At 39.1% G+C, this 72,089-nt stretch overlaps 5 protein-coding genes across 6 annotated transcripts in view; 3 read left to right on the top strand and 2 right to left on the bottom strand.

The window, feature by feature from the left end:
• LOC131996226 (craniofacial development protein 2-like) overlaps window positions 1–4,122 on the top strand; it is an 11,054-nt gene extending 6,932 nt beyond the window's left edge. The window contains exon 3 of the mRNA XM_059365712.1: window positions 3,705–4,122. Coding sequence (XP_059221695.1) covers window positions 3,705–4,122 — 418 coding nt within the window. The remainder of the gene's footprint in view (window positions 1–3,704) is intronic.
• Window positions 4,123–18,507: 14,385 nt separating this feature from the next.
• LOC106083187 (uncharacterized) lies at window positions 18,508–20,727 on the bottom strand. The gene is made up of 3 exons (XM_013246066.2): window positions 20,564–20,727; window positions 19,976–20,494; window positions 18,508–19,914 (listed from the first exon to the last, which is right to left on the bottom strand). Exons 1-3 carry the CDS (start codon window positions 20,645–20,647, stop codon window positions 18,508–18,510), a joined length of 2,010 nt encoding a protein of 669 aa, XP_013101520.2. The 5' UTR covers window positions 20,648–20,727.
• A 2,827-nt stretch (window positions 20,728–23,554) lies between these two features.
• Window positions 23,555–36,354, top strand: LOC106083201 (uncharacterized). The gene is made up of 6 exons (XM_013246088.2): window positions 23,555–24,364; window positions 29,372–31,192; window positions 32,238–32,324; window positions 32,399–32,656; window positions 35,724–35,853; window positions 35,918–36,354. The coding sequence occupies exons 1-6, from the start codon at window positions 23,843–23,845 to the stop codon at window positions 36,040–36,042; spliced, it is 2,943 nt and encodes a 980-aa protein (XP_013101542.2). The 5' UTR covers window positions 23,555–23,842; the 3' UTR covers window positions 36,043–36,354.
• A 7,844-nt stretch (window positions 36,355–44,198) lies between these two features.
• Window positions 44,199–46,429, bottom strand: LOC106083186 (cyclin-K). The gene is made up of 2 exons (XM_013246065.2): window positions 45,652–46,429; window positions 44,199–45,583 (listed from the first exon to the last, which is right to left on the bottom strand). The coding sequence occupies exons 1-2, from the start codon at window positions 46,003–46,005 to the stop codon at window positions 44,477–44,479; spliced, it is 1,461 nt and encodes a 486-aa protein (XP_013101519.1). The 5' UTR covers window positions 46,006–46,429; the 3' UTR covers window positions 44,199–44,476.
• A 5,227-nt stretch (window positions 46,430–51,656) lies between these two features.
• The window catches only part of LOC106083196 (protein real-time), a 77,412-nt gene continuing 56,979 nt past the window's right edge, over window positions 51,657–72,089 (top strand). Inside the window, exons 1-2 of one of the 2 annotated variants that reach the window (XM_013246081.2) lie at window positions 51,657–51,746; window positions 52,540–52,848. In XM_013246081.2, the coding sequence (XP_013101535.1) occupies window positions 52,786–52,848 (63 nt within the window). In that variant the 5' untranslated portion in view covers window positions 51,657–51,746; window positions 52,540–52,785. Of the gene's footprint in view, window positions 51,991–52,539; window positions 52,849–72,089 lie in introns of both variants that reach the window. The other variant, XM_013246082.2, reaches the window with a different exon arrangement.

Below are 72,089 nucleotides of genomic sequence, written 5' to 3'. Positions count from 1 at the left end.
CTTGATTGTCGCAATCTCTACGAGGTTCAAAGGGAAATGGAATATGTGATTATGATCTAGGTACATGAAAGTTAATTCTTACAGATAAAACGCCCAAAGGGCAACAGATGACAAATGATCTTAAATTAGAGGCTGTAAACGCGTCACCATTATATGACCCAACCTTAACTCCGCTTTGCTAACGTTGACTAGAACAAGTCGCAAGCAACGTTTTGTGAAGAAGCTGTGACTACAAAGAAAAGAGAAAACAAATTCACAAGTGCTCTACGACTGCACCGGCAAAAGAAGAATTTTCACTTTAGGTTCTTATTTCTGTTAGGAAGTGTCCGAATTAGCATGTGAGAGCATTCGCTAGTAATTAGGCTTTTTAAAACGATCTGGATGATTCAACGATAAGAACTAAAAGGGTTTTCCTTCTTATGTGTGAGTCTAGCGTTGCCACTAATATCTATCCTAACCTACCATAAAGGAAAAGATAAAGTTGTGAAAAACATCTCGCAACTAATTGCAAGAACTTGTAAAAGAACCTCAGATGATCGAGGCAATTGACAACCTTTTCTGGTTTCGAAGACCATGTCTGTTTGTAACGGTCCAGGATTGTTATGCAAAATGAAAATTTTTCCCATCTATTATTTGCCAAATACTACTACATTATGTATAATAAAATGAAGCCTTTCGAAGTTTCAAGGATACTTCATGTTTAGAAAATTAAATCCTGTTACAAAATATCACCGCATTTTCCAAACAATATATGCCAAAATTTGGGTTTTGCATAGAAATCCGGACTCTGGTGATAACCACAGTCGGACGGAAATTTATGGATTCACTTAAATGTTATGCAAAAAGGGTGACAAAAATAATAAATACTTCCCCTATGGAGGTTGGTGTAAAAATTATAACTTTAAATGCAATACGTCAATCATCGACTTTGGGGGATCAATTAAATTTCTTTTGTCTGACCATACTTTATAATTTATCTTGCTAAAAAGCTAATCCGGTCTCACCCAATGAGTTATATAGTGGGATTTTGTAAGTAGCCCCAACATTATCCCCACCTATCTTAAAGGCGGTCCAAAAATAGGTCTCAGTGCAGCATAAAAATGCAATCCGCCAACATACAAAAAATAAGCCAGACATCATACGCATACGACATGATACGCATACGCAAAGATCAAAGATGCTCTTTGTGCAGCCTAAAAATCCATGCTGTCAACTCAGTATACAAATTTTAACTTTAAATGCAAATACATCCACCATTGATATCATAGGTAAGGGTCTTTAACTGTCTAGTGTGATATGTGCGTGATAACCAAAGACAAAAAGACATGTATAAATGGTCTACAAGGCAATAACCCCCAATTAAATAAGTCCTAATAAGAAGGTCCTTAATAAATATGAAATAAGTCCCAACTTAAAAATTAAATAAATTCCAAAAAAGTGAAATAACTCCGAAGGCAAACATTAGGTATGTCCAAGGATTTTGGACTTAATTTTTATATTGGGGTCAACTATAAAATAAGTCCCCGAATTTATGAGACTTTCTAAAAATTCCAAATTTCCAAAAAAGAAGAAGAGACTATAGTATACCTTCTGTGTATGTGTGTCCCGTACTAGCAGTCAGAAGGAGTTCCACTTTAGGTTCTCATTTCTTTGAGAACCTGTATGATTTAGCGGATGTGAACATTCGCAAGTTGCTCGACTTTAAATCGATTTGGATGGTTCAACGGTAGGAACTAGAAGCCATCTTTCTTCTTCTGTTCCTCTGGTATCACAGTGGTCGAAAACGACTATGTGAGTCTGATAGCAGACTGCCATTTAAACCTAACCTAGCCTTCCAAAAATTTTGGACTTATTTCATTGGGATTTATTTCAAATAGGTTTAATAAAATAGATAAAAATATTTTAACTTTAAATGCAAATACATCCATCATCGACATTGGTGGATAAATTAAATCTCTTTTGTCTGACCATACTTTAATTTTTCTTGCTAAAAAGCTCATCCGGTCTCACCCAATGAGTTATATAGTGGGATTTTGTAAGTAGCCCCAAGATTATCCCCACCTATCTTAAAGGCGGTCCAAAAGTAGGTCTCAGTGCAGCATAAAAATGCCATCTGCCAATATAGAAAAAATGTGCCAGACATGATAAACATACCATCTCCGCTTAAAGTTCACGGCTCATTATATTAATTTTTTTCATTGGATTTTTATTGGTTATCTGAAGCTTTAACCGATCTGCATTGAAACTCTGCCAGCTATACCAAAGTTTTTCACCTAGTTAACATAGAGCCCTATATATTTTTACCTTTACCAAATAAATCAATGTTTTAGGAAAGCAGATTAGCCAAGACCTTATAACTAACGATTTTTTTTGGTCGGCAAACAGAATTCTTGATTTAGTCATCCAGTCTGCTTATTCCTAATGAGACCAAACTAAGCTAAATATGACAATGGTCTATTAAAATTCCTGTGGGGCCAGGCTTTTTCTAATTCATCGTTTAATAAAACCTTTCAACCCGCTTTCCTTAAACCTTGACAATGACTTTAAAGTTGATCATTACAAGCTACCCTCGTATAATCTCATACATATATTCTGCAATGCATAACCAAGTTAAATGTGAATAACTATAGATTGCAGACATGCGATATGAAAACCAAGTATTTACTAGAAATCTACCTTAACGTTTATGTGAAGTTATTTTCTCTGCTTTAAAGGGGTTTCAAATAAGTGGTGTACTTAATTTGAAGTATAAAATAAATGATGAATTTTAAATTCTAAATTATTTTTGGAGGATTCTAAATTATTTTTGTGGATGCAACCTAATGTTGATTTGGTTTTTAACTTAACATCAAGTTTAAAGTAGCACTTATTAGCCAATTCTGGGGTAAATGATGTCGCTTGTACATAACATCCCGTCTTATTGCATTATCCTTTATTTTTGCAAAACTCTCAATCTACTCTTTGGTATTGTCATAAACCTGATTAAGGTTTAACTCCTGATTCGCTTTCTGGATATCTCTTTTTGAGCTTTTTGTGTATTTTCTTGTTCTGTGTAGTTTTTCGTTGTTTCAGAGTCCATTTTTCGCAAGCATTACCATTTTTCCCTCCGAAATGTTTCTCCCTCCATGCTGCTTCTGACATCGAACGTCTCCCCAGGTGGTGGGTTGGGGAAAGCTCATTAGATATGACGGATACCGCAGAAATAAAGTATGCGGGGCGAACCAACAAGTTAGCACAGCAGGGGGTGTTAGCTGAGCCAAAGGAAATGACCAACGATGGCGCTTGCAGATCTTCAAAATATTCACCATCAAGAAGGCCCGGCCTAGTGGGTCGGTAGCAGCTCCAGCACTAGGCACTAGACGATGGCCCAGTCTGCCATCCATCTAAAAAAATCGCGATTATAGAAACATCAACAAGAAATAATGGAACTGACAACCCCCCGATGACGACCTATGGATTCAGAACACGGTTTATGATTGGAACATGGAACGTCAGAACTCTCGCAGAGGCATCGAGACTTTACCAAACTACAACCTAGACATCCTCGGTTCAAGTGAAGTACAATGGCCGAAATCTAAAACTATGGATCTTCAAGGCGCCTACTACTTAATTTTTTCAGGCAATGAAATCCACCGTATAAATGGGGTCGGTCTTCTTCTGTCGCCGTAAGCAAAGCAAGCTCTTCTATCATACAATCAATTCAGATATAACGAACGCATCGTGACGGCAAGATTAAATTCAAAATTTCGTAAAATATCCATTGTACAATACTACGCGCCTACTGAACCCAATGACGACGAAACAAAGGATCAATTCTATTCCCAACTCGACTCAGTGACACGCTCTCTACCCAAAGGAGAAATTAGACTTGTTATAGGAGATTTCAATGCCAAGGTAGGCAATAACAACAATAATCTACAATCAATCATGGGAATGCAAGGACTTGGCCGTACCATGAATGACAATGGCGACAGATTGGTTGATTTCTGCGCAAGAAACCGGCTCTTTATTTTATTGGAGGCACAAAATTCCCCCACATATACAAAATATACTTGGGAATCACCAGATAGAAACACCCTTAATCAAATCGATAACGTACTTATCATCAAACTCTTTCGCTGATGAATGAGAAAACTAGACGAGGATCCGACATCGATAGTGGACACATGCTCCTAGTGGACAATCTACGTCTACACCCAGCCGTCGTGAAAAGGACTCAAACAAAAAGCACAAAGTTCTACCTCTTCAACTTAAAAGACCCCGAAATAGATCGCCAATAGTACTCGAATACAAGGCAATATTAACGGAGAAGCTGCAAAATAACACCCATAAATGAGCCCACATAACAGCAGCATGTACAGAGATGGCCACCTCTATCATAAGCATTGCACCACGATCCCAAAACCCATGGATAAGCAACGAAACTATAGAGGAAATAAAACACCGTAAACGACTACGGAACGCTCTGCTACGGGCAAAATCAAGTATAACTAAAATCCTGGCCACTGAATATTGCGCCTCGCTGGTCAAGCGCCTAGTTCGCAGAGTTAAGCTAATATATTTTCATATGCTGGCAGAGAAAGCCGAAAATGCAGCTAATACTGTAAACAAACGTGGTGTCTACGAGTCAGTAAAAAAAATGAGCGGTAACAATGTAAGGCCTACGACAATAATCGGAATTAACAACACCCGAACAGCAATTCAAGCGATGGCGCGGTTTCTTCAGCTCCGAAGGACCAGCAACCGAGGACGTAAACACCGACCTTCTTAGTTCCCTTGTGCACCGTAACCTACGCAGGGGTTTCTACGGCCCCACCCACCTGCGAAAAAATTGAGGCCGTTCTGGTCTCACTCAAAAACGGCAAATCAGCCTGCCCTGATAATATACCTGCTGAACTGTTGCGGTATGGGGCATACCCCATAGCTCAAGCGATCGCCCTAAAAATCAGGAAGGCCTGGTATACAAACGCTGTCCCCCCGGAATTAAAGAAGAAGGGGATCATGGTCACACTCCCAAAGAAGGGTGACCCCATTCAGTGTACGAACTGTGGGGGATTACGTTGATAAACTCAATAAATAAAATGATGGAAAGTTTTCTTCTGCAGCGTATTTTGCCTGGACTTGGCAGCACTTTGAAGAAGACACAGGCAGGTTTTCGCCCAGGATGTTCTTGTGCCCACCACATTAACTTCCTGCGCATAATCATTCCAGATTTGCAATTAAGAACAAACACTTCCCCTGTCGATGTAGAAATCTGGAAGAGAAATGGACTTGGTTGGGTCATAACTTGGACTAGGTTGGGACCGAGCGAGAAATATATTAGGCCGAAACCCGCAAGGACAGCGAGGGAGGGGATGCCCGAAAAAGACATGGATCTGCTATACGAAAAGAGAGTTGGAATTAACCCATATATCGTGGAATCAAGTCAAGCTTTGGCCAACGATAGAGCTCGATGGAGAGAGCTTGGTGATGCCCTACGTTCACACTGAACAGTTTACTATTGGCCATGGCATTTCTCCCGTCTTATTGCATTACCCTTTATTTTTGCAACACTCCAGTCTACACTACTCTCTTCACTGATTCCAATGCTCCAAGATCCTCATGCTGTTGGAACGTTAATCACTCTTTTTATGCCCCAAGGCTTTTTTACTGGGTGCTGCTTTTGCTGCTGCTTTAATCATCTCTTTTCCATCTGATATCCGGTGTTAGTAGTTCATAATCATTAGTGCCATGGAAAACCTAGCATGATGGTAAACCAACGACGACACTATTTTCCACTTATGTTAATTTCCCCCATGCAGTCAGTCTGCTCAGCTGGTTGCTCTTGATCTCTGTCTCACTAGTAGTTCTGTGCTGTGTGGAAGAATGTCGTGCATTCCAACAATGTTGTGGTGGGTAATTTCCATTTCGGTTAGGGGGACAAAATAACGCCTAGGTGCATCATGGCTCCAAAAGGAGAATGGAAGTGGTAGAAAAAAAAAACAGTTGGAATTCTCACCATAGATTGTCATCACATGATCCTAAATTTGAATATCAAATCTGGGAGACGAATTAATTCTACATTTTATCTGATCCATTAGGTAATTAGTATTAAAAAAAACGGGAAATTTAATTTTCATAAGTGTACTGTGGTACGTTCATCGTAATGGTCATTTTTGAATTGGAAATATCTAGAAAGGATTTAAAAGGCTGCAGGAGCTGGTGGGTTGAGAGCTGAGCTTAAATCATACAGAGCCTTGGTTATGTCACAGTGTATTTCAGGGATTAAGAGTACTGTAGGTATGGCGTAAGTTCGTTTTTAAACTGGAAATATATAGATACGAACCATAAGCGAGATAAAATCATGCTACGCCTTGATTATGTGACAGTGTTTTTTAGGGATAAAGAGTACCGCAGGTGATTGCGTAACACATTGTGGTAGCGTATCTCGATATAACATAATTGGTGAGATATGCAGTCGAATTAAAAGCCCACTCAAAACAAAATCAGGATAAAACAAGTAAAAGCGTGCTAAGTTAGACCAGGAATCTTGGCAACCCATCACCATGGATTCCGATATAAATTTATACAAACTAAATTTAGTTGAAGGGCATAATTTTTTTTTATTCTACATACTTATAGGAACCGAAAAAAGAAGATCGAAAGACCGGTTTAAATGGAAGCTATATCAGGTTATGGACCGATTTGAACCGTACTCGGCGCAGTTGTTGGAAGTCATTACAGAACACCACATGTAAAATTTCAGGCAAATCGGACAAAAATTGCGGCTTCCAGGGGCTCAAGAAATCAAATTGGGAGCCAGGTTTATATGGGAGCTATATCAGGTTATAGACTAATTTGGACCGTACTTATCTCAGTTGTTGGAAGTCATAACAGAACACCACATGCAATTTTAGCCAAATCGGACACAAATTGCGGCTTTCAGGGGCTCAAGAAGTCAAATCGGGAGATCGATTTATATGGGAGGGAGCTATATCTAAATCTGAACCGATATGGCCCATTTCCAATCTCCAATGACCTACATAGATATTAAGTTTCTGTGCGAAATTTCAATTTTCAAATTTCAAATTTCTTTATGCGTTCGACCGCTATCGTGACTTCGACAGACGGACGGACGGATATAGGTAGATCGAATCAGAATGTCGAGACGATCCAGAATATATATACTTTATGGGGTCCCAGATCATTATTTCGAGGTGTTACAAACCACCATCCTATGGTGGTGGTTATGAAAAGGATAAAACAAGTGAAAGCCTGCTAAGTTCGCCCGGCCGAATCTTGGGAACCCACCACCATGGATTCCGATATAAATTTATACAAACTAAATTTTGTTGAAGGGCATAATTTTATTTTATTCTACATACTTATAGGAACCGAAAAAAGAAGATCGAAAGAACGGTTTAAATGGAAGCTATATCAGGTTATGGACCGATTTGAACCGTACTCGGCGCAGTTGTTGGAAGTCATTACAGAACACCACATGTAAAATTTCAGGCAAATCGGACAAAAATTGCGGCTTCCAGGGGCTCAAGAAATCAAATTGGGAGCCAGGTTTATATGGAAGCTATATCAGATTATAGACTAATTTGGACCGTACTTATCTCAGTTGTTGGAAGTCATAACAGAACACCACATGCAAAACTTCAGCCAAATCGGACTAAAATTGCGGCTTTCAGGGGCTCAAGAAGTCAAATCGGGAGATCGGTTTATATGGGAGCTAAATTTAAATCTGAACCAATATGGCCCATTTGCAATCTCCAATGACCTACATATGTAGATATAAAGTTTCTGTGCGAAATTTTAAGCGGTTAGCTTTATGCGTTCGACCGCTTTCGTGACTTCGACAGACGGACGGACATATGTAGATCGAATCAAAATGTCGAGACGTTCCAGATCATTATTTCGAGGTGTTACAAACCACCATCCTATGGTGGTGGTTATGAAAAAGATTTCATCAGAATTCAGAATGTACTACTCCCAAAATATATTCAGCCACAGGTTTAAAGGCTTAGTTTATTTCGGTCCGTAGGGTTGGTCCCATTTGGTTTACTTAAAAACTTCCTGGAATTTTTTGTAAATTAGGATTTTCATAAGCGATTTTATTGAGTATCTTTGGTCCTTACAAATTAATCCAACCTATTAAACATAGTTTAATTTTCTTGGTATGTAAATTATTCAAGCTACAGCCATAGATCGTGTGATCACATCCACCGGAGCATTACGGTGAATTTGTAAATAGCCTAACCACTGTCTTCACCTACCTTCAAGGCGCTACAAAAGATGATCTCTGTACAGCCTCTAAATCCATACTGGCAATTCAGTATAAATTTTTTAACTTTAAATGCAAGTATATCCACCATCAATATCGAGGCTAAGATTCCGTAACTAGTAAGGTAAGTGCTCGATAAAAGCAAATAGGGTGACAAAACTAATAGAATAGGTAAAAATTGTAACTTTAAATGCAAATACATCCACCATCGCACATACTTTCATTTTTCTAGTTATCCAAATTATTCAAGTTAAGCCTGGAGTATTCTGGTCCACAGAATTGTGCTTGTTACCCAAAAGCCGAGAATAATGTCTTCTCAATAAAACTTCAGATTTTTTTACTTCTTAAACTTTCTACCATTGCTTGATTTAATTAAAGCTTCCATATCACTAGAGTTGATCACATTCACAACCCCAAACAGTCATAGCAACTATCATCTCAGCATTGTCATCACTAGCCAGTTTTTAGCATATCATTGGTCTTCGGTCTCAATTTCCCTTGAGAAAGAAACACAGTTACAACATGTGAATAATTTTAACAAAAGAATTAGAAACATACAAGTAACATGCTAAAAACCATAGGCCGCGAAAAAAAGTATCTATGAAGTGCAACAATTGGCTCAGCAAAGTCAAACCTAAGTCCAGCATGAACAGATGATTTCGCCAATGGCTGGCAAAACAAAACCAAAAAAATCCCAAAGCACTACACAAAAAACCGACAAGAAAAAACATAGACCACATGGCTGAACAACCACACCGGCCAGCATTTGTGTTAACCGCGAAAAGTGTGAAAGACTGCAAAAACAATTCGCGTAATTATTATTTCAATTATATAGCCTTGTCTTCTTTCACAACAAACAAAATGCTAAAAAGAATGTACCCGTCGTTGACTCGCGGCTAAACACATTTTTTTCTAAGCATGTACGTATGTTTATGGAGGTAATCGAGCATGGGGGGACCAATGTATGAAGACAAGAGGTTATTAACATCATAAAGATTTTGAACTACATTCACAGTAGAAAGAACAGCAGGCTGTTTCATGATGATGATAATGATGACGATGTGTGGAAATACCTTGTAGTCCAATAAGTCATTCATTCCTTAGCAACTTAACTTCTCCACTATCGGGTGTAAGTGGAATGTTCTATAACACTGAACTAAGAAAGCGGACATTCTCTTCCTACAATCTGCTACAATCTGATTTTCAAATTTATCATATTGCGTCTTAACGCATTTGATAAATTTTCCATAAAAAGAAAACCACTTCTCCCGATAAATGGTCATCCCCCATTAGAACAAATAGCCTCAGATGGTCTGAAGTCCTTTGGGCACTCAAATAACATTTTAATATGATGGGACAATTTGCTGCCAACAGAAAAAGTTCATTAATTTATAATTCCCATTAAGGTGAGAGCAAATTTGAGGTCTGGTGAATGCCACCTACGACGGGTTTTATAATTCCAAGGAAGGTACGACCAGATATAAGGTCACATTAGGATCTCCTTATGGTTCAATACTGAAAATATGGAATATCAAGAAATTAACGGAAGGTGATTATAGGGCCCAGTCTTCGAGAAATTGAAGACAAGAAGCAGATTGTTTACGACTCGGGCAGGACAGTTGAGCAGAGTGGCAGGACAGCTGAGCATTTCTCTCCTCAAAGAAAAATATCTGTATCTCGGAATAGGTACTACCTATTACGTAAAAAAATGTAAAGCTTTTCAGGAGTAGGCTCGAAATGGAATGGAAAGACCCAACAGCTGCGGTGGTGGCTACGCATCAGCATATTATCCGCCCTTCCTAAAGGTGTGGGTGCTTTGGCACCTGTAGTCGAGTAATGCGTCAAGCACATTACCAATCGTCAGAATAAAGATAAAGAAGAGACGGATAAACCAGAGAGAAGCGCAGTTCGTTCCCCAGCCTTTAAACAAAGGTGGTGTTTTCGATTCAGATTCAGACAGCGGTAGTGTCAACGAAACTATCATCGCAGCCGAATCCCGAGATGAGGACGACGGGATGAGCTCACAAGGAGACCGATAAAGCAATCCAGGGCACGACTAAGGAGACTGAGGAGTATGTACCGGCAGCGCAATCGGGCGAATGTGCAGGATGCTAGAGGATAGAACTGACATTCCAAGCACTACGGAAGCTGGAAAGAGAATCAGATCTCCCGAAGAGCGTAAAGGTGAGAACAGAATAAGCGCATTAACTTTGTGAAAAAAGAAAAGCAACGCAAAACAACAAAAACAACAAAAGCAAAATTCAAAAAATGTTCAACTTTGACACCTACTTTACATATGACAAGACAGAATGACGCTCGATTTCAGTCGTCAAGGTTGATAACGCAACGCTCAAAACATAAAGCTCAACGCGCTCCTTCTGTTTTGGCTTTAACATTGCTAAAAAAAAGAGCTCCCTGCTTGGTCAAGGAAGACCAAGCCAGCCCTTTCGCAGCGGAGACTCCAGACAGTGTCCTGCGTAGAAAGACAAAATTGGAACAGGAACGAAGCAATCGCGCACGGCCCCTGAGTCTTGGAGGACTGTTACTTCCAAAAGAACGCCACAGCTGTCATGGAAGTGGAAGACAGTCGCTGGAAAATGTAAGGGCCGCCCTCTTACGCCAGAGTGGCAAGGAAGCGCAATAGAGATGATCAGACTTATGTAGTCATCGATGTCGGCAGTGCATCCGGTAGGATTCCACCTGTTCATCAGTCCCAAATGGAGAATCTGGTTAACGAGCGTATTTTCGAACATGTGTGGAGCTCTGAAGAGGGTTAACTCGTACAGATAATGAGCGGCGCCTTGTGCCAGCAGAATGTATTAGTACCTTAAAAAAGCTCGTCGGAATTATCCACACTACCGGGAGCGCAAAGCTGGACTTGGTGAGAAAGCTGGACAGCATGTTTTGCAACGCATGTTTGGTCGCAGAGAAATGGGAGGTTCTCCACAGGGAGAAGAAGGAGGAAGGACCTCCTTGGGGTGGGCACTGATAAAGTCTCCGTGGCAAGTTCGGCTAAGACTAAAGGCATGGCGTACTACTAGACCAAGGCTGTCTTTTTCAAGATTGGGAAGTCTAGGATAGGCAAAGATCCTCATATTGAGACATCACATTTACCGTGGCTTTAATCTGTCCGGGCTATGGGATAGGACGGTCCTCGTGGCACTGGGTCTATCGGAAGCATTCAATACAGTCAGCCATGCCAAACTATTTGAGGACATCGCCAATACGTCCCTCCAGCCAGGCCTGAAACGCTGGGTCACAAATTATCAGTGTAGTGGAATTTGGAAATAAGAAGAAATAGAAGCAGCGAAATCCCCAAGGCGGCACTGTTTAAACTATCACCCCCTCTAGACGGCATAGAGATCGTATCATATGTGTATGATTACACATTCATGGCCCCCACCCATTGTTGACATCTGCAATAGGTTAAAGGTCAACCTCAACGAATTTACCGCTAATTTCCCTACATTCTTAACTACGAATACGCAAGAGGTGAATAATGAGCTGAATGTGAAAGTAGAGGCAGAAATGATTTCAACCATGAAGTGTCCCAAAAAACTTGGTGTCACATTTGACAGCTCTTACACGTTCTCTCGACATGGCACAGCAAATTTGCGATAAAGTTAAAAGAAGAAACAAGGTCCTCAAGTCACTTGCCGGCAGCACCCCAAGTGCTACTGGGTGAATATGGTCCTTGAAGAACGGTGGATTGATGCCCGGCACGGGAAAGCTGTAAGCACAACATAGGTTGCAACATTGACGTCCTATATGTGTGGTGTTCTTTGCTGTCACGAGAAGCTTAGTGTGAGCTGTCGGGCGTGTCCACAGGTTGCGGATAGTGGAATGCCACATACGGAGTAGCTGCAACAGCAGTCGCGGAAAATCAGCGGCATGGCAAGAGCATTGCGCAAATACTGAGTGCCTATGGTGCTCGATATGACAAGGCGAGTTATTGGCGCCCTTAAATAACCAATGGCCACTTGTTCCCGCAGCGATCGGTTCTTTAGACCGGAACGAGCATGAAGAGGATCAACACCTCCACATGAAAATGTGGCTACAATAACAACAACAAGGATTGATGCCAAAATGCAGCATGTGTGTCCCGATTGTGGCCTGGGACCACACGATCCCGGTACCTAAACCCGACTGCAGTAGACATCGTACTCAGACGATGACTATTTATGGATATATGTGCATTTAAAGTTAAAACAACTGCATACTCTGATGTTTGGAGGCCATTTCTTTAGATCAGCTTAAGTATAAAACAGTACATAGTGGGATAGAATCGAAAACTATTAAAAATATGCCAATCGAGAATGGATAAGGATAACTTTTGAAATTCAAAATGGTTAGAGCTGAGGTGTTATCGTATCAGAGGCAATATTTTCGCTTAAGAATAAAACAGTACACAGTGGGATAGAATCGAAAAACAAAACTAGTTAAAAATCTGAAATTTGAGAACGAATAGAGATGAGTCTTTGAAATCCTACATGGTTAGAGCTCAAGGGTATCGAGATCATGTGCAAAATTTCAAATCCCTAGGTAGTCCGGTCGCAATTTGGCAGGTCCCTCGGCATTTCGAAAAAATTTTCGGGCTGCCAAATCTTTATTTGTGGTCCGATTTTGAAAATTATTTGTTTGGTGTCCGCTTGAGGTATACAATATCTCCGCTGGTTTCGGGGATATTCGACTTCTAATTTTTATTTTTTGAAATTTTGACCGATACTAGCTCCTTGGTGATTTGCGAAGGCATTTTTGGTTCGATTTTTATGCATGATTTGGATTGGTGACAAAATTTACAATGACGTTGCCGCAGTATGTGTCATCATCCGTTAATTTAGTTAAAAGTTACAGTTTGGAAGTCAAAAAAATAAAAACTGGACTTTTTGAATTTTTTGGTTAAAAAAAGTATTTTCATTGAATAGCTTGGACCGAAACGATCTTGCTCACCTACTGCAGTTTTAACTTCCATACGATTCCCAATGGCTTTATTGCAGATGTAGGTAGGTTTTGAGCCCTAAACACAAAATCTCTACAGGTTTTATGTCATAAGTAGAATTTTGGTCAGATGGGGACCAACAAAACCTGGCGTATAAGCGTATTGCTGCCCTTCAACAGGTTTTAGTGTTATTTTGGCAACATCGTTTCATTTGTTAACTTGTCTAGTACATTTTTTGCTCGCTAAACACACATATCAAATGACCAACTTTATATGCCATTAAACAAAATATGCTAACCACGCCGTCCAATTCTTAATGCAACACCATTTATAATACAAAATTGACCTAAATAATGCCAAGACAAAAAAAAAGGTGTTTACAAACTACAAACAAGCAAATCATCATGGGCAATTCTGCCAGGCAAATGGCAAAGAATAAAATTTAATATTCTTATAAACAAGAAAAAACGTGCTTACAGATTCAACAGCAAAATCGAAATGTATGCCACAAAGCCAAAACATGTTCCAAACACACACAGTAATGCATCAAACGTGTAGGAAATATTGAACTATGGTTTGGTGGGAAGGTGGGGCTAAGCCGAATAGACGGATATTGCGCTAAATCGACCCAGATAGTAACTCTAAGCAAATCGGTATACTAAATTACTGGCCTTTCTCATATCCTATGGAAAAGGGATAAACATTGCTAAAACTAATTATACTTCCTACCCGTTCCGAACTTTTAGTCGTTTCCAAGCACACAATTAAAGTCTGCTCCACACGCCAGAAGGTTAGAAAAGAGTCAATTAGACACACCCAAAGTGATGAAGGACTTCAGTGGAAGGTTTAGATTCCAAAATTGTAGGATGTCATTACTAACAGAAAGGTATTTAAATATCATTGGCTTAAAATGAACTGTCGTTTATAATGTGTATGGTAATCAACCTTTCCATAACTACCAGTTAGATAATATCTTTTCTTACCCAACAGTGTCCGGTCATAACAATAACTCATAAACTACGAAAAACTGCTAACACTCCTTCTCTGTGAAATGGCCAATCCAATCACAAAAATGCTATTTTAATACATCAGAGTACTAAATCTATAGCTTCTGCACTTCAACAAGCCTATCACAGCTACAGAGCAGCGAGAATAAGAAAACAATGGAATGCCTTACAGGCAATTTAATTTAGAAAACATAAAAATTCATCCATCCATCCATGGCCATGATGGTCATCCGTACGACAGTGAATTGAATTGAATGAAGTTTCATATCAAGAATAATAAAACGAGGTTCTCATCCGCTCCTATATCTTTTTTTTTTTTTTTTTGCTGGCTTTCGACCAGTTTTATGTTTTGCTTCCTAGACGAAATGATCTTTGAGATAATTTATGTGGCTAACATTGTTGAGATATTCCCCTGGTTTTTGCGCTATTTGCTAGCCAAGTATGCAGGCCACTAATAATTTCATAGCATGTGGACAGGGGCACAAGATCTATACGGGAGACCGAGCTGCTGCTGTTCACAGTAAAATCTATGATAAGAGTTTAAAGATGGTTCTGCCTGAGGTCGTGATAGTTTTTTTTTTATTTTTGAGATACAATTCCGTAGTAGCCGTTGAATGAAGTATAGTTTTTATACCAATGGTGCCATAGGTGTTGCTTGAACAGGACTTCTTGTTATTTTATTTATAATGGTTTGTTTTTTTTTTAATTTTCATGATATGTTGTTCGAATTGTTTATTTGCTTTAATAAAGCACATGATAAAAAGGAGTTCTTAATTGTCCTCGCATTTAGTGTGGAACATAATAAGTATTTGCAGAAAATAGTCTAATCAACAGTCGTGCAATTGGTCATACAGAAAGTTCCCGCGGTTAATATTTAATATTTATTATACTTAACTTGATGTCCTCCTTAATGAACATTGAAGGAAAATTTAAAAATAAATTATGGATATATTTGCATTTAAAGTTAGAAGAATCGAAATTACTCGATTTTAGGACACCTATCACCATGTCTTTGAAGTTAGCTAATATCAATAAATTGGCGAATGAATCGGTGCATAAAATGTTACTGGTTCTGGCGATAAGTATATATGCCCAGAAGGAACTGCAATATGGAACCTCTGTTAACGGTATGTGGTCTGCCCGACAATTTCTTTTCGGAGATCAATAAAAATTCTTTAAACTCAACTCTCTCCGCCTTAGGAAAAAAATATCGTATAACAAGTAAGGAAAGGCAAAAGGGCGGTGCGGACTAAATAATACCCTACACTTACCATATAAGTGGAAATTGGGAGCTATATCTAATTCTGAGCCAAATTATAGAATTCGGTGGAGATTTTCAAATGGGTAATAAAACAATCCGTATCAAATTTCGAGAGCATGTGTTCGAAATTGTAACAACCACAGTTCAATATGTGCAAATAGGGTAATGTATATATGTACATATGTCTATGGAAGCTTAATAAATATGTTTCGATTTTGATTAAATTTATCAAAAATGTCAACAATCATAAAATAATTATATGTGTCACTTTTCGTGACAATCGGTTGACAAATTAGGTTCTAATATATGGGAGTTATAACTTAATCTGTAATGAGGCGAAATCTATGAGAACAGAGGAGACACCCCGGCGCAGTTCGGCGGGTGGCATTCTGACAGGTCTGAATATCATTCCACTGCGTGTCACAAAGCTGACCACACTGGCGCTGCATAACTAACAACAGACCGGCCAATTGCTTTGTACGTGGTCAACAAGGTCTGCAGCCTAAGTGCTGTCAGCAAGTGACTTGAGGACTTGTTTCAGGTATATCCAGATTCTTCACACCAGTGTCGACATTTTGTTGGCGCCATCGCTTTGGATAACTTGGCTACAAGGATGATATCGAAACTTCTCCCACGGTAAACTGTGATGGCTGTCCATCGGCTCAGAGACCACGGATAAGACCAATGGTTCTCCTCCTAGCACTGTAACAATCGGAATTCCAAAAATTAGCGGTTGAACAACCTAGCGCATCTCTTCGATTCAGTCACAGTTAGGTCGCCAAAACTGACTGAGGTCCTGTCAGCTCTTCTACCGGGATTCGAGAGACTTTACAGTAGGCCACAGCTTACCTACACCGGTATCTAAGTTACATGGCGCCAAGTGTTCCAGCCACAAATTTCGCTTATGGTCGTTTACTATCTTGTTTATTTCCAGATTCTGCTCGCTGATTCTGAGGTATGTGAGTTCCATGCAATGAATCCAATCACGATTGTCTGCGAGTATTACTGCCATGCGTCGGGAAATTGCGCCGCATTTGGCGTATTCAACCCATTAATTAGTGTACGGATCGACTCAGAATCACTTTCTAATTTGGTCTAACTATGTCCGTCCGGGGAAACACGATGGCGGTCGAATGCGTAAATTTAGCCGCTTGAAATTTTTGCACAAATACTTTAAATACTTGAATGTTATTGGGGGCCATATAGGTGCTTACTTTATTTTATCGTTTTAGGCTGAAGTTTTACCCGTAGGGTTCTTTTACATTACCAACGATCGTGCCAAATATGGATTAAATCGGTGTATAACTTGAAATTCCGCCTATGACACTGAACTAAAGTTCTGTTCGTTAGTAAGTTAAGAACTTTTTTCCTGGGTCATGCTTTACCGCAAAATAAAAATTTACTCACTAAGATTCCATTACATATCAATCAGTGCTGTCCAATCAAGTATAATCTCAATGACAAGGGAGATCCTTTTTATAACCAAGTACCACTTTAAGAAAAAGTTTTTACATGGCATAGTACCTCACAAATGACGCCAGCATTAGGAGGGAATAACCAACGCTGAAATTTTTTCGGATGGTCACGCCAGGAGTCTAAACTCAGGCGGACATGCTTAACTCTGCGCCGCGGTGGCCTCCGGTCCAAAATGGATTAGAGCCCAAATCTTTTGGTGATTTTTAGCCTGATATGCAAATACCTCAACAAAGTTGCCAACATAGAAATAGAAATACAATTGTATCGGTATAATAAAATGAGATAATTGTGATGCATTTTTACGAAGAGGAGAGAGTTTGGTTCCTGTTTGTTTTAAAGTTTTAGTTTGTATCTCGCTCTCCTCGCAATTCTTTTATGGCATGTTCTTGGGATAATTTGAGATTTGGTTAGAGAACTGCTGTCTGAGAGCCAACGGAGTGCGTTTATTTTAACATGGTCTAGAACTTCTTTACAAAGAGGAGTAGTTCTGGCATTTCTTTGGGAAAAAAATTTGAATTCGACAGCAATCCTTGTTCTATTGGTTGCTCAAAAAGTAATTGCGGATTTTTTGAATGAAAGTAAATGCATTTTTAATAAAACTTAGAATGAACTTTAATCAAATATACTTTTTCTACACTTTTTTTCTAAAGCAATCTAAAAGTAACAGCTGATAACTGACAGAAGAAAGAATGCAATTACAGAGTCACAAGCTGTGAAAAAATTTGTCAACGCCGACTATATGAAAAATCCGCAATTACTTTTTGGGCAACCCAATATAAGTCTCCTCACTTTTCTACTATGGGATGTTTTTGGAAAAATTTAAATTTGGTTGGAATACCCCATACTGGGAAGCTTCAAGCTTCAAGTTCAAGCTGGATAGGATTTGCTGCCCAAACGTCTTGAAGATATATCGGCCTGTTCAATTTTTCTTTTTGTGCAAATTTTCATAAATTAACAACAGGGATCAGCTGATCATGGCCTTTATGTCGCACAAAAACCAAATAAATGTTCAAATCAGAGCTGCGGAATTGAACCTCCTGCCGATTCTTTAAAAACGGTACCCAAATCGACGTATTTACCAGGTGTCGGAGTCTGCAGAAAGCTTTCTTAATTCCGCTCCAAACTATGACTCTGGGATAATCCTTCGAGCTAAACTCCTGCTTCGAATCATCGAACCCGCCCGACTCCCCAGCCCTGGGTCGGATAGCCTTGAACTTTATTAAACGTTTCAAGTCAATTTTATTTTAGTATATAAGGGGGTGAAGCATACTTCAATTGAGTAATTTCAGTTTGAAAATAAAAATATTTCCCAATTATCGACAGGTTAAAGCAAAATTTTTTTACTTACCAACTGTTATCTGCTTCTTATAACTTTAATTGCAAATAAGCCACATTATGTTTTGTTTTTGAAAAGGAGAGCTTTTTAACTTGGCATCTGTCTGGAAGGAAGACAAAATTTTGTAAATATTTGAGTCAAATCAACTTTTTAGAGATTAACTTACCGAAAATGTATTCCTCCTTGTGAATTAGAGTAGTATTTTCAATTTATTCACATTTATTTCTCAGCAGGCGAGTTGATGCATTCATCTTCATTGCCGCCTATGTCTATGGCATTTTGCGTACCTTTTCCCCGAAAATCATTCAATAGGGCTGGATCGATTAAATTCAAATTAGCATAGACATATTGAAAATCAAATTGTGGTATTTCCTTGGCATCCGATTTAATCGAACGCAAACCAATATGAGGTCTCAAAAAACTATCGGCCAAAGGAAACCATTTTAATAAAATTTCCTGTGTCTCTCCTCTTTGAGTTGCCTCGAGTATACGTTTTCGTTGTTGCATGTAGGTAATGCGAAAAATCTTAATTTTCTTGGCCACATAAGAGGGAGTTAGATTATGACCCATGGATGCTGCTATATCTTCAATGGCAGCATTACGCAATGGCCTGGATCTATAGTCGGGATCATTTAAATCCCATAAACATCGGTGGACCCCATAGAGACGTAAGAATTTCACCGAATGCTTTAAAGACCATTTGCCCTCCAAGAGATCATCTTCTAATCCTTTCCATACAATTTTGCTGGAGTTTGAAGCATCGTTGACTAAAGTCTGCTCTGAATTGGAGTTGGAACTTAGGGAGAAGTCATCATGAAATAATGAAGCCATGGCCTCATTCATATTAGACAAAGGTGCCACAGAGGGTATGGGATTTTCAAAACGACTTGCATATTCGCCTTCATCATTCTCCGATTCGGATTTTTCTTCTAAGTAAATGGATTCCGTTTTCAATTGAGGTAGTGATTGCATTATAGTTGCTGCTTCTTGCCACCATTTGTAGCGAGGCACGTAAATTGGATTATTCAAAATTTTCTGCTTTTCTTCATCGACAGTTTTCTTAAAAATCAGCCAACGTTTTTCTATGCTTTTATAGGACCTTGCCATTTCATTTGCTATTGTTTGTAAAGCCAATTTATGAGATTCTTCGATAAGGCCCATATTATCGCCCAGAAGAATGGGATGACTCTTCATTAAATGTAAAAATTGTATGGTAGTTTCCAAAGTCCAGGATTTAGTTTCTAAAGTTGGTTCTTGCTTTAGTAACCTAGCCAGATCATAATGATTATCCAACTCAACCAACTCTTTGGAACATAGTAGCGATTTGTTTAAAGTATTCAACTGTTTCTGTAAATTATTTTCTATAACCTCCGAATTTGGGTTTTCGAAAGTTTCTGAACTAACAACACCAATGGAAAAATTTGTGTCGCCGTCCCTCTCTTCCTCTGTCTTAGGGATTGCGTCACAATCAGCCGACTCAGAGTGAATGTATGATCTAAATTCCTTAATTTCTTCCCGATTTTTGATTTCCTGAATGGCGTCTTTTTTTAATAGGGGACCCAAGGTTTCTGGATTTATTGTGAATATAACTGCATCTTCTAAGTCAGAATCGGAGTTCTGAGGATCCTGAAAGCCAAAAAAATAAATCCATATTAAATAAATCCTCTTCTGTCATTTTATGACTTACCTCCGCTTTTCGCCCCTTCTTTGGCACTTTCCTCAAAAAAGCATCGGCCAAGGCAAACCATTTCAATTTGGTCTTTGCGCCCATACCACGCTTTATTCGTTGCTTTATCCTCTTCCTTTCATAACGATAAGTTGCTCTTACAACATTGATTTTCTGAACAATTTGTTCCTTGGTCATATCATCTCCCATTGCTGCTGTTATATCCACCAAAGCCGCATGACGCATTTTACGATTATGGTTATCGACGCAATCTACATCCCAAAGGCATCGATGTGCAGCATAGAAGCGTAATAAGCGCATTATTTGGGATACTGGCCACCTATCAACTTCCAGGTCGGTTTCTGTTGCATTGGGGTTTATGTCATTAAGGCTAACGGCTGGTAGTATTTCACTGCTTATAGCAGAAGCAGCTGATACAGCTGTCGCTGAGTAGTCAATCCTTGGCAATGCGGAACTAGGGTCGTTCCGGAGTACAGACCCTATCGCTGAGGTAGCGGCTGATGGTTGTGCATGCCATTGCTGAAATTTGTGAAGTGTGGAATTAGTTTTTAACATCTCATAGCAAATAAATTTTCCTGGACAACTTACCGCTGTAAACATTTCTCCAATCTCCACCTTGTCTTCATCGCAGGACCACTGTTGGAGTTTACCTTGAAGTGCATCTGAATCCATTGACCCGTAAATACATTATGACTTGCTGCTGGCATATCTTTATTTATTTTATGATAAAAATTAAGATATCAACTTTCTAACAAGCAAGATGAAGATTTCAAACGTAAACAAATTACATATGCTTGACAGAGTTGTCACATTTTATTTCGTAACTAGTGTTGCCAATAAAAAACCGTTAGTAAAAAGCGCTGTTGCAAGAAAAATCGAAAAAGTCGATTTCTTGCTGAATGTGGCCTTGCCTTCGATGTTCAGTGCAAAGTTATTTTTGACAGTTATCGATATCATTCGAAAAAAGTCATTAACACACTGAATGCAAAGTAAATTATTATATTATATTATCTTTGCATGTCTATGTCAAGGGGAGGTCGATGGAGACTGCCCCTGAGGTTGTGCATAAAATGGAAGAATCCTTCGATACCAAAACGTACTCACTGGCAGTATACATTGACATCGAGGGGGCTTTTAACAATATGCGGACCGACACACTGATCCAATCCTTAGACCAGTACCGGGTGGACCCGGTCCTTAGAGACTGGATAAACCATATGCTAAGGAATAGGTGGATAAATTGTGTGTCCCATGGCATAAATATAAGAAAGTGGAACAGGGCATGCCACAGGGGGGCATTTTATCGCCGTTCCCATGGGTGGCCACCATAAATGACGTATTACGGATGCTGACTGAGGAGGGATTTAAACCCGTCTGCTATGCAGACGATGTCATAATACTTCTAAGGGGTGAGGATCCGAACGAGCTATGCAGAAGGGCCGAAAGGGTCTTGCATATGACTGGGCTAGACCTAGAGGTCTCAATGTTAACCCAGAGAAATACTGAAATATGCCTTTTCACGAGGAAGACGAAGGTTGGCCAATTTAACGCTCTACGTTTCCTCAATTAGACGATTTCGATATCTGACAAGGTCAAATACTTAGGTGTGATCTTGGACAGAAAACTGAATTGGATGTGTCAGGTTCAGGAGCGTACTGAGAAGGCTCACAAATGTTGGGCACTATGTAGACGGGACGTAGGCTCGAAATGGGACCTGAATCCGAGAATAGTCCACTGGCTCTACAGGAGCGTGATTAGAGCAATACAAAATCGAGTGCGAGGTACTGCTGCCATCGGCACAGTCTTGGATTGACGGAACCCTAGTATTGCCATCTGGAAGATCATGTTACACGGATGGATTAAAGGTAGAGGATATAGTAGGCTTTGGGGTTTACATTGAGAACCCAGGAACTGAGATCTGTTTTAGACTTTAAATCGTGCGAAGACGAGGCTATTACTGAAAGGAAGCAAGAAGGAGGTCAGTATAGCTATTGGTATCATAACGGGAGCCATAGGACTACGAGCTCACTTATGTAAAATCGATGCGGCAAGTGACAGCATGTGTAGGGCGTGCGGGGACGATAATGAGAAGTTGGAGCATTTCCAGATAACAAATACCGGCACTTAGGTGGAGACACAATACCAGACTTGAACCAACTTAGGAGAGTGGCATTGAAAACAATTAAGGGTTTTGTAAATAGCACGAAATTCCTAATTAAAAATTTTTGTTTTTAGAGGTTACTTTATAGTTTTTAGAGCGCACAACAAGCCGATTACTGGTTGAGGTGTATGTCATGGGGCGGATTAGTATCTGCACCCTCTTTTCAACCTAACCCAACCTACCTCTGCCTTTTTGTGTCCACTTTGAAGTTAGCTTTTTTATTTCCTGTAACGGCTGTTTTTCATAAAACAGCTGACCTTCACAAAACATCTGTTCAAAGTTGGGTCTTGACTTCTTTAGCCTCTAAAGGGCGCAATTCTCGTCCGATTTGACTGAAATTTTGTACGTGGAGTTTTGGTATAACTTCCAACGACTGTGTTAATATGATTCAAATCGGTTCATAATCTGGTATAGCTGTCATATACACCGATCTTGGATCTTGACTTCTTGAGCCATTAGAGCGCGCAATTCTCATCCGATTTGGCTAAAAATTTTCCATGAGGTGTTTTGTAATGACTTCCAATAACTGTGCTAGGTATGGCGCAAATCAGTACTTAACCTGATATAGCTGCCATGAAAACCGATATGGGATCTTGATTTCTTGAGCCTCTAGAGGGCGCAATTCTCGTCCGATTTGGCAGAAATTTTGTACAACGGCTTCTCTTAGGACCTTCAACGTGCGTGTTCAATATGGTCTGAATCGATCAATATCTTGATACAGCTCCCATATAAACCGATCTCTCGATTTTGCTTCTTGCGCCCCTACAATTCTTATCCGAATGAACTGAAATATTACACAATGACTTCTACAATAGTATAACAGTTCTTATTCAATATTCTTTGTTTGCCTAAAAAGAGATACCGCGCATAGAATTCGACAAATGCGATCCATGGTGGAGGGTATATAAGATTCGGCCTGACGAACTGAGCGCGCTCTTACTTCTTTCTAAACGCCTTTTGACATTTGAGGTCGATTTTTTTTTTGTTATGCTTATGACGCTACTTCTTAATTGTACCATGGTAGGGCCCACAGTTGGTTCAAGGCCAAGTTTTTTTTTATCAATAAGCGCTCCTCCCTGCAACAGAAGTGTTCCGTGGGGATTGCGTTGCTTGGCCGGCCCAGCTTCCGTGACCTTTTCAAGGTAATTTATATAAATAAGAAGAAATTTAGCCCAGTGGAGATATTGGACCACTTGTTTAAAAAAACAAATGCAGAATCGGTGTGAACACTTGGCGTTCAGAAGATATGCATCGGAATCAGAATGGAGGCAGGAATGTTATTGGAAAATTTTCTATACCTACTTTCATCTACCTTGGCAAGTCCGTGTTGTCGTTATCTGTTATCGATAACTACACAATACTGACTAACTAACTACATCTTACTTGGTCCAGCAGTGTCGAAAATAAAACAGGCCTAGTACTAAATACAAAAGTAAAAACATAAATTATAAATAGTTCAAGCATTTTGCAATAAAACTTTTCCTTTTTTTAATAAGGAAAAATATGTTGGTGAAAAGAACAAAGAAAGTCATGTAAATCACAAAGAGTTCAATAACCCAAATACAAAAAGAAAAAGCACCAACTAGGCGTCGCTTAGAAAATACACACACTACACTAACTGAAAGGAGAAAATTTTATAAAACAAAGAAGGAAATCAAGGAGGGCAGGAAAAGCGAAGAAACGCATTATTTTCCACTCCAAATAATATGGAAAACTTGACCAAGTTTTCCACAACTTCCGAGACATCAGCAGCGGCAGCAGCAGCAGCCTGTAAATGTGATTCCTCATCAATGAATATGTCTTTTGCGGGGGGTGGTAGCAGTGGTGGCGGTGTTGGTGTTGGCCTGGCAAGTAGTGGCGGTGGTGCTGTTGGTGGCAACAACAAAGTAACCACCCCTCCGGTATCGGCGCATACATCCACATGGCTGGCGGCATTGCATGTCAACAATAATAATAACACGACGATGGATAAATCCTTTAACGCAAAGGACAGCAGTCATCATCAACATCATAACCACCATCATCAACATCATCATCATCATATGTGTGGTAATAATTTAACAACAACAACATCGAACCTTGTCGGCTGTGATATGTATCAAAAGAATTGTGGAAAAACGACATTTTCAACGTCAACAGCGACGAATACAATGGCCAGAGTGGCTCTTATCGAAGAGGATGAAGGAGGTGGTATTGTTGGCAGTGGTAGCAGCATTGATGGCAACAAGGTTATTTTTTTTTTTTTATTAATTTTCTAAAACAATAGTTTTGTTTAGAATTTTTTAAAACCTTGATGGCAAGGTGGCTGAGTGCTGATGGGTTGAGTTAACAGCTGGTTTTGTTAATGCTTTCGATTAACAGAATTTTTATGTAGGACAAAGGAAGTCCTTATAACTATAGTAACGTTAATACAACCACATTCTTGTTTTCATTGTTCACAATGACCTCTAATTTTGCCATGTTATTGTTTTTGTATGCTTGAACAATCAGAATTTCGATTTTTTTTTAAATGGAACGCGTGAAAGTTTTAAAAGAAATAAAATTATGGGTTCTTTTGAGTGCGGCATAGTTTTTTTGTGGATGACCTATTTTCCATATCATTGTCAAATACATTTTTCGATAGTAGAATGTAGACTTTGTGGTTTGTATGTGTCGGCTGTCTAGGCCTTGAGATCGAATGTAATTATATCTAGGAACTTTTTGCCAAAGGGACCGTTGAGGAAGCCCTCTAAAAGGAGTAGGTCAATGGGCTTGTCAAAACCCAGAGTAGGGACTTTAGAGGCGAAAGCTGAGTGTTTTCAGGGGAACTGTTCTGGATAAAGCTACCTCTCTCTGCGGAGGCCACGTATTTGTTCGTGGTTCTTTACCAGAGACGTAGGGTCAATAGGGGGAATGAGTACGCTCTTTTCTGTCATAACTCCAGTATACACTGGATATTTAAGACGGTAGCTCGGATAATTTTTTGGTCTGTTCTTGTTGTAGCCATATTTTCGTGTGGAGGTGGCGATCCTCATCAAGGTCCTGTAGGTGAGCAAGCTCGTTCCGGCCCAAAGGACGGATCGTCGCGGGTATAGCGAGGCAGCGTGGCGTGTGCTATATACGGCGTCGGTTTTTTGAACAGGGCGTCCTTCCTTTTTGACGTCCTTCCTCTGAGCTGTGGGTGCACCGCCTTTCCCGAGATCTACTAAATACACGGATGGGTTTAGTATAGGCTTCTAGCTTTTTCAAATGAACTTCTTCGCTGTCCTGAAAGCACTGAAGACGATTTCGATAGGTGAAAAACTGTCCCATAGGACCGTCACGATTTAGTAGGACAATCAGGTGGCGCTGGGCCATTTGAAGTCGATAGTGTTTAGAAGATGCAATGAACTTTTTGAACAATCAAAGAGATGCGGGAACAAGACGGCGAATGTATTTGCCTAAAATGGATTGCTTCTAAGGTCAGAAGGTACTGCGAGGCCACCGTAGCGCAGAGGTTTGCATGTCCGCCTATGACGCTGAACGTCTGGGTTCGAATCCTGGCGAGACCATGAGAAAAAAATTTCAACGGTGGTTTTCCCCTCTTAATGCTGGCAACATTAAACTTCTCTCCAAAGAGGTGTATCACTGCGGTACGCCATTCGGACTCGGCTATAAAAAAGAGGCCCCTTGTCATTGAGCTTAAACTTGAATCGGACTACACTCATTAATATGTGAGAAGTTTGCCCCTGTTCCTTGGTGTAATTTTCATGGGCAAAATTTGCATTTTTGCATTGATACTGCGAAATCATCGAACCCTTCCCTATGCAAGCTTCTTGATAGTGTAGACGATTTTTACGATAACCGCACAAATGAGGCGTGGTCTGGTTCTTTACATCGCAGTTTGGCCATGACACTATGGCCAATTAATTTACGAAACAGGACACCGTTTATTCTGGGACTAAGGAAGCATGACTTCGGATTACTGGCATATCATTGCAACGTCAGGTCTTTGTTGTTCCTATAGACATAGGTATAGTTGGGCTTTTGCAGGGTATGTGACCAATACCTTCTGGGCTGTTGTCGCAGGGACTATCCAAATAATCTTTTAGTGGATAGCTTTCCACCGCCCAGAAGCCTCAAGGTAGATCTTCAAGATCTTGAGCGAAAGTTTCAGCGATACAAGGAATCGATCTCCCTTTGACTGGACGATGCTCTCACCGGTAACAGGTTTCCATCTGGTCCGCCAAGTTCCATACTTTTGTTGTGGTTGTTATAGTCACATACTTGCAAGTTGGTGTAAAGTTCCTTGGCAAGCTTCATTTTAAAATCAAGTTCGTTCAAAAAAAAAAAAAAAACGTGCCCTCCTGCTTAATCCTTTTTTAAAATACCTTGCCAAAGCGTATTGACCGAAAAAGTCACCAATGCGAACGAAGGCCTTTAAACCCTACCAAAGGGAAATTTGTAGGCCATGGAATGCACTGCGTCTTCAGATCTTTGATATACAGGCAAAGATATGTTATTGATGTTGTAGCAGTGTGTTGTATACTGAGTCGGCAGCCCTTGCCTATGAAGAACTCCATCGGGTGAAACCGATACTAAAAACCAGTTGTCTTGGGATTGGCAAAGGTATAGGAGACAGGAGATAGAGATTATAGAGTTCATATTATTTCATGTCCAAAGCATTTTTCTCTAAAGCAAAATTGTTAGGAAAATTTTGCTAAAAATAATGAAAATTTCCCTAAGAATAAACAAAGTTTCTCTAACAATAAAGAAATTTTCGTAAAAAATGATGAAAATTCCTTAAAAATTAAGAAAAATCCAAAAAAAAAATCGCAACAACAAGAATTATCGCTAAACACAAGATTTTTAATTTTTTAAAACACAAACACAAAACTTATTCCTTAAGACCAGGTCTGCGGAGTCGATGTTTTGAAGCCATGCTCTATGCCGGAGGTTTTGAAGCCGTACTCGATGATTTAGCCAAAGTCAGAGTCCGGTGCGGAGATGAGGGAGCATGCTCGGCCTCCAAACTGGACTCTGACTCCGATTTCCACTCCGAGTCGAGGTCGAAGTCGAGTATCAGACTCCAATGCTCTGTTTGGTCTAATTACAAAATTTCTAAGAAATATTTCCTAAACACATAAGTTCTAAGGTAATTTCCCTTAAGACAAAATTCCAAGAAATTTTTCTTAGAATTAAAGAATTCTACTCCTAAAATAAAAAAATTTGTGTTAAAAATAAAGAATTTTTCCTAAAAATAAAGAATTGCCTCTTAAAAATTAAGAAATATTCCCTAAACAAAGGAATTTTAAGAAATATTACCTAAAGTTTACATTTCTATGAAAATTGCTCCACAAGACAAATGTTAAGGACATTTCTTAATAAATTTTTTGTAAAATTAAAGAATTCTTCTCTTAAAATAAAAAATGTTGTCTTAAAAATAAAGAATTTTTTCCTAAAAGTAAAGAATTTTGCCTTAAAAATTAAGCAATATTCCCTAAACAAATGAATTTTAAGAAATATTACCTAAAGTTTACATTTCTATGAAAATTGCTCCACAAGACAAGGACATTTCTTAATAAATTTTTTGTAAAATTAAAGAATTCTTCTCCTAAAATAAAAAACTTTGTGTTAAAAATAAAGAATTTTTTCTAAAACTTTTCCTAAATGTAAAGAATTTTGCTTAAAAATTAAGAAATATTCCCTAAACAAATCAATTTTAAGAAATATTACCAAAAGTCAACATTTCTATGAAATTTGGCCCAGAAGACAAATGTTAAGTACATTTCTTAATAAGTTTTTACTATAATAAAAGAATTATTCTCCTAAATTAAAAAATTTTCTTTTAAAAACAAAGAATTTTTTCCTAAAAATAAAGAAATTTGTCTTAAAAATAAAGAAATATTCCCTAAACAAAGAATTTTAAGAAATGGTACCAAAAGTCAACATTTCTATGAAATTTGCACCAGAAGACAAATGTTAGGGACATTACTTAATAAATTTTTCTAAAAATTAAGGAATTCTATTCCTAAAATAAAAATTTTGGTATAAAAAATAAAGAATTTTTTTCAAAACTTTCCTTAAAACAATGAATTTTGTCTTAAAAATAAAGAAATATTCCCTAAACAAAAAGTTTTAAGAAATATTACCAAAAGTCAACATTTTTATGAAAATTGAACCGTAACACAAATGTTACGGACATTTCTTAATACATTTTTCATAGAATTAAAGTATTCTTCTTAAAATAAAAAAAAAATTGTCTTAAAAATAAAGAATTATGTCTTAAAAATAAAGAAATATTCCCTAAACGAAAAATTTAGGAAATATTTCCAAAAGTCAACATTTCTATGAAAATTGCCCCACAAGACAAATTCAAAGGACATTTCATATGGAAGACAAATTTTGAAAACTTTTTAATTTACCACAAAATGTCTACAAAATTTTCTCTAAAACAAAATTTTGAAAAAAATTTCCCTTTAATAAAATTTCAAGTTTGCCAAAGAAATTTCTAGGAATTTTTCTCTACAAATAAAATCTCTAAGAAATTTTCCATAAAGACACTTTTTTGCCTACAAAAGTAGAAATTCATCGTAAAGTAAGGAAATTTCCTCTAAAAATTAAAAATCCACAAAATGAATTTTTTCCTAAAAATTAAGAAATTTTCTTATAAAACAAAATTTTTAAGAGAAATTTTAAAAAATTTACCCTAAAAATATATAAGAAATATCCCTTAAAAAACAAATTTTATAGAAATATTACCTAAAAACAAAATTTTTACGATTTCTCTAAAGTTAAGAAATTTTTCTTAAAAATAAAGAAATTTCCCTAAAGAAAAGAAAATGTTTCTTAAAAATAAAGAAATTTCCCCAAAAGTTAAGAAAATCTTTCTTAAAAATATAGAAAATTCCCTTTAATGAAAATTTCCTCTAGCAATAAAGAAATATTCATAAAATTTATAAGAAATTTGACCTGTAGACAAATTTTTTAAAAAATTTTACCTATAGACACATTTTTTAAGTAATTTTACTTAAAGAAAAACTATCTAAGTAAATTTACCTAAAAACAAAATTTCTAAGATATTTCACCTAGAGACAAAATTTCTAAGAAATTTTACATAAAGACAAAATTTTTAAGAATATTTCCCAAAAAAAAAAGAAAACCTAAAATTTCTAAAATTCGTTCCTGAAGAAAAAAATTTCTAGGAAATTTCCCTTAAATGCTAAGAAATTTTCCCTAACGACAAAATATTCATAAAAGTGTTTTTCTATTTTCAGCAACTGTCTTCATCTCAGAACGGTACAGCTTCCGATTATGTTTCTGCTTCCGCCATGCAAGCTTTAGGCTGCAAAGATGATACTGATGTTGTGATTAATGCGGCTGCATCTTCCTTGCTACAAACCGAGACTGATTACGATTCTTATGATATGTGTGGCGCAGTATCGCTTTCACCTCCTCTCTTGGATGATTCCGAAGCAGCTGCTGCTGCAGCCCTTGGTGGTGTTGGTGATCTTGGCTTAGGCGATGGTGGCCATTCGAATCGTACTTCCCTCAATAATTCCACCGAAAACCTCAGCTATATAAGTGATAACTTCTTTGGCGATGATCTCATTCTATTGGGTGAGGATGGTGATTTGGAAGCTGAAGAGCTCTCTCTCAACTCGGATGATTGTATCTATACGTATCGTGGAGCAGGGGCGGAATTTGATTTGACACAGCCTCCCATGGTGTGTTTGGCAGGCAATTTTGGTGGTGTACATGGCCCCGGGAATATAGCCCAAGAGGAAGAAACCGACTTTCTAGAAATGGATTTTGATCCTGATCCGCCCTCGGAGTTGGAATACAATCAAGCTGCAGATTTAAGAAACTGTGTAAACGATAGCAAGGATCCCTATCTTATGCAAAGAGATTCATGCCACCTGGTGACACCACCCAAACAGAGGCATCAATTATTTTCTTCGCCCATAGATGATTTGCCGCCAGCGCCCAAGGCTTTGCAAGCTCAATCACTGCTGAGTAAAAATTTTGCTCGTATTACGCTGCATTTGGATCAAATTCAAAAAGACTATAGTGGCGAGGATGATGATGAGAAGGGTACTAGGGAAAGGTTAAACTCTGCCCTGGATACAAGGCCCTTGGAGGAGGAATTTGTTAAGGAGAGAGCAATGGATACCTGCCACTCTTTACCCAATACTTTACATGATCACTTTACCAATAGATGCAATTCCGAATCGGCAGTTATAACTGCATCCAAAGATGACAATGCTTTGACAGCGCCACTACAAGTTCTGGGCACCAACAAGTCACCTTCAAAGATAACAGGAGCCAAACCCAAACGATTGTCGACTTTCTCCTCTACATCCTCCACCTCTTCGAAGAACTCCTCGAAATCACGAAACTCTCTGAGATCGGCTTTTCAAACCATAAACACTTTGGGCATAAGTTCAAGCTTTGATGAACGTAGCGTCAGCTGTTCCGAATTTCGCACTGAAAGAGATTCATCCTCAACCACGGCAGTGAATTGTAAACAAAACTCCTTGTTGGCCAGCAATGCTCCACACACAGCCCCCACAACGGCCTCCAGCTTAATGCCAGAATTCAATGCCTTCAACGATGAGACATGTCTGGATTGTTTGGAAAAGGAATTTCTGGCCAATACCATAGGCAAAGCTTTAGATCCCCTAGGCTGTTCAAAGTGTCGCAAACGCTTGGGTCGCTCGTCCCTTTACGGTCACCACCATCATCATCATCAGCAGCAGCAGCAGCGTTCTACTCGTGATATCAATGCCTGCACATCCACATCGAAATATAGACGTAGTGCTTCCCCCACAACCACATTCTTTTTTAGCGATCAAGCATCGTCACCCACTTCAAGGCTGTTCTCATGTGAATTTCTCAACTCCCAGGCACGCAAACGACAAGAATGGGATTCATTTATGCAAGAGCAAAAGGAACTGCCCACTTCGGAGATGTTGGCCACCAGAATGCATCATGGAATTGATGCAGCGGGTAAATTAAATGTGGCTCGCACCAAATCGGCTGCTGCTATGGTAGATGTTAGAGATTTAAATGACAGTCTAAAGAATTTAGAAACAAAGGTAAGTTAAAAGAGTTAAGGAGAAGGGAGTGAAAATGGAGTCATTTTGTTATAGTCAAGTATTAAACGTTCAGAAACTTACAAGAAGTGTTATACTGTTATACAAACATGTTTACTGTTATAAAAACGTGTTATACTGTTATAAAAACGTTTTATACTGTTATACAAAGGTGTTATACTGTTATACAAACGTGTTATACTGTTATACAAACGTGTTATACTGTTATATAAACGTGTTATACTGCCATACAAACATGTTATACTGTCGTTTTAGCAGTGTGAAGTTGTTGTTGTAGAAGTGCGTTGTACAGTGAGGCGATATTCTTGCTGATGGAGGACTCCATCGGGTCAACCCAGTACGTACAATCGGCTGCCATGGGATTGGTGTTATACAAGCGTGTTATACTGTCTTACAAACGTGTCTTAGTGTTATACAAACATGTTTTACTGTTTTTACGTATATCTTTGCCTTATACTAATGGAAAAATTTTATACAAAATGTTATTCTTTGTATAAAATAATACATATTTATAACAGTATGCGTAAACTGTTATAAATATGTATTATATAGCTTTACAAAACTTTTAAACTGTTATACGCAATGTGTTATACTGTTATACAAAAGTGTTATATTGTTTTGAAAATTTTTTGTATATAATACAATTTTAGAACTTACTTTGCGTTATACTAAGACAAAGACAAAATTTCCGTAAACTGTTATGCAAACGTATTATACGTTTGAACATTTGTGTAACAGTATAACGCAACGTTCAATGAATGTTTTGTAGAATAATAGTATAACAGTATAATAAATTTGTAAAAGAGTATAAAACAATGTTTAATAAACGTGCCACATTTTTATTGTAGAATTACAGTATAACACTTTTGTGTAACAGTATAACACTTTTGCATGAAATTATAACACATTTTGCATAACAGTATAACACTTTGATATAATAATAATTAACTCTTGCTTCACTCGCTTCAACTACAATGATCACTTTCATATCTCTTTTCATATACCCTAAATTTTTTTCTTTTTTCAGCTATTTAAGAATCTCAAGCCACCTGATCCTTGCACGGCTATACTTTCAACCAACAACCTTAAGGAATCTAGTCTTGTGCAGGCACTGGTAAGTTTTACAAAAACTCCTCAATACCACCATCTTCTTTGTTATTTATCTTTTCTTTCGTTTTTATTTTTCAGGACAAACTTCAAATAGCCTATAACCAAGAGCTTTTGAAGATGTATTTTAAAAAATCCCTCAACAACAATAATGCAAATATAAACAATAATAATTTTAGCAGTTCCTCAACAAATATCTGTATAACAACTTCTCATCAAGAATTTAAAAATTTAAAACAATTCCTTTTGTATGTCTCCAAGAGACCGGCCAACTATCACAAACTGCAAAGGTTGATAAGAAAAATAACACAACAACAAGTTATAGTGCAATTTAAAAAGGTAACTAAAGGCTGAAAAATATGAAGTCCAAGAAAAACAAGTAAGAAGGCGTTAAGTTCGGTCGGGCCGAACTTTGGATACCCACCACCTCGCGTATATATGTAAACCTGCTTTAGTTATAATCCGGTGAAAAATGCATAATTCATGCCCCCATAGCAGACTTATCTAAATATGGTCCGATTTGGTCTGAAAATCGACACGGATATTGAGTGGTCTATAAAGTACAGGTCATTGTTCAATTTTGTAGAACAAAACATTGGTCTTTTTGGTAGCCATATCCAAAGATAGACCGATTTGAACCATATACGACACGGATGTCGAAAAGCCTAACATAATTCACTGTGTCAAATTTCAACGAAATCGGATTATAATTGCGCCTTTTATGGGGCCAAGATTTTAAGTCGAGAGATCGGTGTATTGGCAGCTATATTCAAATCTCGACCGACATGGGCCAAAATGAAGAAGGATGTCAAAGACGTTAACACAATTCACTGTCCCAAATTTCGGCGACATCGGATTATAAATGCGCATTTTATGGGCCCAAAGCCTTAAATAGAGAGATCGGTCCATATGACAGCTATATCCAAATCTGGACCGATCTGGCCCAAACTACAGAAAGTAGTCCAAGAACCTAACGCAACTCACTGTACCAAATTTCGGCGAAATCTGGCAGTAAATGCGCCTTTTATGGGGCAAAGACTTTAAATCGAGAGATCGGTTTTCATGACAGCTATATCCAAATCTGAACCGATCTGGGTCAAATTGAAGAGGGCTGACGAAGGGCCCTTCACAATTCACTGTCTCAAGTTTCGGCGACATCGGACAATAAATGAGCCTTTTATGGGCCCAAAACCTAAAATCGAGAGATCGGTCTATATGGCAGCTATATCTCAATCAGGACCGATCTGGGACAAATTGAAGAGGGATATCGACTGGCCTAACACAACACACTGTCTCTAATTTCGGATAATAAATGTGGCTTTTTGGGTCTAAGACCTTAAATCGACGGATCGGTCTATATGGGGGTTACATCAAGATATCGTCCTATATAGCCCATCTTCGAACTCAACCTCCTTATGGTCAAAAGAAGAATCTGCAAAGTTTCAGCTCAATATCTCTATTTTTAAAGACTGTAGTGTGATTTCAACAGACAGAAGGACGGACATGGCTAGATCGTCTTAGATTTTTACGCTGATCAAGAATATATAAACTTTATAGTGTCGGAAATGGATATTTCGATGTGTTGCAAACGGTGGTGGGTTTACAAATTAAAAAAATTTAAATTTCAAAAAAAAAATTTCATAAAATCTTAAAACATTAAAAAAAAATTTGTTTACAAAATTTTAGTTCCATAGAAAACATTGTCAAATATAGATTTTTGAGAAATGTCGAAATTTGATTTTGACTTTTCCATAAAAAACATTTTTCAAATGTTCTGAAGTTGGTGCCGAGAGATCTTTCGTTTAAGTCCCACATTGTGCTAATTGGCCTAATATTCTGGGGCAAGGCGAACCCAGTAACTTGGTCCTAAATGTGATTTGAACGCCATATTATGCCGAACGATTTTTTTAGATTTTTATACCCCCCACCATAGGATGGGGGTATACTAATTTCGTCATTTTGTTTGTAACACCTCGAAATATGCCTCTAAGACCCCATAAAGTATATATATTCTTGATCGTCATGTCATTTTAAGTCAATCTAGCCATTTCCGTCCGTCTGTTCGTCCTTCTGTCTGTCGAAAGCACGCTAACTTTCGAAAGAGTAAAGCTAGCCGCTTGAAATTTTGCACAAATACTTTTTATCAGTGTAGGTGGGTTGGTATTGTAAATGGGCCAACTCGGTCCATGTTTTGATATAGCTGCCATATAAACCGATCTTGGGTCTTAACTTCTTGAGCCTCTAGAAGGCGCAATTCTTTCAACAACTACGCTACGTATGGTTTAAATCAGTCCATGTTTTGATATAGCTGCCATATAAACCGATCTTGGGTCTTGACTTCTTCAGCCTCTAGAGGGCGCAATTCTCGTCCGATTTTATTGAAATTTTGCACGTAGTATTTTGGTAGTAACTTTTAACAACTACGCTAATAATGGTTTAAATCGGTCCATGTTTTGATATAGTTGCTCTATAAACCGATCTTGGGTCTTGACTTCTTGAGCCTCTAGAGGGCGCAGTTCTCGTCCGATTTAACTGAAATTTTGCACGTAGTGTTTTGGTGGCACTTTCAACAACTACTCTAAGTATGGTTTAAATCGGTCCATGTTTTGATATAGCTGCCATATAAACCGATCTTGGGTCTTGACTTCTTGAGCCTCTAGAGGGCGCAGTTCTCGTCCGATTTAACTGAAATTTCGCATGTAGTGTTTTGGTATCTCTTTCAACAACTACGCTAAGTATGGTTTAAATCGGTCCATGTTTTGATATAGCTGCTATATAAACAGATCTTGGATCTTGACTTCTTGAGCCTCTAGAGGGCGCAATTCTCGTCCGATTTGGCTGAAATTTTGCATGAGGTGTTTTGTTTTGACTTCCAACAACTGTCCTTAGTATGGCGTAAATAGGTATAGAACCTGATATAGCTGCCATATAAACCGATCTGGGATCTTGACTTATTGAACCTCTAGAGGGCGCAATTCTCATCCGATTTGGCTGAAATTTTGTCCAACGGCTTCTCTCATGACCGTTAACATACGTGTCTAATGTAGTCTGAATCGATCAATAGCTTGATACAGCTCCCATATAAATCTATCTCCCGATTTTGCTTCTTGAGACCCTACAAGTCGCAATTCTTATCCGAATGAACTAAAATATTACACAATGACTTCTACAATGTTCAGCATTCATTTATGGTCCGAATCGGACTATAACTTGATATAGCTCCAATAGCATAACAGTTCTTATTCAATATTCTATGTTTGTCTTAAAAGAGATACCGCGCATAGAACTCGACAAATGCGATCAATGGTGGAGGGTATATAAGATTCGGCCCGGCCGAATGTTTTACAGTAAAACACTTCATTTTTTTTATAAATTTCTTTTAAATTATTATTTGCATGATCGTCAGGACACCTCTATAACCGAAATGGAAATGGTTCCTGTAAGAGTATCCGAAATTTTACATTACTGGTCGCAATGTAAAAATTTAGAGTGCTTAAAGGATATGGATAAGCGATTTCAAGATGCAAATGTACTGGGTAAGTAGAAAACGAAAAGGGAAAAAAGTTTTTGATTTTCCTATTGTTTTTACTATTTTTCCAGGGAAAATTGCTAACATTATAAGGCAAGCCCATCAACGTTCATCCAGCTCTTCACGACGCCCCGATTACATTTATATACCACAGTATTATCCCAGTGGATTTCTAACATTATCCGTGAAATGTTGAAATTCCCATAAAATTTCAGTTAAGCAAGACAACTTAAAAACAAAAAGAAAATCTATGCAATAAGGAGCAAAAACTGAAGCAAGAATAAGCAAAAACAGCTTAGCGGCTAAATGTCGTCAGCAACATAGCTCTGTTAATTTTTTTTACATTTGTAGCACAATTTGCCATACTTGAGTGTATGTTCTTTTTGTATGTATTGTTGTAACAACAAGGAAACGAAATCCAATATCTGCAATTAACCTATCTCTATCTATATATTTAATATAAAATATTATTATTATTATTACTATAAACATGATAACAAAACCACAACCAATCAACCATCATGAAACGACTTTTTATAGCTTATACTTATTATTAAAATATTTAATATTTTAAGTAGCCTGGTATGCTTTAAATCATGTAATAATATTGAAACCATCAAAATAATACTATGTGTAAATGTTGATTATTTGTATAAAAACCAGAATAATAACACTACAACAAAAAACATATGAACCACAACAACATCCATAACATAAAAAAAATTAAATTTTGCAAAATTTTTTGATTTTTCAAAGGCTCAATTGAATCAAATCCGAAACGAGAAGAATATTGGCTGCAACAAATTTCTTGAGATGACAATAGTTGTTTTTGTGGATCAGCTCAAATGGTAAGACATCATAAATATTGTGAGAGAAAAACAAAGCGAAGGCCACAGAACAAAGGAGGAACAACTAACATCGAGTTAAAAAGTAGAAAGAAATAAAAAGAAAAAATGTATCCCCACAACTTTGAGCATGTCAATGAGTACTGCTAAGACTGTAAGGTCCAAATCGGTCTATAACCTGATATAGCTCTCACATAAACCGATATGACTTCTTGAGCCATTACAAGCCATAATATTTGTCCGAATTGGCTGAAATTTTGCATTTAGAGTTCCGTTATGATTTCCGACATCTATATCAAGTACGGCCATAACCTGATATAGCTTCCATGTAAACCGATCTCTAGATCATTCTTGTTCGATTCCTAGAAGTATGTAGAATAAAATAAAATTAAGCCCTTCAACTACATTTATTTTGTATAAATTTATACCAGAATCCGTGGTGGTGTGTTCCCAAGATTCGGCCCTGCCGAACTATGCGCGCTTTTACTTGTTATTGCTAAAATCCTACAAATAAGGAAAGGAATTTTAAATTTCCGGCCAATTTTTTCAGTGTAGGATTTGAGACCAGTTGTTCAGCGCCATAGGCGGCCACTGCGGTACCCCACACAAAATAGGGTTAATTATTTAAGGACAAATCGATATGGTTATTCAACCTCACTCCGGTTTCAAGAGAACCGGTTGATTAAACGTTCTGGAATGCAAAAATTGCAAAGAATGTTAATAAAATAATAATTGAATTGGGATGTCGAGTGGCCTAACGCAACTCAAAGTAAAGGGTGATTTTTTTGAGGTTAGGATTTTCATGCATTAGTATTTGACAGATCACGTGGGATTTCAGACATGGTGTCAAAGAGAAAGATGCTCAGTATGCTTTGACATTTCATCATGAATAGACTTACTAACGAGCAACGCTTGCAAATCATTGAATTTTATTACCAAAATCAGTGTTCGGTTCGAAATGTGTTCAAATTTTGACAAATTTTGTTCAGCGATGAGGCTCATTTCTGGTTGAATGGCTACGTAAATAAGCAAAATTGCCGCATTTGGAGTGAAGAGCAACCAGAAGCCGTTCAAGAACTGCCCATGCATCCCGAAAAATGCACTGTTTGGTGTGGTTTGTACGCTGGTGGAATCATTGGACCGTATTTTTTCAAAGATGCTGTTGGACGCAACGTTACGGTGAATGAACACATTTCGAACCGAACACTGATTTTGGTAATAAAATTCAATGATTTGCAAGCGTTGCTCGTTAGTAAGTCTATTCATGATGAAATGTCAAAGCATACTGAGCATCTTTCTCTTTGACACCATGTCTGAAATCCCACGTGATCTGTCAAATACTAATGCATGAAAATCCTAACCTCAAAAAGAGGTTATTGTAGCAGTGTGTTGTACAGTGAGGCTGCAGCCCTTGCCGATGAAAGTTTCCATCGGGCCAATCCGATACATACAACCGCCTGCCATGGGATTGGCGGTTGTACGTATACCGATATATAGACCGACCTTGACCAAACTCGTTCCGAATGTCAAAGGGGCCTACACTATTCATTGTGCTTAGTTTCAACAAAATGGGTTAATAAATTTACCTTTTATTGGCATAAATCAGGAAATCAGTATAAATGTACCAAATTTTAGCGAAATCGGACAAAAAATATGCCTATTATGGGCCCAAGACCTTAGATCGGCATATCGGTTTATTTGGCAGCTATATCCAAATCTGTGGCGTATCGAACAGGGAGGTCGAGGAGCCCAACCCAACTCATTATTCCAAATTTAATCGAAATCGGATAGTAAATGCGGCATTAATGGGCCTAATATTCATGGGTCTTAGATCGGTCTATATGAGAGCTATATCCAAATGGGGCTATATAAAGCCCTTCTTCGAACTTAACCTGTCTATTGGCCAAAAAAGGAATTTGTGCAAAGTTTCTGTTCAATATCTGTAATTTACAGACTGTAGCGCGATTTCAACAGACGGACAGACATGGCTAGATCGTCTTAGATTTTTACGACGATCAAAAATTATAAACTTGGTAGTGACGGAAATGGATATTTCACAAAATGAATAAGTTCCATGTGGAGCGCGGGCCGTATCTTATACACCCTCCACCGTGGATCGAATTTGTTATGTTTTTTGTCCGGTGTCTCTATATACAAGAATTTCTATGCCTTTTGAGCTGTATCAGGTTATGAACCGATTCGCGCCATACGTGGAAAGGAGACCATAGTGGATGTTAGTGTGCAAAATTTCGGCCAATTGACCTAGAAGTACAATTGAGAGATCGGTTTATATGGGAGCTTTGTCAATTTATGAATCGATTCAGACCACATTTGGCACAAATGTTTAAGGTCATAGGAGAAGTCGTTGTGCGAAATTTCCAAATTAGAAAAGAACTGCGTCCCTTAGAGGCTTAAGAAGCGTAATTGGGAGATCGGTTTACATGGGAGCTATAACATGTTTTGAACCGATTAGGACCATACTTGTCATATCTCTTGAATGTCATAGAAAACGTGGCCAAATCGCTTAGGAATTGCGCTCTCTAGAAGCTCAATAAATACAGGGTGCTCCAGAAAAACTTATTTGTTAAAGTCTCGAGCGATGAGTTGGGGGGTTAGGGGATCGAAATGGGGCGCATCTGGAGAGGGGAATCCCAATTTTTTTTCTCTCTCCAGTCAGTTGCCATCATGCTCTGGTCTAGGGAGCAGCGGGCTTCTTCTTCGCAACGTGCCTTCCGGCACGCTCTGCAAATTTGAGTCCGTACGATTTATTTTCATGGGGTTATTTAAAATCATTGGTCTATGTCGATTGACCACTAACCATAGCACACCTCAAGAACAACATTTGCGACTCCATTGTCAACATACTGATTAATATGCTGCAAAAAGTGGACCAAAATCGACTTGATTAGTGTAATGGGGGGTCGCTATTTACCCAATGTCATTTTGAAGACTGCATGAAAAAAATGGATATTGTATTCTCAACCTTCTAAAACTGTGTGCCTATGCAGCTCGATAGGACAAGGCGAGTTATTGGCGCTTGCTCACACAGGAGCTTGACGAGGATCGCCACCTCCACATGAAAATGTGGCTACAACAACAACTAGATTGAGTTTCAGCATTATTCGACGTGTACAAAGAAACACTGGCCTTAGCAACAGAAGCTAATTGTGTTAACAAGTTGTCGTTATCCCGAAGAGTATAAAAAGGGCAAGTCCAGCTTGGAAAGGGAAAGTCAAGTGTAAAGCGCAATAGAGGCAGTATGCAGGTAAGTGGACTGAAAAACTTTAGTGTGCTGTGTCTGAGTGTCAGAGCCTTAAAAGTAACATAGCCGCCAGCGTTTTGCCCGGTGTACACTAGACATAGGAGCCGCTGAGGCACGTCCCCAAGACAAACGTAGTCAGCACTTCGCCTTTGTCCTTCAGCCATAAGAGTCACTGAGCCCGCGAATAAATCCATCGTGTCAAAAGTCTACGGAAACCGTGCCGACCCACGCTGTCAGTGAATCATAGACAGCACCCTGTCTTTGTCCTTCCGACATGAGAGTCGCTGAGCCCCCAAACACCTACTAGTACCAATAGTTCACGACAACCCTCCTGAAATACCACCGTGGGTACGCCGTGAGTGAATAACGTCATCGAGATCCACATAGCCAGCATCTCGCCTTTGCCTTCCGGTATAAGAGCCGCTGAGTCCGCGAACATCCACACGTGCCACTAGTCTACGATTACCCCCCGTACCCACATGGTGAGTGAATCACGTCACCAAGATCCACAATTTCGGCGAAATCGGACAAAATATGCGCCTTTTATGGACCCAAAACCTCATATCGAGAGATGGGTCTATATGGCAGCTATATCCAAATATGGACCGATCTGTGCCAAGTTAAAGAAGAATATTGAAGAGCCTAACACATCTCACAGTCCCAAATTTCGGCGACATGGGACAATAAATGCGCCTTTTATGGGCCCAAAACCTTAAATCGAGAGATCTGTCTATATGGCGGCTATATCCAAATTTGAACCGATCTGGGCCAAATTGAGGAAGGATGTCGATTGGCCTAACACAACTCACAGTCCCAAATTTCAGCAAAATCGGCAGCATGGCTAGATCATCATTGATTTTTACGTTGATCAAGATATACACTTTATATTTATCCAAATTTGAACCGATCTGGGCCAAGTTGAGGAAGGATGTCGATTGGCCTAACACAACTCACAGTCCCAAATTTCAGCAAAATCGGCAGCATGGCTAGATCATCATTGATTTTTACGTTGATCAAGAATATACACTTTATAGGGTCGGAAATCGATATTTCGATGTGTTGCAAACAGAATGACAAAATGAATATTCCCCCATCCTTCGGCGGGGGGTATAAAAAGAAAAAATTTACCTCTACATGGGACATTCATTTTAAAAGTAGAAGGAAATAAAAAGAAAAATTCGAGCTGTAGAATAGAAAACATAACTGAAAGCAGCTTGAAGGGCTGTTATATTCTAATTAAGTCAATTATAAATAAGCGAGCTATGGTGGTATACCACCACCATAGCTCGCACTTGACACGTTCTTTGAATAACTTTTTCAATTATATTGAAGATACGTCTACAGATACAGATGAGCCATACTTGTCATGGTTATTAAAAAACATAAAGAAATACCAGGTTCGAAATTTCAGCAAAATAATTGCTTCCCCTAGACGGTCAAGAAATCAAATCGGGCGATCGGTTTACATGGGTGCTATATCAGGTTATTAACTTAAAATTACAAAGACCACACTTGGAACGGCTGTTGCAATCCATGGCAAAAATTAACATGCAAAATTCCAGCTAAATCGGAAGGTAAATGCGCCTGTTAGAGGCTAAAGAAGACCAATTTGAAGATCGGTTTATATGGCAGCTAGTTCAGATTATGGGCCCATTTGGATGATTCTTGACACAGTTGTTAGAAGTCAAAACAAAACGCCGCATGCTAATTCTACAGAGCAAGGATTGATGCCGACGTGCAGGATGTATGTCCCGATTGTGACCAGAGTCCACACGTCTGTTGAGTATCCAGATCCAGGACCTGTGCGACTAAGATGGGGAGCGTCCAGAGGGATCTGGGTCTGGTCTGGCAGCTAAACACCAGACCCACTCGACTCAGACCCAGATCCCTCTGGACGCAACCCATCTTAGTCGCACAGTTCCTGTATCTGGATACTCAACAGAATCAAGCAGACGAAAGCTAGAACACAATAAACTTTTACAACAACAATCGCATGCAAAATTTCAGCCAAATCGGATAAGAAATGCGACCTCTAGAGGGTCAAAAAATCAAAATCCGAGATCGGTTTATATGGCAGCTATATCGGATTATGAACCGGATTGGATCATTCCAGATACAGTTGTTAGAAGTCAATACAAAACACCTCATGCAAAATTTCAGCCAAATTGGATAAGGAATGCGATCACTAAGGGCTCAAGAAGTCAAATCCGAGATCGGTTTATATGGTAACTATATCAGGTTATGAACTGATTTATACCATTCTTGGCACAGTTGCCAGAAGTCGAAACAAAACACCGCAGGCAAATTTCGTCCAAATCGGTAAAGAAATGGGACCTCTAGAGGCTCAAGAAGTCAAGTTCTAAGATCGGTTTAAATGGCAGCTATATCAGATTATGAACCGAATAAGATCATTCGTGGCTCAATTGTTGAAAGTCAAAACAAACCACCTCATGCAAAATTTCAACCAAATCGGATACGAAATGCGACCGTTAGGGGCTCAAGAAAGTCAAGTTACGAGATCGGTTTATATAGCAGCTATTGCAGGTTATGAACCGATTTAGACCATTCTTGGCACAATTGTTAGAACTCAAAACAAAAAAATCTCAAGCAAAATAACAGCCAAATCAGATAATAATTTCGACTTCAAGAAGCTCAAGAAGTCAAGATCCGAGATCGGTTTATATGGCAGCTATATCAGGTTATGTCTCGTCACGGAAAAGTGAGCACCATTGAGGTCCGATCTGTGTGGTCTTCATTGCGGTCACGAGAAGCTTTGCTGCGAACTACCGGGCGGGTCCACAGTTTGCGGATAGTGGATTGGTCCATCCGGAGTAGATGTAACTGCAGTCGCGGACAATCAGCGGTATCGAGCGGAGAATTTTAGTGTGAGATCGAGTGGCACCGGCTCTTGCACCAATACTGAGTGCCTACGATGCTCGATGCGACAAGGCCAGTTATTGGCGCCTTTAAATAACCAATGGCCACCTTGTTCCCGCGGCGATCGGTCCTTTGGACCGGAACGAGCTTGCTCACCTACAGGAGCTTGACGAGGATCGACACCTCCACATGAAAATGTGGTTACAACAACAACATCAGGTTATGAACCGATTTGGACAATTCTTGGCACATTATTTAGAAGTCGAAACAAAATATCTCTTCCAAAATTTTAGACAAATTGGCTAAGAAATGCGACCAATAAAGTCACCAGAAGTCAAGATACGAGATCGGTTAATATGACAGCTTTATCAGGTTATGAACCGATTTAGGCCATTCTTGGCACAATTGTTAGAAATCAAAACAGAACATTTTATGCAAAATTTCAGCCAAATTGGACAAGAAATGCGACCACTAAGGGCTCAAGAAATCAAGATCCGATATCAGTTCATATGGCAGCTATATCAGGTTATCAACCGATTTAGACCATTCTTGACACAGTGGTTAGAACTCAAAACAAAACATCTTTTGCAAAATTTCAGCCAAATTAGATAAAAATTGCGCACTCTAGAGGCTCAATAAGTCAAGATCCGAGATCGGTTTATATCGCAGCTATATCAAAACATGGACCGATTTGGTCCATTTACAGTCCCAATCGACCTTGAGGAAGTATTTTTCCAGAATTTCAAGCGCCTAGCTTTTTTGAAATTTATCGTGCTTTTGACTAACGGACGTACAAGTCTAAATCGACTTAAAAGGTCAAGACGGTCAAGAAGGTCAAGAATATATATATTTTTACATTGTTGGGTCACAGATCAATATTTCAATATGTAACAAACGGAATGACGAAACGAGTATACCCCCATCCTTTGGTGGAAGTTATAAAAACAAAGAAAAGGCCATGGTACCATTGATAAAAAATAGAAAGAAAATTTGTTTCTCTATGAGGGACCCCAATTAGTGCTGTCTAATACCAATTTTCAAATTTACCAACAGTGTGCTTTCGTTTTATCTTTCTAGGACATCGAGTACAAGTCACTAAGAGCTGACAACATTTTGTGTTTTTCGCCCACTTCGAGATTCTCTATGGTGTGTCACTTTGCAGCTCGCCATTCGGAGTCAATCATAAACAGGAGGTCTTTTATAATTCAGCTACAACTTGAATAGGGAAGCACATTTTGATATGGAAAAACTTCCAACACTGTTTCTTATTGCAGGCTAGTTTTCCTCTTTTTTCCACCAATTGGAAATTTTTTTGCCATTCCTCCTCAATGAAACACAATGAAGAAAACACCAAATTCGCAAACCATCTCCTTTCATGATTGAATATTTTTGAAAAAATATTAATGTTCCTTTATTACATTGGTTTAAATAACTTGCTTTATATATATAAAAAACTAAATTCCCTTAAATTAGTATTGATATTAAATTTTTTTTTCCTTGCGATTTTTCCGTTATTAATTCTTATATTAGAAATAAATTTGTCTTTGCTATTTTTCTTACAAAAAAATTACATTTTAATAGAAAAAAAAAATAATTACAACAAATTTCTCATACCTCTTACATCGTCGTTCGTATAGTGTGGTAACTCAATAGCGTTGTCGACCACCACCGACATAATTCCCTGGAGGTGGTGGCTGGTAATAGCCACCGCCGCCTCCCCTACTGGGTGGCGGCAGATGACTTTCTACACCTGGAGGTGGTGGTGGGGCTCCACCCACACCCACGGGCCCTGTGCTGCCGGGCGGTATTGGCGGAGGTACACTGGCAAAGTGGGAGGGTGGCCCATAGGAAGAAGGTGCACAATAAGGTACCATGGGCTGTGGTGGCGGTGGCAAAGGAGGAGGTATAACACCTCCGCCTGCATTGGGACCAGATATATTTGGCACCGGAGCATGAGGATAGCCACCGGCCGCCGGAGGAGGCATTGGCCATGGCCCGGCCATGGGAGGCATGGCAGTGTACATAGAATGATGATGGGAGGGGGCGGCGGCAATGTGATGATGCGGAGGATGATGATAACTGGACGACGAGGGCACAGCATGTGTTGTTGGGTGATCGATGGTTGCGGGAGGTACAGTAGGTATACTAGAGGCAATGGTCGGTATGGGTTTTATATTTTGCGTATTGTTTGTTGCCTCACTTACACTAGTCAACGAGGAGGTGGAGGAGGAAGATGAGTTTGCCGCCGCCATTGGCTTTGTTTTGCCAGCCGGCGAACCTGAGTGATTCGTTGAGGGCAACACTGATTTCATGGGCGTAGGGCTATCGGCTCTACTTGGTGGTTTTTGAGGTGGACTATTATTCTCTGTGGATTCCTTGGAATTGCTTTGATACAAATCCAGCACCTGATGGCAAATATCCTCCAAGATATCCATGGTAACATCAGAGACAAACATGTCCCACCAGCGTGTGTGTTGAGGCTGACGGCCAATCCAATCGGTGACGGTAAATTTGCTCAGTTTACTGGCCAGATAGATGAGGGCCACCGCAATTATTTCCGGCTCCCATTGCAGACACACCACTGTACTCAGCGAGTCATTGACAAAGTTCCAGGCCATTTGTACCATCTTTTGGAGTTTCTGTTGATCGCCCTTAAAGCATTTGGCATAGCGGAGTAGAAATGTGTAGGGGTGTTCGACTTGCAGGTCAAATTTTATGGTTTGCAACAATATGCGCTCTAAGGTTATGACCTCCTAATAGCAACAAAAACAACAACCAAATTAGTACAAAAGAAAAAACCAATGATAACACTATCACATACCTCTTTGGGTTCCTTGCCAAATGAATAGAAATGATTCTCTGTCAGCAATTGACGTGCTATCAGTATGATATCTCGGCATTTCTTTGGTGTCTCCTCCACTTTACCGGCCAGCAATAGGCAACAACATGCCGTCACATAGCGTGGAAACTGTTTGAACGACTGAAACATATAGAAACGATGAAAATACACCACGCCCGTGGCCATGGTGTTGTGACCCAAGCCCATTTGTGTGCCACAAGTCATGATGAAACGGGCACCTTCTTTGCGATAACGTCGCTCTGCTTCCAAAGGAATGCCATCTCGTACCGAAGGTGTGTCACGCAGCTCATTCTTGTCATAGTACCAACAGGGCATGTTTTGGGGAACTTTCACGCTGCCGCAATCCTATGTGCCTCGTACGCCACCTTCCACTTTTGTAATATTTTGGCGCCCGGCGATGTTTGGAATTTGTTTACACTCACTGCAGCCGTGGCCAAGGGTTAGGAATTGTACAAGAAGAGCACACAAGCAATCACTCTTACAAGTTTATGTCTTGGGAGGGGGGAGTACGTGCAGGGTGGTTGCTCACAAACACTGAAAATCTGTCACTCTCGATAAAGTATGGCTTTCACTTCTCCGCTTAGATATATTCTTGATTATTTTATAAGGCCTTCAATAGTCCTTTATTTAATGTTTATAAATTTAATTCAATGTCGTTTTTTTTTGTTAAAATAGAAACTTAAAAGGAAATTCTATAAAATCTTGTTGGTGAAATGCAAGACAAGCACGACATGAATTGTCAAATGCCCACTATTGTGAATGAATGTCATTTGATGGCAATTGCAAGAAGAAGCAACATATGTTCGCCGGCCAGAGTTGCGTTTAAGCTTTTCGGTGGGTCATATTACTTTTATAAGGTCATGTGTCAAAGGATATAAAAAATCAAGGAGTAAAAAAAATTCTGTTACATTCGAATGATATGGCAGGAGGCAAAGTTAATAGCCATTGCGAAACAATTAAAGTTGATCTCATTTGTACAACAACCACAAATCATATGGTGCATTTTGCCATCTTGTCATCACGCTGATCGAGGTTTTGACAACACACACAAAGAATTTTGTGTGCGCGTGTGTATACATGTGTGTACATGAGCAAAGAATATGCAAGAAAAAAGATGACAACAAAGAGAATGCGAACAAAAATCTGACATCTTAATACCGTCAAACCTGGCCGGCTGTAAACAGCTGTTCGCGTGAAACCACCTTCTTGAATCCGCCTTGGGTAACAGTCAAGTCTGCAAGGGCTAGTAATATTGAATTGAAAATAAAAAAATACTACTACTCACACTCGGCTCTCACACTCCAGGGGGCACCTACCCATTATGTAGCGATGCGTAGAGCCCATAGTCCGATCATCAACCAAGGATTGCTCAAGTAGAGAGAACTTAAACCCCGTTTACACTGCCCATTAAATCCGGATTTTAGGCTCTCGTCAGCTGATTTTATAAAGGGAAGACAGATGATCGAGCCAATAAATCTGAATTTAAAAGCAGTGTAAAGGGGTAAAGCATAAAAAATTATCAGTGTGCCAAATAGGATACCAACAAAGCATTTAAGAGTTGTAAACTGGGCTGCCAGACGTAAAGATTTTAGGTAATTTTTGGCGTTTTGACAATTTTTACTTTGAATCACTTTACTCGTGAAATCAAATATGAAATGTATTGAAAAAAAAGAACTCGAAAAGCAGAGCCAATGAGGAGAAATCACTCAGTGCTGAGTATACCGCTAATGTGGGCTCAGTATGCGAATGTCTAATCGCTATCCCGTCAACAGTCCTTCCTCTCTTGATAAAGAAAGTTAGGTTCTTCTTGACCTCACGATATGCGAGTAAGAGCCCAAACCTGTTCTCAAAGGCCTTGAAAAACTGTACTGAATCCAGTGGATGACCATGCGGTCCAGTCAGGACAGTCATTCAGCGGATATGATGGAGAGTCTGACCTTATCAGATGAGGATCTGAAGGTCACGATGAGTCTAGTTTCTCTCTCTGTAATGTCAAAACCCACAAATCATGCGAAGCGCAAACCCTTTTCATTTGTGAAGATGCACTCCTTGCCGGTGCAAGGAGTGTACTTTGTTTGGATAATCAAGAGTCGACACTCCCACCTGTGGTGAAGTCGATAGGCCCAATAAGGACCCAGATGGGAGGTCGAGAAGTATGGCTAGATAGGGGTCCTCTCTTTTTAGGTCATTATGATTAGTCCGACGAATCTCACCCAGCTTATTTGTGCAGTTACACTCTTGTTTTAATTATGTTACGAAATGGTCCCTCAGCTAGGCGTAAATCAATGAGGAAGTAGTTCACAGCAGCGATTGCTAATAATATTCTGCTGTTTGATAAGTGCTATGGGGTCCAGAGCTATGAAGTCAGATGGTTGGACAATGGATAGTTTTATGGGGAAGTGGTTTGACAGCAAAAAAAATTAAGGTATGGCTGTAAACGTCATCTAGGGGAACTCCTAGAAAAATGGGTCATACCCATTCTGTTACCCCACAGTGGCTTCGCAATACGTGGAGCAGCCAAAATCGACTGTTGTGAGATTTTTAACATTGGGTACAACTACCAATTAGCTGGACTTCTAAACTGCTGCCCGTCACGAGTACGGTTCACTAGCTTTAAGTGAAGGTATGATAGGTCTACTGCACGGAACGATGAATGGAGAAAGCGCTCCATATCGCTTACACCTCATAGAAAAACACCAATTATGAATTCGGTTCCTATATTTTTTTCCATTTCGAAAACTTTTTTTTTAAAAAACTTTTTGATTTTCATAGAAAATCGGGTCCAATCTTAAAAATTAATCAAAATTTGATTTTTTAAAAAATTTGTTCGAAACATATCTCTTTTTATTTTTATAAATTTTTTTTCTCTGAAGAATTTGATTGTAATTTGATTTCGACAGAAAATTTCATCAACATTTAATTTTTCCGATGTGTGTTGAACAATTTTCAAAATTGCCCAAACTGTTTAATTGTCCAGTGTATAAAAAATTGTTTACTTTTGAGAGATTATGTGAGGGGAGCAAAGACTTAAATGGGCTCCTTACTTTCTTTTAACAAATGCTCTGCTCTACTCTCTGTGTTTGCCTGAGCCAACTCTTTCTCTCTCTCTGTGTTTCTGCTAATTTTCAAATGTGTATTTCATGCTTTTATCAACAAATAATGCCGGACATGAACGTTGCTCTTGTTTTGTGTGTTGTCTGTCGGCATGTGTTTGTCTCATATCATGTATTTTGCGCGATGGGTAGCGGAAGAAGAAGGTCAGAATAAAAAAGAGATAAAAAAATGAAACAAATACAATGCCAGTTGGCCAAATGGTCAGCATTTGATAGTAAATAAAATACAAAAAGTTAAAAAAAAAATAAATATTCTTCGACGAAGCTGTTAATAAACAGACATTAAAGCAAGGGAATACAATAACTAAAAAATTATAAAAAAATTGGATTATGAAGTCAAAGCACAAATAGATAGCAGATGTATTGGCATTTTAAATTTTGCATCGGCAGGTAACCTGCAAATATAGAAACAATAATTTTTCAGCTTTTGCGTTGGATAGTGGCGTCGACGAGGATATCTTGTTGATGGTTTAGAATTTAAATCACCTAGACAGAGTGCGGTCCACGTAGGATTTACCTGGCTAAAGAAAAACAAGGTAGCAGGAGTCAATGAAATGATTAGGCTCATCAATGCAGCTTTAGATCTGGTAAATTCACCATAGACAAGATTTTTACAATGTGTCAATTCCTGGAAAATACCCGCGAAGGACAGATTGACAATAACCATAATTTTCGTCGACAGCCCTACTTGTACGTTCAAAGGCATTTCAAGATGGAACATAGGACAAAGTGGATGATATCAATAACGAACGTTCAAATCCGAGTAAACAGAGAATTTGAGCCTACAAACGGCTTCCTATGTATGTAGTTTAAGTTTGAAGGTATGCTATATCGGACTATATCTTGTTATAGCTCCTATATAGACCGATCTCTCGATTTGGCTTCTTCAGCCCATAAAAGGAGCATTTTTGATCCGCTTTCGTTGAAATTTGTAACAGTGACACCGGACACCTTTTTGCTTTTTATAGAACTTTCGATCTTTAAAGATATATTTATTACCCGATTTTGCTGACATTTCGTTCAGAATCTTTTTTCTTTTACCTAGGCTGGCATAGATTGGGCTTGGTAAGAGTGGCAGTCCTTTACAGACTCACTTAGACAAGTTTAATTCCATTGTGATACCACAGTAGCGACAGACCAACACTTTTGGCGGGAATCGAACCCACAATCCCTTTACTGGTAATCCAAGCACGCTACCAACTCGGCTACCGGGGCGGGCATAGTTCTTCACAAATGTCGCCAGCATTAGGAGGGAATAACCACCGCTGAAAATTTTGTTCTGATGTTATCACCAGGATTCGAAAATAGGCGTATGCCCCCCTTCATGGACAAATTTGCATTTATATCCGAGGTGATGAACCTAAGTGCCTTTTTACTTGTTTTCTTTTAATATAATATTATTTTTTTTTTATACCCACCACCATAGAATGGGGGTTTGTACTACTTTGAAATATTGATTTGTGATCCCGTCTGTCTGTGGAAATCACGTAGCGATCATACGCGTAAAGCTACCCCTTTGAAATTTGAACAGATACTTCTTGTCGATGTAGGTTGTTGTTGTTGTAGCCACATATTCATGTGGAGGTGGCGATTCTCGTCAAGCTTCTGTAATTTAGCAAGCTCGTTCCGGTCCAAAGGACCGGTCGCCGCGGAAGCAGGGTGGCCATTGGTTATTTAAAGGCTCCAAGAACTCGCCTTGTCATATCGAGCTTTTACTTGTCATATCGAGGTACTCAGTATTTGTGCAAGAGTTGGAGCCGCCCAACCTCTCACTGAGACTCTCCCCTCGATACAGCTGATTGTCCGCAACTGCTGTTGCAGCTACTCGGTATGGAGCATTCCACTATCCGCAACCTGTGGACGCTCCCGGTAGCTCGCAGCTAAGCTTCTCGTGATAGCAATGAACACCACACAGATCGAACTTTAATGTTCCGGCCTATGTGGTGCTCACAGGCATCCCGTGCCGGGATCGATGTAGGTCGTCCCGTATTGGAAAAGGACCATATCGGTTCAGACTTAGATATAGCTCCTAATGGGAGCTATATCAGGTTATAGACAGATTTTAACCGTACATGACATGGTTATTTGAAGTCGTAATAGAACACTACGTACGTAGTTAAATCGAATAATAGTTGCGGTTCCAGAGGCTCAAGATGTCATCTTGGGAAATTGGTTTATACGTGGCTATAGCAGACTATATATATACATACACATACATATATTTGGTTTGGTCGAAATCGCCTCAAATATAGATATAAATAGATTTTGATTTATATTGTAATAATGTGGTCACTTGTTAACTGATTCACTCGAAATTTGAAGGAACGAAATTTTCATGGAAATCGGTTCAGATTTAGATATAGCTACATATATATATCGTACGATTTTCACTTCAAGCACATTTTTTAACCAATCTTCCCAAAATGTTGCACAATGCTTTACTCTACACCCAACTCAATATCTAAAGAGCTAGGTCGAAATCGGTTCAGATTTAGATATAGCTCCTATTTATATTTTCGTCCGATTTTGAGTAATTTGCAATTATGTTGCCATTTGCTGGCCGATTAATTTCACAGAAATTGATTCAGATATAGATATAACTCCCAAATATGTAAATATTTCGCCCGATTTTCACAACTCGTTTCTCGAGGACGATTGGTCGAAATCGGTTCAGATTTAGATGAAGCTTTCATTTATATGTGAAACCCATCATCTGTCCTATGCATGACAATTTTGCCAACTGGGCTACTTACTGTATACACACATACACTCGCTCGCCCATATGAATCTCTCAGAATTATGTTATACGAGAATATTATTCGAGTGTAACTGACAAGCGCCAAGAGCGCATTTACAATTTGACTGTGCTCAGTGACGGGTCGCAAGCACGATAAAAGTATCGCGGGTTAAACAACAAGAAAAAATAAAAAAAATAAAATAGAGGTAAAAACATCATCAAACGGAAAAATTAATTTTGCTCTTGCAAAGTAAACAACAAACAATAGATAAATACGTTAAATCGTGAGATACCTAGTCAACATAAGTTCGAGGCTACTGAAAGATACAAACAGACATTCATCCATCCATTCATTTGTTGTGGAGGTGGGTGTAGTGAAAAGCGATTTATGCTGAAAAAAGCGGTGTAAAAATAAAAGATAAATAAACTTTGAAATTAATAGAGAGATAGGTAACTAATTTGCAAGTATTTCGGTTATCTAAACTTTGTGCTTGTGCCTGATTTTGTTTTTGGAGTGGAAAGAAAAGGGCAAGAAACCACATAGCATTGGAGTAGCAACAGAAAAAGCAAAATACAGAAAACATAAGTTTTCAGTGTAAATCATCATTAAAAGCTTACTTAACAAAAAGAAAGTGGTAAAAAGGGAGTTTGAAAAAGAAGAAATTACCCAAAACAACAGCAACAACATCGAAGAGGAAGACCACAACAAAATCTTTAACCAACAACAAACCAACCTTCACTTCACTTCTAGCATAACGTTTGTGTACCGTGTGGCGGTGTGTGTGTGTATAAGAGTTTCTTTCTTATTGTGTTGTTTTTGTTCGGTCATTGAATTGTCAAACGTCGTCTAACAACTGAAGTGTTTGTTGTGCTATCTCTCAGGCAGCGTGTGGCGTCTGTTGTGGCAGTTAAACTGAGATCGATGATTATTGATTTCTTGTTAATATCCTTAAGATCCCAAGAAAAAATTAATTCTATTTATTTTTGTTTCCTTCTTAGCAACCAAAGTAAAAATTGCCTGTGTTTTTATTTTCAATAATTAACCCTAACCCGCCCTCATTCTCACACATGGCGAAGTGAAGCAACAACTCATTTGAAATTACCGGTTTTTGAAAAATAATAAAAGTGATAAAGAGATTTTAAAAAAGTTATTCTTATTCATTAATTAACTGAAATTTGTTTGAATTGCTTTAACGAAAATAACACCAAAAACAACACTCCCCGGATTACCCTTTCCCAGCAAACATGGTGCAGAAATTTCAATCTCCCGTCAGGGTATATAAATACCCCTTCGAATTGGTGATGATGGTAAGTTGGCTATTTTATTTAAAAGTAGTTAGGTTAGGTAAGAGTCCAGTCCTTTACAGACCCACTTAGACTATTTTAAGTCCATTGTGATACCACAGTAGCGACAGACCAAGGCTTCTTGCGGAATTGAACCAATGACCCCTGCACTGGTAATATCAACTCGGCTACCGAGGCGCCCCGATAGCCGACACAAAAAATAGAAGAAAGATTTCCGCTAGAATAAAAAGCCAAATTTCATATGGGTACCTACCGTATAAAAGAAAACAAGTAAGGAAAGGCAAAAGTCTGGCGGTATCAACTGTATAATACCCTATACCTACCCTATAAGTGACAAATTAGAGCTAAATCTAATTCTGAATCCAATTCGATAGTATTCGGTGGATATTTTAAAATTGGTTGTAAAAAATGGGTTATCAAATTTTGAGAAAATATGCTTAAGATTGTAAAACTACGGCTCTATATCTGCAAATATAGTCAACAAGTAAGAGCGTGGTAAGTTCGGCCGCATTTGTCGAGTTCTATGCGCAGTATCCCTCTTTAGGCAAACAAAGAATATTGAATAAGAACTGTTGTGCTATTGAAGCTATATCAAGTTATAGTCCGATTCGGACGATAAATGAATGCTGAACATTGTGGAAGTCATTGTGTAATAATTCAGTTCATTCGGCTAAGAATTGCGCCTTGTAGGGGCTCAAGAAGCAAAATCGGGAGATCGGTTTATATGGGAGCTGTACCAAGCTATTGATCGATTCAGGCCATATTAGACACGTATATTGAAAGTCATGAGAGAAGCCGTTGTACAAAATTTCTTCCAAATCGGATGAGAATTGCGCCTTCTAGAGGCCTAAGAAGTCAAGATCCCAGATCGGTTTATATGGCAGCTATACCAGGTTATGTACCGATTTGCGCCGTACTTAGTACATTTATTGGAAGTCATAACAAAACACCTCATTCAAAATTCCACCCAAATCGGATGAGAGTTACGCGCTCTATGGGCTCAAGAAGTCCAAATCCATGATCGGTTTATATGACAGCAATACCAGATTATGAACCGATTTGTATCATACCTAATATAGTTGTTGGAAGTGACACCAAAACACTACCTGCAAATTTCAGTCAAATCGAAAGAGAATTGCGCCCTCTAGAGGCTCCAGAAGTCAAGACCCAAGTTCGGTTTACATGGAAGCTATATCAAAACATGGACCGATTTGGCCCATTAACAATCCCAACCGACCTACACTAATAAAAAGTATTTGTGCAAAATTTCACAGCTTTACTCCTTCGAAAGTTAGCGTGCTTTCGACAGAAAGACGGACGGATGGGCGGACGGAAGGATTTATATCGAGTTTTCTCAGAGAACGCACTATAAGAGTTTTTGTAGATGGGTTCTCATCTGATAAATTGAACCTTCTGTCCTTTCTCCTTCTCTTTTTCTTATTTTCATTGACGATCTACTGGGTCTGACTTCGAATCGGATCTATTCGTTCGCGGATGACAGCAACCTCTGTCATTCATTTTCTTCGACTAAAGAGTCTACGAGAGATTGAAGGCAGGAGGCGGATTATGGACGTAACACTCTGCCAGGATTTGCTCGCCATTTCTGTGTGGGGTCAAATGAACAGAGTAGATTTTAATGCTCAATATCTTAACTTTTGACATATAGGCATACAGACGGACGGACAGACACATTGACATCGTTAAATCGTCTTAGAATTGTTACGACAATAAAGAATTTATTTTTTAGGCTCGGAAATGGATATTTCGATGTGTTTCACACAAAATGACTAAATGAATATGCCCCCTATTCTATGATGATGGGTATAAAAACACAATTTCCCTAAAAATCTACTAAAATGGAAATGGGCCGTCCATCCGACCAAACCCTCAAAGTTACTTTCAACAATCCTATCAAATTTGGTAGAAAAAGCCCAAAACGGAAAGGCTGATTGGCGCATACCGTCTTGTGTCTTTTCGTATGCGGCTTTCTTTTCTAGCCGAAACGCAGAGACGAACTGATGCATACGCCTCATCAGCGTTTCGCATTCAGCCTTAAATATCTTAATCTGCAAGCCATCGGTTCCTGCTGCCTTCTTGTTCGTTAGCTGAGTTAATGCGGCTGTCTCTACCATTATCGGGAGTTGGTACGTGCGGTATCCTCGTTGCCGCCGTTAATGGATAGTAACAGCTGGGTGAGTAGCATGCGTTCCCTTGTGTGTGCCATACCTATCTCCGCCTCTTACAATCTTCTCCAGCTGTATATTAAAACATCACACGATAAGCTGTTTCTCTGTCTGAAATATCATTTGGTCCTTTCCTATTCTGGCTCAGGAACGTGTATTGCTGGGTCATTCTGCAAAGTCGTCTCAATTTTGCAGGGATACCAAACTCAGACATAGCTTAAAATACCTTTGAATGTATAGAGTAGTCGAAGGCGCCTTTGTAGTCCAGGAAATAATTGCAAGTACCGATATTTTCCTCTCGTTGTTTTTTTTTTTTTGAATATTTTTGAATTTGGATATCTCGTCTATGGTGGATTTGTCAGATTAAAAGCGGAAATGATAGAGTCCAATTATCTTGTAGACTTTAGATTTGAATCTCTCACATAGTACGTTTGGAAGTATCTTGAACTGATGCGTATGTCTCATCATTATGCCGTAACCCATCGGCTCCTGCCGCCTCGTTCTTTTTCAGCTGAGTTACTGCTACGCAGAACTCATTCCGAGTAGGCGGTAAACTTTTTATGCAATCTTCAGGGATTAGTTTTTTCGGTATCCTCGTCGCCATCATTATCGGCACCAGCAACTGAAAAACATTTTCTTTCCATATCCTATCCTTTGCAAAAAGATTTGCCTGTAACAAGGCCATCGGTTTGATGTTATTTTGGACTTCATTTTGACTTCTTAAAATCCCAATTCCAGAGAACTCCATGATAGCCATGATACAGATACAAATTATTACAACTTTACTACAAAACTCTGTATCATTATCGTTACATCTCTCCTTATGACTCAAAAATATATGAATTGTAAGAAATCTAACCACCCCTTGAGCCATATGTCCAAATTCTGTTCAAAAATGTCATTATAATGAATCGCATTTATTTGGTTCTAAGTGCCTTATATCGTTTCTTGGTCTAAATAGCATTACGTCAAATTTCAAAAGTTTAAACAACTTGAATGGTAACGTAACCCAATAGGTGCTCAAAAAGTCAAACAGAGGCCCATACCCTTTATAACAATAGACTTGATAGACTTCAAGTGGTTTTCAACTATTCTGCTCAAGTACTTGCCATTAATGAGGTTTACTTCAATCCCTCAATCCCTCCACACTCTTATTGTTTTAGATTCTTGTATGTCACCAAAAAAATGTTTTATTAGCATTGCTTTTGATATTGGGTTTCTGTTGCAAGCTGGTTTTTTTTTATTTAAATTCAGAAACCCCACAATATATCGATAATACCTTGTTCACACTTGTTAGGGAAATACAGTGTTTATGTACCAATAAAATGATGTAATTTGAAGTAGTTATTGTTAATTCGTATTATTATGATTAATGGAAAGTAAAGTAACATAAATAAGGAGTGATATATATTTTTATTAATTAATTTTATTTTTAGGAGTAAACAATTTTGTGAATTTCTTAGACAAACATTATATTCAAACAAAGAAATGTCCTGTATTATGTTGTAAAGATTTCGTTCCATTAGAATCAACGAAGAATAAGGTGGTTGTAGAGACACTTATGTTACAAAGCATAATAACGTGTCAAATATGGTCGCAACACTGTAAATAATTGATATTTTGCAAAGGAAAACATTAAATTTTTACATGAATAAATAGCTTTCATGTGTTGACTTGAGACTAGGTCGTAGAGACACTGATGATGCAGAACACGTTATTAAGCTGCACACGATAATGCCAAGCAAGAGAAAAAAGAGAGACAAGTACGAACGATAGAGATGGATAGAGAGACAAGTAAGAACGATTGACGCCAAGCAAAGGGATTAATGGCGAGCATTTCAAAAAATCGATAAAGGTTAACCTGGGTAAAGATATGTGATGACTGTATGCTTAACTTTACTTTAGTTAGCCATTGCATACAATTTTTTCCTCTAGACGAATGTAAAATAGATGTGCGATCTTCTGCGCTTCTTCTTTAAACTCTGACAACCAGTTTCTCGATGTCTGCCTCCACTGGTAACTCCATCAGAGTATTGGTCTTCCTCTTTGGCGTGTTCTATTATGGTCGCCTTCAAAAGATTTCTTTGTTGAAGCTTTTTCATCCATGCCGACAACATGACCTAATCAACGCAAGCGATGTATTAACTATGCTTTCGTCGTCATATGGCTCATAGTTCAAACAACGCCTATATTCTCCATTAACGCATACTGTCTATACATTTTTCAAACACTCCAAGTACTACTCATCTGCTTTTACAAGTACTCTTGCTTCGTAGTAAAGCGTACAACAGCGCGAACGTAAAATAGATTTGCGATCTTCTTCGCTTCTTCTTTAAACTCTGGCAACCTGTTTAGAGATGTCTGCCTCCCCTGGTAACTCCATCGGAGTATTGGTCTTCCCCTTTTGCGAGTTCTATTATGGTCGCTTTCAAAACATTTTTTTGCTGAGGCTTCTCATCCATTCCGACAACATGACCTAGTCAACGCAACCATTGTATTTTGATGCGTTTTACTATGCTATCGTCGTCATGTAGCTCGTGGTTCATACGACTCCCATATTCTCCATTAGCGCATACTGGTCCATAAATTTTATGAAAGATGTTTCTCTCAAACACTCCAATTACCACCTTATCTGCTTTCGCAAGTACCTATGCGTCGTAGCCATACGTACAACAGCGCGGGAAATATCAGTTTATTGTATAGTGTGATTTTCGTCTGTCGAGATATGGCTTTGCTCCGCAACTGCTGGCAGCATCTGTTAGCCAATATAATCCTGCGTTATATTCGAAAACTGGTGTCATTTATTTCGGTTATAGCGGTGCCGAGGTAGATAAAGTTGTCGACGATCTCAAAGTTGCAGTTTCCAACTTTATCCATTTTCTTTATCTGCTCGGATGTACAGGGCTTTGTGGGAGTCGACCCTATTCACTTTGTCTTATCTCCATTTACATTTCCATTTAAACGGATTCTTACGTTAAAATCCAGTATGATTTGAGAGCCTGCAAAAATTTATTTTGTCGTTATTTTTGTAAACTAGTCGAGATTTTCTCGTGAGTGTCTTCTGAGTCGTGAGTCGTGTTCAGTATAGTGAGCATCTTTTCACTCACGCACGAAGAATTTTAACTCAATCACGGTTACGCACGATCACTTTCTTCGATTTAGATCTCACTCGCTAATCACGTGACTCATGCGTGATTCACGCGTAACTCGACAACTCATGCCTCACGTGCACACCTCTATGTGGTATACTCATGGCCACCATCATCGGGTACCAGTAGCTGAGAAAAGTGTTCTTTGCATATCCTCAGCACACTATCGGTATTAGTTATCAGATTTTCTTCTTTGTCTCCGCAGGAGGATGTACCTGTACAAAAACAACCGGTTTGATGTTTAAATCTTTGATAGAATTAACGGAATTCATTCTGGCTCCATGATCAGGTACCAGCAGCTGGGAAAAGTGTTCTTTCCATATCCTCAGCACACTGTCTGCATCAGTTACCAGATTTTATTCTTTGTCTCTGCAGGAGGATGTGCCTGTACCAAAACCACCGGTTTGATGTTTAATTCTTTGATAGAGTTGACGGACTTTATTCTGGCTCCTGAACATCTCGATTGGCTCACACTCACATCTTTCCATATCCTTCTTGTTCTTGTGGACGAGACGTTTCTCCTCTGTCCTTTTCTCCCGATACGTGCACATCTCTATGCGGTATACTCATGGCCACGATTATCGGGTACCAGTAGCTGGGAAAAGTGTTCTTTCCATTTTCTCAGCACACTATCTGTATCAGTTACCAGATTTCGTTCTTTGTCTCTGCAGGAGGATGTATCTTTACCAAGACCACCGGTTTGACGTTTAATTCTTTGATGGAATTAACGTACTTTATTCCGGCTCCTGAACATCTCAATTGGTTCACACTCACGTCTTTCCATATCCTTCTTGTTCTTGCGGAAGAGACGTTTCTCCTCTGCCCTTTTCTCCCGGTACGTGCACATCTCTATGCGGTATACTTATGGCCATCATCATCGGGTACCAGCAGCTGGGAAAAGTGTTCTTTCCATTTTCTCAGCACACTATCTGTATCAGTTACCAGATTTCCTTCTTTGTCTCTGCAGGAGAATGTGCTTGTACCAAAAACCGGTTTGTTATTTCTTTTTTGGCGCTCTTAGAAAGTATCCTTGGTCTGTTCGTCCTTGCATTCCGTCGGAACATGAGCGCATATAAGGCTGATGTTGAAGAATTTGGCCTTTATGCGCATTTTGGCTAGTCTCTCATCCACCGAAGTAAACCTGGAGATAAGGTTTTTCAGTCTCCGGCTAACAACAAATCCATACCTCGTTACACGGAAGCTATAATATGGGGCGTCACCTTTTGGTGTTGTTCCTCTATGGCGGTAATGTTTGCCCTGTATGCCAATTTGCCCATGAACATTCCATTAAGGAACTGGGGCAAACTTCTCACAAATCAATGAGTTCTGTCCGATTCAATTTTAGGCTCAATGATAATGTCTGCCTGTACTTCTTCAAGTGCGTACATTGCACCCTATCTATAAAGAGTTCGGAAATTTAAGGTGCAGATATGCAAATCATGGTCTTTAAACCGTTTTCGAGGGTTGTCAACAAAGGGGGATCCGTTTTGAGTCTTCTTCGTTTTTTTTTTTCAAAGTAATTTCTCCAAGTTTTCTGGGTGATGGGCTACTAACCCCAGTCCATCTTTTTAACATTCTACCGGTGAACTCGTGTCACATTTTAGATCACTCCTAGAGGTGTGCATGCGAGTCGTGAGTTGTCGTGTTACGCATGAGTCATGTTATTCGTGAGTGAGATCCAAATCCAATCACGTAAACGTGCGTTACCTAGATTGAATTAAAATTCTTCCTGCGTGAGCGTGAGTGAGTGAAATCATGCTCTCGACACTTATCACGATTCACGAGAAAATCAAGACTCATGAGAAAATCACGACTCACGTGATACTCATGACTCACGAGATACTCATGACTCACGAGATACTCATGGCTCACGAGATACTCATGACTCACGAGATACTCATGACTAACGACATACTCATGACTCACGAGAGAATCATGCGACACTTGCGACTCACGCGACACCCTCGTGAGTGAGTGAAATCATGCTCGCGACACTAATCAAGACTCACGAGAAAATCACGACTCACGAGATACTCATGACTCACGCGATACTCAGGAAGTACTCATGACTCACCAGAGACTAACGCGACACTTACGACTCACGAGACACTTACGACTCACGCGACACTTACGACTCTCGCGACACTTACGACTCACGCGACACTTACGACTCACGCGACACCCACGACTCACGGGATATTCACGATTCACAAGACGATCACGAGACACTTACGATTAACGAAAAAATCACGACTAAAGTTAAAAAATAACGAAAAACAAAATGATTCGCATGATTCGTATCAATTGGAATTTAACGTACGAATCTGCTAACAGATGCATAAAAATGAAAAGATCAAATAACCGGTTATGCAGAGCTGATACATTTTATATATTAATATTCGTACATAAAATGTTGTATGATTTAAGACGTACGAAAAAAATGTGTTATTCGCTACATTGAAAAATATTTGTTGTTTTTCGTGAGTCGTGATTTTCTCGTAAGGACGTGAGTGTATCGTGAATGTCTCGTTAGTTGTGATTTTCTCGTGAGTCGCGTTGTCTCCTGAGTCGTGCGTGAGTAAAATTTTCGTCTCGTAAGCGAGCGTGAACGTGTGACGATATAAAAAAGTCGTGGGGAACCTTTGTGGAAAATCACTCACGCGCACATCTCTACTCAGTACCTTTAAGGGATGTTAAAGATAGCTTCCCAGGTGACACCGCGTTGAGGTTTGTGTCCACGTTTGAGATGAAGGAGGACAAAGATAAGCCTGGATTTTGCCAAGTTAAAACCAATCCGACCTTTGCTTGGTTTCCAATATCCCGAAGTCACAAGTGCTTTGACGCAAAGCTAGCAATCTCAGCAATCATACACATTAAAAGAAAATTCCTTTAAAATCTTGCTTCAGCCTAAACCTTTTGCTATAATCAAAATCATTACCATTGCCAAACAAATCTGCAAAACCCTTACAAATAAATCTTTCTATGACATTTATATTCATTAAATCCCAGCAACATTTAATGAGGCCACTTAAAAACATCACCAACCGTTTTAGTTAAATATTTTTGATTCAATCATCTAATAAACAACAACAATACACTTAATGTTGTTATTATGGCATTCGGTGACGTCGAGCATATCCGCATAGTGTCATTAGTGTCAATGCCCTACAATTGCTTTCAATTATCAAGTGTGTTTCTTTTCCAAGTTTAAAATATAATGCAGGAAATTATTGCAAATTTCTTGGGTTTGATAAATTCATCATTCATGCAAACCAAAGCGAACTTTGTTCAATGGTTTTGTGCACAACGATAATGAGTAGGAGTAGAAGTAGGCTAATATAGTACATATTTTACATTGAGAAAATAAAATAAAAGTTTATAATAGAAGGACATCATCATGGCTTTTTCTTAGAGCTCTTGCTTTTTTTATAATCTCATACAAGTCGTTGTTCTTTGGAGTATAGCCAAAAGTCCTCACATGTGCTTTTTATTTGGAAGCTATCGAATAGAAGTTTATGTTCCTTCTATTACCAGGTATATTGGAGCTACAATCCACCCCATCGGGAATAGTGAAGTATTATTTCTTTTAAGAATGGAAGTTTCATATTGTTGGGTTGCCCAAAAAATAATTGCGGATTTTTTAAAAGAAAGTAAATGCATTTTTAATAAAACTTAGAATGAACTTTAATCAAATATACTTTTTTACACTTTTTTTCTAAAGCAAGCTAAAAGTAACAGCTGATAACTGACAGAAGAAAGAATGCAATTACAGAGTCACAAGTTGTGAAAAAATTTGTCAACACCGACTATATGAAAAATCCGCAATTACTTTTTGGGCAAACCAATATATGCACTTTCTAGAGCCGCAAATAGATATTTCAATGCATTGGAAACGGAATGACTAAATAAATATACCCGCTATCCCATGGTGGTGTACACTTCGCTGAAATTTGGCACAATGAGCTGCATTAGGTTCCTCCACGTCCGTGACTAGTATGGTTTTAATCGGCCCATATTTGGATATGGCCCCTATGTAGACCGATCTCCCGACTTAATTTCTTAGGCGTATAAAATTCGCATTCATGAACTGACTTTGCTGAAATTTGGCACAGTGAGCTGTGTTAGGTTCTTCAATATCCGCGCCGAGTATGGTTCTGGTCGGATTTAACCCCCATATAATCCGATCTTCCGATTGATAGTTTTAAACCAATTAAAGGGGATTTTGCTGTACACTGGGTTATATGAGACGTCTACCTATCTTATCCGCATATTGTGCACATCGAACCATATTTTAAAATGGCTGTCATATTGACTGAAAACTTGTTTAACGGTATTGAAACTATTTATGGACCGACCCACTGTGTAACAATGGGTTTTGTCTGTTCCCTCGAAGTCCATGCCGAGTTTGGGCCAGATCGGACCATTATAGCTGCTATGGGCTCATAAATGGTGCATTTTTCCCCGGGTTTGTGGTTAATTTATGTATCCAAGACGGTGGGTCTCCAAGATTCGCCCCGGACGTTCTTAATGCGTTTTTACCTGTAATAAAAATTTATGAAATTTTAAATTCTATAGAAAATTTTGGCGCACTGAGGTGTTTTGAGAAAGGGCGGCCCCAAAACCCCACTTAAATGGATATTAAAATCGTTTTCTACTCTCTATTGCCTTTTAATCTATTGGGTTGCCCAAAGAGTAATTGCGGATTTTTCATATAGTCGGCGTTGACAATTTTTTTCACAGCTTGTGACTCTGTAATTGCATTCTTTCTTCTGTCAGTTATCAGCTGTTACTTTTAGCTTGCTTTAGAAAAAAAGTGTAAAAAAGTATATTTGATTAAAGTTCATTCTAAGTTTTATTAAAAATGGATTTACTTTCTTTTAAAAAATCCGCAATTACTTTTTGGGCAACCCAATATATTGTGTTGATCGGCCAATACAACCATTTGCCTTGTTTCAGGGATGGGACGTAAATTCGTCAAGTACTCTCATATGAGTCCATTATTGACTCGATCAGTCTACGTGTCTTCTTGAGGGTAGGACCCCAAAACATGTGACCCCAGAGGCCATCGTAGCGCAGAGGTTAGCGTGTCCGCCTATGACGCTAAACGCCTGGGTTCGAAACTTTGCGCGAACAACAACAAAAAATTTCAGCGGTGGTTATCGCCTCCTTATGCTGTCCGACGCGGGATAACTATGAACACCACACAGGCTGGAATTTTGAGCTCCGACTTGTGTGGTGTCCATCGTTATCACGGGAAGCTTAGCTGAAAGCTAACGGGCGCATCCACAGATTGCGGACAGTGGAAAGCTTCGTTTTTACGGGCAGTCAACGATTTCGAGAGAAGAGTCCCAGTGAGGGGTCAGGTGGCACTGGCTTTTGATTCAATACTGAGCGCCAGTGATACTTAAGATGACAAGGTGAGTTATTGACGCCTTTAAATAACCAAAGGCCAACATCAGCACCTGGAATGTCCGCACCCTTTATAGAGAAGGTGCAGTATACGCGCTGGCAGATGTATTGGAGAAGTACGAGGCAGATTTTACCGCCTTACAGAAAGTTCGATGGACCGGGAATAGCGTCACAACAACACCAAACAGTGACGAACACAGAACCAATCCCTGATGATGTTATAGAATGCTTACCTCCTAGTCAGATTGAGGGCCAAGTAGCAGCTAACCGACTGAAGAGCAACAAGGCATCAGGAGCCGACGGGTTACCCGCTGAACTATTTAAGACCGGTGGCGACTCGCTGATGAAGCGTATGCATCAGCTTGTTTGGGCAATCTGGCTAGAAGAGCTCATACCCGATGATTGGAACCTCAGCATACTATTTCCTGTACATTTGAGAGGAGACATGTGTGCCAACTATAGAGGAATGTGCCAACTATAGAGGAATAAGTCTCCTCCCCATCGCATACAAGATACTTTCAAGCATACTGTGTGAAAGATTAAAACCTAACGTCAATGATAATTTAGACCTATTAATGCGGCTTTAGACCTGGTAAATCCACCCTACACTAGATATTCACACTGCGCCAAATCCTGGAAAACCCCCGAGAAAGACAATTCAACATCTACCATCTCTTGGTTGACTATAAAGCCTTATACGTTCATAGGTATTTCAAGCAATGTCTGAGTTTGGTATCCCTGCAAAGTTAATAACACTCTGCAGGATGACACTTGCTGATACACGTTCCTCAGTAAGAATAGAAAAAAAACTCTGCGAACCATTCTATACCAAACGAGGTTTTAGACAAGGAGACAGCCCAGTGTGTGAACTCTTTAATATCCTGCTGGAGAAGATTAAACGAAATGTAGATGTGAGTAGATATACCACATTACTCACAAGACAACTAATGCTTCTCGCCTATGCCGACGACATCGATATCATAGGTCGGTCACCGGAAGTAGTAACTGCAGCCTTTGAAGGAATCGAAAGATGGATGGTATCAACTCCCAAAACGTCCTGTACAACCGATCAGAAAAAAAAATGGAGAAAGTTGGGAACCGCAACTTTGAGATATTCAGCAATTTTATATACCTCGGCAACGCCGTAACCGAAACGAATGGCACCAGTTTTGAAATTAAGCGAAGAATTATACTGGTAAACAGATTATACTATCTTAAGGGAAACTTTGTATTTTTGTGTACATGATTCGTACTCTACTCTCAAATACCTTTAATTTGATGTCCATATTGTACCGATCGGTTTTACTTTTGTGGGGTTTTGGGATGGGCGTTCCCCTCAGTTCGTCTCGCTTGAATAGGTGCACCTATTTTCGAATCTGTTGTTTTTGAAAATAAAGGTAAGGTGTCCCCTCGGCTCTTAATAACCTTTTATTTGAGTCCCAATGGGCTTAGATATTTTTTTTTTGACAAGCGGCCTCCAAACAGTTGACTTGGAGATCAGATTCTTACCCTACTCTCATAAATCCTTCAATTGAGTCCCACATTGTCCCGATCGGTCTATATGTCTGTTTGGGGATTTTCGGCGGGCTTTCCTCTCAGTTCGACTCGTTTAAATATGTGTACCTATCTTCTTTTTATGCTTAGGCCAGATTGACCTACAGCACAATGACGGGTCATTTCGTTTGGTTTGTCTGTAGGCGCTCTTTTATTTTGATCTTTAAAATCTTTCCGTGTTTTTTTTCCAGCTTGAGATCATATTGAATGCCTTCTATTCAAAGAGTAGCATAGAAAAGAATTTATAAAAGTTAGGCAAGTGTGTGCTGATTTCAAAACACTTTAACTGGCATGGTGGATCGCGATTTCTGATACGCCATGTATCTATGTATCAAGATCTTTGTCAACTCTAACTCTCTCTCTCTCTCTCTCTCTCTCTTTGTCTCTCTAACTCTCCCTAGCGTAATAAGAGAGAAGAAAGCCGTCCTTGCCACTATTCTGATACAAACTAATCATCAAAGCTAAGAACAACAAATTGTTAATTATTAATTTTTTTATTCTTTTTTATTTTTAATTTATTTTTTTCTTCGGAAACACTGTGCCCTTTGCGCCGCCGTCATTTGTTGCTATGACTTGCTTACATTTTGAATGCCATTTCGACTTTAATGTCATTCACAACTGTAAAATTTTGCTTCAACAAAAAAAAAGACAACTTCTGGCAGCTTGGGCGAGGGAGACAATGTGGGGGAAATTTGCTGGCTTAGCCCAAGTCTCTTTGTATTACTATGAAACAATTATTTGCTCGCGCAGCGGAAGAATTTTTAAATGTTGTCATGCGAAACATTTAAAAAAGCTACCAAACAAACGGGAACAACAAACGAACAAGCAATGGGTTTAACATTACCGAACATTACGGGTGTTTGGAGCAGAGACAATAAAAAGAATTCGAATTCAAGGCAATATGGAGTAACATAGAGACCAAAGTCCATAATAATTCATAGAAATTAAATAAAACTAATTGGAGTCAAAAGCTGAAATCTGGAAGATATTGTCTCTCTTAAATTAAGCTGTTGATTTTTTAACACTTGTGCATAATCACCACTAATACATTACCCCTCTTTATATACTCTCTTTGACTATTAGTCGATTATGTGTAATTCTTATTAAGTAAATACTGATTAATTACCCTGTTAATATTTGCCTCTCTATATCTCTCTTCCTTCTCTCTCTCTCTCCCTCTATTGCTATTAACCCTACTACATACTTAGTTATTAATTGCTTTAGAGACATTTAACCCAAATAACGGCTTTGATTTGATAACACTTTCGAAAATGAGACAACACTGTTGCCAACACTAACAACAGACTAAAATGATTCAAAACCTATTTCGAGCAGATGGTTTGCCGCAAGGGAAATTGCATCTTATATGTATGTTTGTATGTATGGACGTTGATATTCTTCCTCCATGACTGCATTTATATCAATGTTGAATGGTTGGTTAAAAGGTTCAAATAGTCTACGCGCTTCAAGTTAACCCTATAATCCCAACGACCTACTTATAAGACCAACACTTCTATTGGGACTTGCAAAGTGTGAGGTAGAGAGCTGGAGTGAGAGAGCATATGATGAATGAGAAAGTTTGGTATCTGCATTGAGAGCAACAAGACGGAATTTCAAAGAAAACCAAATTAAATTTGGTTTTAATTTCCCCAGACAGCTTGAGGCGAGGGGAGAATATAAAAATAAAAAACGCCAAACTGTTGAGCTTGGTGGCAAGCATAATAAATCAATGTTTTGAAAGTTAGTATTTGGGAAACCAAACGAGGTGGGTTTAATAAATAAGGGTAAATTTAGAAAGATAAAAAATATAACAAGTAAAAAGGCTTTAAGTTCGGGCGGGACGAACTTTCGATGCCTACCACCTCAGATATATATGTAAACCACCTTTCGTCATAATCCCGTAAAAGATGCATAATTTATGCCCCCATAGCAGCTATATCGAAATATGGTCAAGAAATCAAATCGGGAGACCGGTTTATATGGGAGCTACATCAGGTTCTTGACCGATGTGGATCCTACATGGCACAGTTGTTAAAAGTAATAATAGAATACTACATGCAAAATTTAAGCCAAATCGGATAAAAATTGGGGCTTCCATGGGCTCAAGAAGTCAAATCGGGAGAGCGGTTTATATCGGAGCTATATCTAAGTCTGAACCGATATGGCCCATTTGGCATCCCCAACGACCTACGTCAATTAGAAGTATATGTGCAAAATTACAAGCGGGTAGCTTTACGCTCGACTGCTATCGTGATTTTGACAGACGGACGGACGGACATGGCTAGTTCAACTCAGAATGTCGAGACGAGACGAAAAATATATATACTAGATCAATATTCCGAAGTGTTACAAACGGAATGACTAGATTAGTATACCTCCATCCTATTTTGGTGTGTATAAAAACTTTTCTACCACTCTTATTGACAAAACCCTTTTTATACCCACCACCGAAGGATGGGGTATATTCATTTTGTTATTCCGTTTGTAACACATCAAAATATCCATTTCTGACCCTATAAGGTACATATATTCTTGATTGTTGTAAAAATCTAAGACGATCTAGCCATGTCCGTCAGCCTGTTGAAATCACGCTATAGTCTTTAAAAATAGAGATATTAAGCTGAAACTTTGCACAGACTCTTTTTTTGTCCATAAGCAGGTTAAGTTCGAAGATGGTCTATATCGGACTATATCTTGATATAGCCCCCTTATAGACCGATCCGCCGATTTATGGTCTTTCTTCAATTTGTCCCCGATCGGTCCAGATTTGGATATAGCTGCCATATACACCGATCTCTCGATTTAAGTTCTGGAGCCCATAAAAGTCCTATTTATTTCCGATTTTGCAAAAATTTGGGAAAGTGAGTTGTGTTAGGCCCCTCGATGTCTTTCTGCAATTTGACTCCGATCGGTCCAGATTTGGATATAGCTGCCATAAAAACCGATCTCTCGATTTAAGGTTTTGGGCCCTTAAAAGGTGCATTTATTGTCCGATTTCGCCAAAATTTGGGACAGTGAATTGTGTAAGGCCCCTCGATATATTTCTGCAATTTGGCCCAGATCGGTCCAGATTTGGATATAGTTGCCGTATAAACCGATCTGTCGATTTATGGTCTTGGGCCCATAAAAGGTGCATTTATTGTCCGATCTCGTCAAAATTTGGGACGGAGAGTTGTGTTAGGCCCTTCAACATTATTCCTAAATTTGGCTCAGATCGGATCAAATTTTGATATAGCTGGCATATAGACCGATCCCTCGATTTAAGGTTTTGGGCCCTTATAAGGTGCGCTTATTGTCCGATTTCGCACAATTTTGGGGCTGCGAATTGTGGAAGGCCCCTCAATATCTCTCTGCAATTTGGCTGGGTTCAGATTTAGATATAGCTGTCATACAGACCGATTTGTCGATTTTAGGTCTTGGGCCCATAAAAGGTTCATTTATTGTCCGATTTCGTCAAAATTTGGGACAGAGAATTGTGTAAGGTCTGAGCCAAATTACAGAAAGATATCGAGGGGATCTTTCTGTAATTTGGCTCAGACCGGTTCAGATTTGGATATAGCTGCCATATAGACCGATCTGTCGATTTAAGGTCTTGGGCCCATAAAAGGTGCATTTATTGTCCGATTTCGGCGAAATTTTTGACGGGGAGTTGTGTTAGGGTGTTAGGGTCTTCGGCATCCTTATTTAATTTGGTCCAGATCGGTCCAGATTTGAATATAGCTGTCATATAGACCGATCCGCTGATTTGGGGTCTTAGGCCCATAAGAGCCACATTTATTATCCGATTTTGCTGAAATTTGGGGCAGTGTGTTGTGATAGGCCCTTCAAGATTCTTCTTCAATTTTACCCCGATAGGTCCAGATTTGAATATAGCTGCCATATAGACCGATCTCTCGATTTAATGTTTTAGACCCATAAAAAGCGCATTTATTGTCCGATTTCGGCGAACAGTGGGACAGTGAGTTGTGTTAGGGTCTTCGACATCTTTCCGCAATTTGGCCCAGATCGGTCCAGATTTGGATATAGCTGCAATATAGACCGACTTATGTTAGGCTTTTCGACATCCGTGTCTTATATGGTTCAGACCGGTCTATATATAGATATAGCTACCGAAAAGGTCAATATTTTGTTCTACAAAATTGAACAATGACTTTTACTTGTTAGACCTCTCAATGTCTGTGCCGAATTAGGTCCAAGTCAAGAACCTGATGTAGCTCCTATATAAACCGGTCTCCCGATTTGATTTCTTGATCCCCTGGAAGCCGCAATTTTCATCCTTATAACAACTGTGCTAAGTACGGTCCAAATCGGTGAAGAACCTGATATAGCTCCCATATAAACCGACCTCCCGATTCGACTTCTTGAGCCATTACAAGCCGCGATTTTTATCCGATTTGGCTGAAATTATGTTATGACTCTCAACAACTGTGCCAAGAGCGGTTCACATCCGTCTATAACCAGATATTGCTCCCATATTGCAGCAGAATCCATGGTGGTGGGTTCCCAAGATTCGGCCCGGTCAAACTTAGCAGGCTTTTGTTTAAAATAAAACAAACGTTTCTATATGCTATTCAATGCCATTGTGTATTAAACTCGATTTCTTTTACATGACCACCACGGACACGCTTGCAGAAGTCCAGACGCTGAACCCAATTTCCACAGGAAATAGTCAGCGACATCATGGAAGGGTCAATGAGGAGGTTGTCGCTATGGGCTACTAGAAATGGGTTGAGTACCAACCCAGGAAAGACGGAGCTGGTGCTTTTCATGTGTAGACATAAGATACAGGAGTTTGGATTCCCGCGGCTGCGACTGTCAAAGCAGCCGAAGTACCTAGGCCTACTCCTCGATTCGAAACTGTCTTGGAAAAGGAACACCGAGGAAAGAAGCTTTAAGGCACTGTGCGCTTTTTACTCCTGCAGAAGGATGTTCGGCAGGAAGTGGAGGGTAACTCACAAGATTATTTATTGGATATATACGGCCATCGTGAGACCAGTACTGATATATGGAGCTCTGGTATGGTGGAATAATGTAGATAAACGGGGCGTGCGTGGGAGTTCGAAAAGGTCCAGAGACTGGCCTGCGTCGGGGTCATAGGGACACTGAGATCCGCACCGCATGCAGGCCTGGAGGCAATGCTGGATATGCAGGCCATTGAGGCCTATTTACGGAACTGCGTCGCCAGGGTCGCGCTTAGGCTGAGGGAGCTCGGCATGCTGGAGGAGGATGGTTGCGGCCACATTTCGATTCTGGGTGTTATGGACGATCTCAGACTGCCTACCAGTGCCGACTGGAGTGAGGGTATTCGCGATTCGTTTTCCTGGGAGGGATGAATAGAGGGCAATTCTGTACTGGAGAAGGATGAGACCTCGATCTACACCGATTGCTCCAAGATGCAGTCAGGTAGTACATTAGGGTCTACTCTGATACACTCAATATAGAGTGTACGGTCTTTTTGGAAGAGATCTGCGCTATTATAGTGGCCGCAAGGGAAATTCTGGTAAGGGACCTACCGCCCTCTAACTCTGACTTTATGTGGACAGTATGACGGCGCTCAAGGTCTTGAGGTCGAGCAATCTCCGACGAAGATATTTTAGTGACAACTTCTTACGGCATTACGTTGTTCCTTGAAGAGTTTTTCAGGAAATGATTATCTGAGCTTCTTTTCCAATTTATGATTCCAAATTTTGAGTTATCTCCATTCTTCTTTAAAATCAAAGTTTTGGTCCTCCTCTTCAACATGAACCAGTTTCGTACTCAAATGAAAACCTCCTTGAATATCCTCAATCACTTACCTCCTGAACGTAAGGCTATATAAATAAATTAACCACATAAATCTACAAAAACACCACACGCTCATAAATGCCATAAATGAAGGTTATGGCAATCAACGCATCACATTTTCATATTTTTTCTCTTTTCACATTTTTTTACGTTTGCTGTTAATTAGCGGCACATGCAAAAAACAACGCAATACTTTTATTTTCTTTAATTATATTATTTGTCTTATCTACCAAACAGTAGATACTCTCTCATACATAACTCCGAGCAAACATTGTACCATGCTACACTTTTGATGGGGAAAAAATACATGAGGTGTTAATTTTTGTGTGCAAAAATAGGAAATATTACAAATATAATCTAATAGTTGTTAATTACACTTTGTTGCTATCACAAAGAGACAAAATGTGTAGACGGGCAGCGAAGTGGGAATAGTTGGTATAGCCATGTTTCTATATAAGCATTGTCATCGAATCGAAAATAAATTAGATAGCTAAATATTACTAAAAGAAGTAAGAGAGCGTAAATTTCGACCGGGGTGAATCTTATTAGTCAGTCATTGCATTAGTCAAGTTTTTTTTAACAGTTTCTTGATAGGCAGACTAGGAGCTATATGACGTTGTAGAGGATTTGTACCATAATTGACGTGGCCACCGTAGCTCAAAAGTTAGCACGTCCGCCTTTGATGCTGAACGCCTGGGTTCAAATGCCTGCGAATACATCAGGAACAATTTTCAGCAGGGGTCATCCCCTCTTGGTGTTGGCAACACTTGAGAGGTATTTTTAACTAAGGTAAACACTGGCAGGATTTTCCAACGTCTTGTTGGATGAACCAATATGGTCCTGCAATCATGGCCCTTGTGACCATTTGGCTGAGGTTCTTTTTCATTGTCTTCTTCTATATTGTGATAAGAAGATCCCATCATTTATCTCAAAAACCGAAATTATTCTTTAAATACCAAAATAGAACCTCTTATTGGAAAGCCCTTTATATCTATAGAATCCCAACCGACTTGCTTCATCAAGAAGTATTTTGGCAAAATTGCGGAAGTCTAGCTTTACTCGTTCAAGCATTAACAGATGTATGGCTGAGGTTCTTTTTCATTGTCTACCTCTCGATTATGATATAAACATCCGATCATTTATCTCAAAAAAACCGACATTTTTC

The sequence above is a fragment of the Stomoxys calcitrans genome, chromosome 3 (genome assembly GCF_963082655.1).
Source record: "Stomoxys calcitrans chromosome 3, idStoCalc2.1, whole genome shotgun sequence".
NCBI classification, from domain to species: Eukaryota; Metazoa; Arthropoda; class Insecta; order Diptera; family Muscidae; genus Stomoxys; species Stomoxys calcitrans.
The sequence above is the reverse complement of the archived record's forward strand: the minus strand, read 5'-3'. Positions and strand labels throughout refer to the sequence as shown.

Coding starts and splice junctions, on each gene's coding strand:
- LOC106083186 (XM_013246065.2), bottom strand. CDS start 46,005: ATGCCCTGTTGGTACTATGACAAGAATGAGCTGCGTGACACACCTTCG. Junction 45,584..45,651: donor TTGGCAAGGAACCCAAAGAG/GTATGTGATAGT, acceptor TGTTGCTATTAG/GAGGTCATAACCTTAGAGCG.
- LOC106083187 (XM_013246066.2), bottom strand. CDS start 20,647: ATGGATTCAGATGCACTTCAAGGTAAACTCCAACAGTGGTCCTGCGAT. Junction 20,495..20,563: donor TTGGAGAAATGTTTACAGCG/GTAAGTTGTCCA, acceptor CACAAATTTCAG/CAATGGCATGCACAACCATC. Junction 19,915..19,975: donor AGAAGGGGCGAAAAGCGGAG/GTAAGTCATAAA, acceptor TTTGGCTTTCAG/GATCCTCAGAACTCCGATTC.
- LOC106083201 (XM_013246088.2), top strand. CDS start 23,843: ATGGAAAACTTGACCAAGTTTTCCACAACTTCCGAGACATCAGCAGCG. Junction 24,365..29,371: donor GCAGCATTGATGGCAACAAG/GTTATTTTTTTT, acceptor TTCTATTTTCAG/CAACTGTCTTCATCTCAGAA. Junction 35,854..35,917: donor TCAAGATGCAAATGTACTGG/GTAAGTAGAAAA, acceptor CTATTTTTCCAG/GGAAAATTGCTAACATTATA.